The sequence below is a fragment of the Lathamus discolor genome, chromosome 8 (genome assembly GCF_037157495.1).
Source record: "Lathamus discolor isolate bLatDis1 chromosome 8, bLatDis1.hap1, whole genome shotgun sequence".
Lineage (NCBI taxonomy): Eukaryota > Metazoa > Chordata > Aves > Psittaciformes > Psittacidae > Lathamus > Lathamus discolor.
Window position 1 is genome coordinate 22351724 of NC_088891.1, and position 68754 is coordinate 22420477.

A 68754-nucleotide genomic window follows, 5' to 3' on the forward strand; every position below is an offset into this window, starting at 1 on the left:
TGTTCAGATTTTTAAGATGGTCTCAGACCAGATCCTCTCCTACAGTGGGCCTAAGGTCTTCATTCTCACAGTCCCTGCGTCTGCCTTCTGAGACTTGGGTGGTTCAGTCAGAACCTTTGCCAGTGAAGACCAAGGCAAAGAAGTCATTCAGAACCTCAGCCTTCTCCAAATCATGTGTAGCCAGTTCTCCCGAGAGCTTTCTCAGGGGGCCTATGTTGTCCCTAGTCTGTTTTTTGTTTGCTACGTACCTGTAGAATACCTTCCTGTTATCCTTAACATCGCTGGCCAAGTTTAATTCTAACTGGGCCTTAGCCTTCCTAACCTGGTCCCTAGCTTCCCGGACAACATCCCTGTACTCTACCCAGGCCGCCTGTCCTTGCTTCCATTTTTTATAAGCCTCTTTTTTCCTTTGAATATTCCTCAGCAGCTCCTTATCCATCCAAGGAGGTCTCGTGGCCCTCCTGCCGCACTTCCTTCTAGTCGGGATGCAGCAGTCCTGAGCCTGTAGCAGGTGATCCTTGAATATCAACCAACAGTCTTGGGCCCCCCTGCCCTCCAGGGCTATATCCCATGGAACCTTACTAAGCAGGTTCCTGAAGAGGCCAGTCTGCTCTTTTGAAGTCCAGGGCAGTGAGCTTGCTGCACGCTCTTCTCACTGTCCTGGGGATCTCAAATTCGACCATCTCGTGATCGCTGCATCCAAGGCTGCCCTGGAGTACCACATTCTCAACAAGACCTTCCCTGTTGGTGAGCACAGGGTCAAGCATGGCACCTCTCCTTGTTGGCTCCTCTATTACTTGCAGAAGGAAGTTGTCTTCCACACAATCGAGGAACCTCCTGGATTACTTGTGCCGTGCAGTGCCATTGTTCCAACAGATGTCAGGGTGGTTGAAGTCCCCCACGAGAACAAGGGCCTGCAAGCGTGAGGCTTTTCCTATCTGTCTGTAGAGTGCTTCATCCACAGGTTCTCCTTGATCAGGCAGCCTGTATCAAATCCCCACAGTAATGTCTCCCACAGCTGTTTTCCCTTTAACCCTGACCCACAAACTCTCTGTAAACTGCTCACCTGTCCCCAGAATTCCATACTCTCCAGCCTATCCCTAACATAAAGGGCAACTCCCCCTCCCCGCCTGCCGGGCCTGTCTTTTCTAAAGAGCCTGTAACCTTCCATTCCAACACTCCAGTCATAGGAGCCATCCCACCATGTTTCTGTGATGCCTATTATATCATATCATATCCCCGTAGACATGCACACATCTCTAATTCCTCTTGTTTGTTCCCCATGCTACGGGTGTTTGTATAGAGGCATCTGAGCCGAGCTCCAAATGAAGCCGGCTCATTGGCTGGAGCAGCTGGAATATATCTACATTGTTCCAAGCATTTATTATAGGTGTTGGCAACTGACTGGGTGTGTTGGGATGGAATGATGCCCCCCTCCCCCAACACATCTAGTTTAAAGCCTCCTTGACCAGTCTGGCAAGCCTCCTACCAAAACTGCTCTTCCCCTTCTTTCATCAGACCAGCTCCACCAGCCCCCAGTAGACCTGGCCTACAAACTTCAGTCCAGTGTTCAAGACACCCAAACCCCTGACTATGACACCACCCTTTTAACCATTTATTAACCTGGCCAATCCTCCTAGCTTTTTTTTGGTCCTCCCCTGTGTCCTGGAGAATTGACAAAAAGACCGACCTCCAGAGCCCCCAGAGCCCCTAACCACCTCTCCCAGGGCTCTGTAGTCCTTCTTTATGGTCCCTAGTCTACTACTACCTATATCCCTAGCACCCACATGGATCACCAGGAGTGGGTAATAGTCCATGGGACTTACTAGAGCAGGCAGCCTCTCTGTAACACCCCTGATCCGTGCTCTTGGTAGGCAGCACACCTCCCTCGAGACTGGGTCAGGCCGACAGACAAGTGCTTCTGTCCCTTTCAAAGTAGAGTCCCCTATTACTACGACCCACCGCTTTTTCTTGGTAGCGCCCCTAGAGATCTTTACCTGTGCATCATCCAGCTGTTTGTGGTGTAAGTGCGTTTCCTCGTTAGCCTCCTGCAGGACAGCAAAGCGGTTCTGCGCGGGGACAACAGATTTAGGAGGAAGCCCCTTGCCTTTAATTGTCCTTTTCCTCCTTCTTTTGTTATTTTTCTTTGTCACTAATTCCCAACTTCCCAGGTTGGTGGCCTCTTTCTTTCCTTCATGAGCTGGAGGGAAACTTGAGGCCCCTGCACAGTTTGGGGCTGGAGCAAGCAGCCCTGCTTCCTCTCAGCTACCCTGACATCCCGCAGCTCAGCCACCTGCTGCAGGAGGACCTCCACTAAGGAACACCGAGTGCAGCCCTGCCCACCGTGCACCTTTTCCTCACAAGACCAGTGCAGGCACCCTCTACACCCCGAGCTCTGCACTGCAGCCTCCCCTCTCATCGGCTCTCTCTGGGTGCCTACACTGGCCACCGCCGGGGCAGCCAGAACAGAGCTCCCAGAGTGGGCCCTGGCCATACGACGGGTGCTCACCATCCCGCAAAAACTGCCTCGCCGCACTCCTGGTCGCTCACGCTCCCTGTGGCAGGTTTTTACCCAGTCAGGGCTGGTGCTGCTGCTCTTGCCTCCGCCCTTTGTGAGTCCCTGCTCGCGTCAGCGGAGCTGCCGGCTCCTGGGCAAGTCCTGTCGAGGACTTGAAGCTCCCTCGGTAGCTCTGGCCGCTCTGAGTTGAGGCTCCTGGACGCTGATCTCTCCCCAGCTCCCGTGTTGAAGGCGTCCTCTCTCAAGCTACTCACCTCTCTCTTCTGAGACCTGAGCTGAGAAAAGCATTTCACTGGGGCTTGAATGGAAAAACTATGAGTCTGACCAGGCCTCTGTCAACCAACTGGAGAAATCCAGATTTGGTGTGCTTAGGATGACATCATAACTACTGCAAATACAAACCCCAAATTGTTGGCCCAATATACACTGACTGTGACAGGTCTAACAGGATCCAAGAAAATTTATATGAAAATAAAATCCAGTTGGGGATCCTGGCTTTGGATTCAGTGGTGTCTGCAAGCACTGCTCTACTAAATTGCATGGCTGCACACTTCTCAATTGCAGTGTGAGCAGACAGATGATCTGCAGCTGATCTGAACCATCCGTCAATCCTACGCTGTAGAGATGCTGTGCCACCAGCGATGTGCCCATGGCACACAATGCAACAGCCTGACAGGCAAGACAAAGGTGGCACAAGAAAAAACTCCCACTTTATTACGCATTATGTTTTCACTTGGTGTTGAATCGCTGCTGGTAACAGGTTGTGACATGCACCCACCTTTTATAGCCATCTTTTGTGCTGTCCTTTTCATGGAGACTGAAAAAATGACATCACAGTCCTTCTCCCAAGCAGCACGGGATAAAACCCCAGCCACCAAGGCGTGAGATGCTCCAGAGGCCAATGCAAGATGTGACTGCTGTGATTGCACGGAGTGGTGCCGCTGCCAAGGGTGGGAGCCTGCTGCTTCAAGAAATTGGGCATTTTTTAGCTGGTCCAGAGATGTCTTCGAGATGCAAGAAATCCCCAAGCTGCGGGGGGTGGGGTGGGTGTATAAATAAAATAATAATACCATTTCTCCTGAAGAGACAAGCTCGAGCTGGCAGCGATGGATGGAGGAGGAAGAGAAGGCGGTTGGCCAGCCAGGCCGCAGCAGGGCCGGGCAGGCGGCCCCCATCCCCTGGAGGAGGCCGGGCTGCATGGGCTGCGTCAGCCGCCGCCGCCCCCGAGTGACAGCGGCATGTGCGGTGAGGCTATAAATGCCGGCGGGGACGGGGGGGGCAGCCGCGGGGTTGGGGCAGCAGCGGTTCGGCCGCTGCCATGGGCTCTGCCCGGCGCGCCCTCGGCGGCCTCCACGGCCGGGGAACGGACACCATCGAGGGGGCGGAGGAGGCCGAGAGCGCGGCCTGGGCCTCCCGCCCCGACCGGCGCAGCTACCTGCTGGGCATCCGGCCCCAGAACAGGTGAGGGGGCCTTGCCGGGGGGAAGAGGCTGGGGCGCGGCGGGTTTCCCCTGGCCCGGCCGCCGCAGTGGGGGCCTGCTGCCGCCAGGCCCGGGTACGGGGCCTGCGGGAGATACGTCAAAGGCAGGTGGAAGACCAGGGAGCGGTGTGCGGGGCCGAGTTGGCAGGAGCAAAGCGGCAGGAGAGCAGGCTGGCAGTGGCCCAGCATGTAAGGCAATACCCGGCCGCAAGCAGACCGAGACGCCGGCTGAGCTGGAGGCGGAACTGCTGTCACAGCCTTTCCCGGCCCGGAGATCTCCTCCAGGGTGGAAAAAACAAGTGAGGGCTCGAGCTGTCCGAAGGAGCTTGTTTGCTGTGGCCACCCCCTCGCTTCCCAGGAGAGGCCGCGTTTCTGCGAGGGTGCAGCCGGGGCAGGTGCGCTGAGGCCATCGCCTTGCTGTGAAATCACGATGGCCACGAGCTTGCACTTCCCGAGTTAAACTTGGGTACAGGGTTCTGCTCTGACCTTCCTGCCTCTACTGTACTGAAACTGTGTGTGTTATCGACACCAGACGCCAAGCAGGGGGCCCACAGAGTGTGTGACTTATCTTATTGTCAAAAAGGTATTTCTACAATGTAGATACAGGCCAAGCAGTGATGAGAACAGCATTCCTAGGTCAGAAATGGCCTTAGGCACAGGGTCTGTGGTGGGAATAAGGCTTTGTTTGCACAGGAGAAGGTATGATAAACATGTTGTCAACTGAGACTGAGGTTAGCAAATACAAAAATGCAAGGCAATGAGCCAGCAAAGGCAAAGGTGTCAGTGATTGTGCTAGTCATTCAAAATAAATTACTTTGAATTCACTAGGAATGCTCTTCAGTCTGTAAGCTCTTGAAACAAGTGTGCCTCTTTCCTTTCAACAATTTATGAATAAACCATTTCCAGTGTGTCAAGCATTGATGCCTCAAAGAATCAGAGATTCATAAAAATAAATACAGGACCAAAAGAGATTAAAAAGTGCTATCTGGAAGTCAGATGTTAAAACTGGGGTAATGCCAAAGTTAAATTGCTTTAATTCAGTTCCCTCATGATTGTATCATAGCATGTGATCTGATTGCAGTCTATCTGCATACTATGGCATCTTCAGTACCAACAAATGCCTGTACAGCATCCACAACCAGGCTGTGACCTTGGACCATACCAAAAGAAATCTGTAATCAAGTTTGATGGCTTCATTTTGCAGTTTACAAGTAGAGAGAGTCTTTAGTAAATAAGATGTTGAGATGTTTTGGTTGCCTGTAGCTTGAACTTCCGCACCACTCCCTCTCCCCCCTCCCCCCAAGTATGTTCTAATTGCAGCTTTAATCAGTTTAATCAGGGAGATTCATCAGTCCTTCAAGCAATACTTCTGGTGTTCCCCACTGACTTACCACGGAATGGTTTGGGTTGGAAGGGACCTTAAAGCTCATCCAGTTCCAACCCCCTGCCGCAGGCAGGGACACCTTCCACTAGAGCAGCTTTCTCCAAGCCCCTGTGTCCAACACTGCCAGGGATGGGGCAGCCACAGCTTCTCTGGGCACCCTGTGCCAGCGCTTCAGCACCCTCACAGGGAAGAGCTTGCCTAAGAGCTCATCTCAGTCTCCCCCGTGGCAGGTTCAAGCCATTCCTGTTTGTCTTGTCCCTGCAGGCCCTTGTCAAAAGTCCCTCTCCAGATTTCTTGTAGGCCAGCTAATACCTAACTATTGGAAGACTATTACAAGGTCTTCCCTGAGCTTTCTTTTCCCTAAATCCCCAAAGGGGATTTCATTAAGGCCACTGAGAAAGGCACAGAGGGATGTAGCACTTCTGTCTGGGTTGATACTGTGGTTTAGGTGCAGTAAATCCAGCCTGTATCTGCAAAGCTCTGGGTCCTGAACACCTTGAACTTGTCAGGTTAGTGCTGTGGGTGGGTGCTTCGTGCGACCCTGATGATTTGCAGGTAAAGGGACACTGTGCTACCACACTGAGATCAACAGTGCATTCCATTTCCAAACATTGTCCAGTCCTTTTTTCAACCCATTTCTCTACTTCTTCAAAGCCCGTAGCAAGTTAATTTCATTTTGCCTGTTAACTCAAGTGGCTGCCACTTCTGTTGTAAGAAGCACAGAGTAAATATTCACTAAATAGCAAACCTGACCTGTCCATGTGGTCACAACACCTTCCAGTTTCTCTAATGAATTAGGGAGGAGGAATTTAGAAGTCTTGTTACCTCCACAGCCCTGAGAGCACCTAAAAGTCTTGAGCCGGAATACATGGAAACTATGTTGTGTATAATGCAGGGCAATGGCTTGAATGAAGTGAGGCTTTTTGTCCTGTAATGAAATAATGTATCATAACAATTCTGGAAAGCAAGCAAGTGGAATGATGAAGCAAGAAGATTTTCAGAAAGCAATTATGAGTTTAAGTAAATCCAGGAGCTTCTGGAGAACTTGCCTCAGAGAACTTGAAAAGCAAGATGAGAGACGTGTAGAGCAGATAACATTCAGCAGTTCTCTAACACAGAACAGTATTTGAATTTGGTGGGTTTGGAGCTAACAAAAATATGGGACAAGTGATGCAGACACAGAATTGTGGTGGGAGGCTGCTATGGATAGCAGAAATGGATATTCTGATCCAAACCCAGTGTGGGGTTGTTTTTCAGTCTTCTCTGTTGCTGTCTTTATATGTATTTGTAGAGTGTGCTTAAACAAAATATTTGCCTGCTTTCTTCACTGATTCTTAAAGCAGTGGCAAGTACAGTGTCATGATGGGGGTCCTTACAGGCATGGAAATATCTTTATGAGAAGAAACTAAGTTTAGCAATTGCTGCTTCTGATGTGGCTCATGAATGTGTTTCATCTATGTGCTTGCATTCATGAACCACATAGAGAGTAGACTGGATTATTTTACTTGGTCTCCCTAATCCTATAGGAGGAAAGGGATGTTGTGAAAATTAAAGGGTACTAATTTGGAAACCAGAACATGGTCTTTCTGTTTTTTAACTTGTAGAATTTGTCAGAGGTGGTGTTCCAGGGGCCAAAAGAATAGAGGTGTTAAGAATGGCTATAGAAAGATAATCTGTTTATTATATGGAATATTCAGTATATTTACTTTTTATACTCTTGGGAACTGGTCTTTAGGAAGAATCCTTTCTGTGAGCAGATAGTTTAGTGTCAAGAGATCACTGCCTTTCCTTCGCTGGTCTTTTAACATACCAGATAACAGACAATGTGAGGAGCAGCTTACGGTCATGGTGACGCGTCTTGTGTTTTGGCAGTTGACGGGGCTTTTTTATTTTGGGGTAGGTTTCTTTTTTTTAAACTCGTATGTCTCAAAGCATTTGACTATAATTACTTCACAAAGTGAAAGGAGAAGCTGTCAGTCCTCTCCAGGATCTGCCTTGACTGTATTCATGGGCCACAACTTCAAGCGCTGTCTTCAGGTGTCCTTAATGTACGAACTAGCTGAGTCTGAAATATGACTTGTACAGAGAGATGTGATTTTATGTAAAAACTTCATCTGAGTCCTGGGCAAACTCCTCTGTTGGAAACAATCTGCCCCTCTTTTCTAATGCTGATGTCTGCTCCTTGGTCTCGTTACAACATTGCCTCCTTGCTTAAATATCTTCCTACTGTCATAGCTTCATCGTATGCAGATATTTATAGAGTGTAGTGGCATTGCCTCTGATCTTTTCTTGGATGCTGTCTCTGGTTGTGGAAGCAGTTGAGCTCAGGAGAGTTCTGTGCCACCTGGCTTTTCTGGCTAGAAAACATCCTCAATCTTGTACCTCTTGCTTTGCACACAATATCAAATGAAGGTGAAAGATATGTTACTATAATGAAGTGAGCTGAAAACGCAAGAGTGCTCATTTCCTGAAGAGCATGGAAGGAACATAGCTTTCTTAGCTCAGAGGAGTTCCCTCTTCAGCAGTTGGGCATCTGTAACTTACTATGGCACCTTGCTATTCGTGGTATCATAGAATGATTTGGGTTGGAAAGGACCTTAAGGTCATCCAGTTCCAATCTCCTGCTGTTGCAGATTATCTTAAGTTTTACTGAATCTTTCTATATTTTGTGTTTGTTTGTGAAACAGTTATCTGTAGGAACATCTTGGTTTAAGAAGCTGGCTTTTATGTTAGAATGGGTTGCTGTGTTACTTGAAATCTGATGCTGTGTTGAAGTCCTTGTTCTCTGTAACATGTTAGCCTTAGTCCTTACTCGCTAGACCATAACCAGAGCACCCAGGTCTATTGTATATAGGATGAGTTATTTGACAACCTGGCAAGGTAGAAATCTAGCTAGCCAACTTGGCAACAAAACTTACTTTTAAGATGTCCTGAAGTAAACTGCCTTCATTATAATAATATGAAGCACACCCACAGATTGGGAAGACCCTTGCCCAAGTGAAGACCCTTCCCCCGTGCAAGTGTTGTAGTAGAAGAGAATATTATAAGTGTATGCAAATCACTGTAACTGGGAGTGTTCTACCTTATCATTTTTGTGTATAAATGTAACTATGAAATCGGCATGGGGTGTGCTTGATTTGTGGAAATTCCACCCAGCACCAGCACTGCAATAAAGAAGTGCCTGCTTCTTAATGCTACATTAGGATTAAGGAATTTTATTCTCCTGACTTTCAGTGACACTGCCATGGGCAGGGATGCCTCACACTAGACCATATCACCCAAGACTCCGTCCAACCTGGCCTTTAGCACTGCGAGGGATGGAGTATTTATCACTTCTTTGGGCAGCCTGTGCCAGTTCCTCACCACCCTCACAGTAAAGAACCTCAGGACCCACGGATGGATTTCCATGACTTGTGAACATTCAGGTGCCTAAGATGATCTTGAACCTGATCCGCTCCTGCAGAGGGCCTAAGGTCTTAATTCTCCCAGTCCCTGCATTTGGATTCCAAGACTTGGGTGGTGTGGTCAGGATACTTACCAGGGAAGAATGAGGCAAAGAAGTCATTAAGAACCTCAGCCTTCTCCAAATCCAGGGTAGCCAGTTCTCCCATTTCCTTCTGGAGAGGGCCCACATTATCCCTAGTCTGTCTTTTTTTGGCGACATACCTATAGAAGCCTTTCCTGTTGTCTCTGACATCCCTGGGCAGACTCAGTTCTAACTGGGCCTTAGCTTTCTTGACCTGATCCCTAGCTTCCTGGACAATGTCCCTGTATTTTTCCCAAGCCTCCTGTCCCCGCTTCCGCCTGAGCACGAGGTGAAGCATGGCACCTCTCATTATCGACTCCTCTGTTACTTACAAGAGGAAGTTGTCTTCCACAGAATCAAAGAACCTCCTGGATTGCTTGTGCCGGGCCATACCGTCCCTCCAGCAAATACTGGGGTGGGTGAAGTCCCCCATGAGGACAAGGGCCTGCAAGCTTGAGGCTGTTCCTATTTGTCTATAGAGAGCTTCACCCACAGAGTCCTGATCAGGTGGCCTGTAGCAGATTCCCTCAGTAATGTTCCCTTTGACCCTAACTCCTGGACTTTCGGTTGGCTATTTTGACAAGTGTTCTAAATCCCTAATAAGAAACCTTTCGATGCTGTTGCATCTGGGGAAATTCAGTCCATTTATCGTGTCCCAAACTCTGAAAGGAGGGAACAGCCAGTACCCACTGCAAATGCAAAAGTAAAGGCATCAGTAAATTCATGTGCTGTCTGTAGGATCTCTGGGATGGAGGCATCACTTTCCTCTCAGTGCAATTATCTGCACAGTAATGCTTGGTTTGAGTGGGGCTCCTTGGCAGTTGTGCACATTGAATAATAATCCCAAACTTCACATTTTGGCCCCCATTAAAAAGCCTCCTGTCCTTGTCTTCAAGGTGGTCAAGCAGAACTGACTGTAGGCTGATGAGCTGATAACCTAGGCTGGAAGATGAAGATGTGGAGCTGGACAAACAATGGCCTTCAGGGCCAGTGTTAAAATACAGAATATATCACACGTGTAAACTTTGTTCTTCTCTGGAAACTTTGTAAACGGAGACATTTCCCAGGCCTGGAATCCCATCTGATTGCATGGATGGGAGAGCATGATTTCCTCTGAGCTGGGCACCTCTTGTTCCACAGCAGAGGCCATTTCCAGGAGACGGAATGAAGACCTGCTCTATCTTCACTCTGTTTCAGCAAGAGGAGAAAGATCTTGGGTGAATGAGGCTGTTGTCTGATACCAGCTCAGTCTCACACTTTACAGCATCACCTGGTACAAGAAGAGGAAGGCAGAACTGTTCTGAACAACTGTATTTTTACCTTGCTGCTTTTCTAGCCCACAACTACAAAAATCTACGCACAATGAGTTACCAGGAAGATGTCTGCTTTCCTGGGCATCTCATTGCCTACTATTTGCTTTGCTTTCTTTTATCCTTTCTCATTCCTTGATGTCTTTCAACTAGTTACCGGTTTAATTTGGACCATAAAGGCAGCAATAATTCAGAATTAAAATACACAGATCTGGGCCATCTTCAGAGTGTTACAGAGGCTGATACAGAAACATATAACTTAATTTATTGTTTTCCACCTTCTCTATTAATGCCATCTAGCTCTAAATTCTTACATGCAAGTCTGTGTTTATCTCTGCTCAAAGTAAATAACCTGCAGAAAAACTGCCATTTTTCTCCAGCTCCGACATCAATTTGTTCCGTAACCTTGCCAAGCAAAGACTCGATACATCCGTTTTCCAGTCTGTAAAATAACAATGTGTCTTTTACAGCTCCATAGCACTCACAGCTGCTTTATCACAGGATTGCTGGTAATTGCTGTCATGGTATATGAAACACAAACACACTCGTTCTGTGTGTGCATGAAGCACTTGATAAGAAGTGGGACACATGGCAGGAGAGAAACATAACCGTATGTACATGAAAGCTTCGTTGTTGGCTTTTAAATGTTGAAAACGGTTTGCTGTTGACATTGGAGAAGACATTTGGAGTGCTTTGTATTTGTCTCAAGTAGTATCAACCTTGGAGGCAGAGAAGTTCATATGAAATCTTATACTTGGAAATCTGCATGTGTAAAACATGCCCAATAATGTCACTGGTGAGAATGTCAGCAAGAGGGAGAATCTGTAGGGGACTGCCAGGGCCATCCCTCTGTCCTGCTCCCAGGATGGAAGGGCTGCCAGTTCTCATTGGGATTTTCTGAGGAGCTTTTGTGCAATGCTGATTCCATCAAAACAGAACTCATACGTCTCAGCTTTGCTGTTGTGACGTGCTTTGCTGTTTCCTTACTGCACTGGACAACATGTGTGGCTCAGTTTTTGTGCTGTGGAAGAACACTGAAATATATTAATGACCGTTGCAGCTCAAGCCGCAAGTACAAGTCCCTTTACTTGTATGTGTGAGGGTGGAACCACTGTGAAGACTATTTCAGAGTCTCCTGAGCTCTTGTCAACTTCCATATGAGAACATGAGCTGGAAGAAGAAAAATTTCTATATCTCAGGGAGAAGAAATACAGAAAGAGGAGAATTTCAAGCAGTGATTGCATGAGAGGGTTAGAAAAGGTGCCAGACTTAAAATCTATGTTTTTCAAGTAGTTAACTTTTCAGTGCCAGTGGGGTGATGTACCAGCCTAGGCCATCAACCTGAGCAGTACTTTTAGTGATGAAAAAAAGTGGGTAGTGTCGATGGTTCGGCCTCCTGTCAGTGCAGCAAGACTGAAATTTGACATGTCCAACCCTAACTGTTCTATGATTCTGTGTGCATGAAAAACGAGGAAGACTGTCTTCACTTCTGAGCAAAATTATGAGTCATTGAAGAGTTAAAACCTTTAAGAGGATGATAAAATTCCAGAAGAGTTTGAAAGTATCTGATAAAATTTAAATAACTGAGGCTGGTAGAAGGTACATAGTAGAAGGGTGTAATTCTTCGGTACAGTACTACAGTGGTTAATAACTAAACCTGTACTTTCAGGGGTAGCTGTGCTTCAGTTCATAAATGCAAGGTGCTAGAAGAGGCTTTCCTCCTGCTGATGCTGGACATGCATATCTGTCTGAGCTCCAGTAGAGAGAAACCAGTGCCTTTAGACTTTGATTCACCCACTTTAGATGTGATCCTCAGGATAAGTGTTTGCTTTCATCCAGGAGCTAGAATGTCCCCAAGCTTGCTCAGGAGAGACACATCCACTGCTGATGCTGCATTTCATGTGCAGAGTCCTGTATTGTGTGCACTAACAAATCTCTGGGGAGCTGAGGACACTCACAGACCAATCCCAGAGTATCAGACTAGTCATGCTGGGATGTCTGTCATGCCTTGCATGGAAGCCCCGTGTTTCCAATCATGTGGGTTTGGTTTGGAGTCTGGTGTAGTTATGCTGCTGCAGCTCTGTACGGGTATGATGTGAATCATTAAAATGAAGGGAAACACCAGCTGCCTACAGACAGGGCTGTTCTGGCATTCAGAACTTGATCTTGCTCTCTCTGTGCTTAAATCTCTAGACTGGAAAGCAAATTTTACTTGGTTCCTTAGCATATTGAGGTTAAACTTTAGTTAATGCATGGATTTTACCTTTTTCTTTTGATAATATCAAGGATCCTCAGACCATGTTTCAGGGTGAATAAAGCCCAGGTTGTGTGCTCAACACTGAGGATTAAAAAGAAGTATTGATGGAGCTCCCTGTTTGAGTACATTTATGAGCACGAAGGGTTCATGGCACTGACACCCTTCATTTTGACTCTTGTTGTTTGAGTGATTTTCTTTATGTCCAAGCCAAAACATCTTCCAATTTGTCTTATGCAAGAAAGCAAGATTAAAACCACTTCTGCCTACACTAGCATTCTCCAGCAGCATTTTAGGATCTTCCCTGCTGGCTCCTCAGGCAATTCCCAAACCTTAGTTTTTCTGGAGGCTAGAAGGACATTTTTCTCTTGCACTGGTATGCAAAATGTTGATGGATTCATTTACTGTTGAAAAGTGGTGGTTCAGTTAATGAAAGCATGTGAGTTATCTTTCCAGCTAGACAGAGCTGCCTGGGGCAGCCCAGAGCACATGGACCCAGCACATGGGTGCTGCTGGCCCAGGATCAGCTCTGATGGCTCTGCCTGGAAGGATTGTGGGGATGACCCTAGGAGGTCAGGGCAGGCCAAGAACAGCTGAAGGTACAGTTTGAGCTCTCTAATCTGTTAACGTGTCTGGGGGTGATGAGGAAAAGGTGATGTGCTGTTCAGTAAGGTAATGCAAAGGCATGCCTTGCACTGCTGGAAATGACATGGGGCTCAAAAGGATGCCCCAGGTAGTGGAGTTCAGCTGGAAAGACAGAGGTCCTCTGATTTCTCCCATGGGCCAGCCCAGCTCATGCAAGATGGATCAGGTGGCTGATCCTCAGCCTGCTATAGTTAGTGTTTGATTTTTCTAGCTGGATAACACCTGATCTGTTCATCCTCTGACAGTGTGAACAGCATTTGGCAAGGGAGAAGGGATCAGGATCATGCAGTTGGGAGTGGAGAGGGTGAAGCCACTGCCAAAAGGGCAAGTGCCACCCATATTTCTTTGGTTAAAGCTACTCCTGAGCTCTGTCTAAAACTTCTTTGGTCTTTGCTCTCCTGATCTGAAGGAGAGGAGTCAGTGAGCTCTTCAGAATGCTGGGTTTTTTTTTTTCTCAATTATTTGTGTGAAGTGTCAGACCTTCAAGCTGAACTGCTTTTTTACTTACTAATCCCATTCAGGTTCTACCTCCACAGGTGGAAGTGCTGTATGGTTGGTAGGAGCACTTTTAAGAGACCATCTGTGGTAATTATTAGGGTAAGACTTGAAGTCCTGCTGGCTTCCATGCTATTGAGACAGGTATAGAACCCAGATGTGATCATTTGGGTAACAGACCAGAAGAGGTGCACCTTTGTTGGTTCTTCATGCTGTCTTCTATAACTTTATCATAAAGCGCTAAAGTCTGGTTGTTCACTGGTGGTCTTTAGCGCACAAGGCTGCAAGGCTCAGAAGGTCTGATCTGTCTGCATGTACCAATATAGGAGTCTGACTTCTTACATCCCAAAGGGGATGTCTATACTGCAGTCGCTTCTGAGGCTGTAACGGTGAGGTTGTTGTATAGACATAACTAAGATATATCTCAGTGTGATTAGATCACTGAGCTTGCATGCTGCTGACTGCCTAGTTAGTTTTAGGCTTTTGATTGTCGTGTGGATTACCTGAGGGTCTGAGGAGCTGCCTCTTGACTGCTGTGGGTCAATGCCAAGAGGTTATTTCCTACAGCCTGTAGAGGGCTGCTGCCACAAAATGGCAATGTAGCCTTTTGGCTAAGACATGAGTCCTTGAAGACACTTCTTTGGAAGAGCTGGTGGCCACTGGTAAGTAGTTCATCTGGGTGTCCCTTGTGTAGGGCTTGGGTGTTTGATTCCACTCCCCCCCTTCCATGAGTTGGTTAATGTTATAACATGTTAGTATGTTCCTGCAAAGAAAGCAAAACCTGTAGATTCTTGTGAAGTCTACTTCTTTTATTTTAATTTTTTGCCAGACCTTAGTGATTTGGGTGGCAAGCTGGGAAGCACTGTATAGTGACCAGAGAGTTTTCAGCTTCTCCAAAGAGCTGTCCTTGGAAGCGCAGAGGGTGACCAGCTCAGGCCACCTGCTTTGCCAGCAGAGAAGTGGGCTTGCAACGGTCTGTACTCCTGCCTTCCATTTAATCCAACATCTCCTGGGGTGGAGTTGCTGCTTTGAGCACAGCGCTGCGGATGGTGCATGGAAGGCTCAGGTGCTGCTTCTTGGAAACCTATTTGTATAAATGTCTTACACTTATTCTCTGCGGTTAACGACTATTTCATTTTTACAGCCTTTGATTTCAATTGATAATGTGGCTTGCTCGTCCTGGCAGTCAGCCTGAGTGAGGCAGTTGTGCCTTCTTTTAATAGGAACTCTGACCTGTGCAAAACAACTCATCATTAATCATCTCTGTAACGGTTTGTTTATTTCAGCTCTTTTCCGTGCTTCTCCTTCTAATGTTTTTTATGCTGTTTTTTGCTTAGCTTATCAAGCAGCAGATTCTCTCCCTCCAGTTTAGGAAGGTAAAACTATGTTGCATTAAACTGCTCTGACCAACACTGAATCTGGCAGCACGTGTTTAATCTGTAATGCTTTGGTACCAACTAATTAGAAGAGAGCCTTGAAGTGATCTAACAGCCTTATACTGCATGATTGGATCCCTAATACTTGCTTGAACTGCAGACAGCAAAGTGAATGTTCATTGTAATTCCTGTGTCAAGGTGCAAGAAATAGTTCTCTTTCTTAGCCAAAGGATGGATGCTCAGCTACTTCTTGATATTAAAGAGAGATTTCCATTCAGAGACATGAAAAATTAGGTGAGCCTGCCCTGATACTTTAAAAGAAGCATTTTTCTTCTCCCCCTGCCATCCTGTGCCTTGTTGTGAAGATCCTCATTCATTTGGACTCTGCCTGAAATGCACTTATACAGCTGTACTTTGCCTTTGGCAAAATAACACATTGGGAAATCAGTTGCTGTTACTGACTTGCTGCAGAAGCAGGTAGAGGAATGACTGTGGAGGGAAAGGCCTCTCCAAAACACCCCTGTAGCTGTTTGACTGCTAACTAAAGAGTAAGGAAAATAAAATAATGATGGAAAGGAATACACTTCTTAAATCTCCTTTTCCAGCAGACTGCTTTTGTATGGAAATCCCTCTTTAATGTGAAAAGGCTACTGAATTGCCAGTGTCCTCTGCTGAATTGCGGGTATCCTCTTCCACAGGACAAAAGCTCCAGGGCTTTTCTGCAACAAAGATGCAGCTTCAGGAAGGCCTGGAGGAATAGAGGCTGCTGCTTTGTATCAGATTTCTTGAATGCTCTGAATTACTGATTTAGAAAGCAATTTGAATTGGACAAGTCTCATTGAAGCTGGAGGGAGTCAGCTGAGAGCCCCACAGTGCTGCAGTTTCCAAACCCCCTCTACCCTCTACCCTCTCCCCACCTGCGACTGATATGAGGGTTTCTTTGAAAGATTAAATAGACCTTCCAGGGCTTCCTGCTGAGTGTACATTGGGCAAATCTCTTACTCATCTGCTCTGCCTGTGGAGCCCCCAGCTTCTTGCGATGCTGCTTTTCTAAAACATTCAGTAGCCTTTTCTGTTTTTCACCTGACTGTGGGATTTGCACTGAAGGGACCAGACTTATTCCTGGCACTGCCTGCTGATACCGATGGCATGGTACTGGGATTAAACTTGGTCACAAGTGACGCTATGTGTGTGTGCACATCACTTTTTTTGAGATGCTGATCCGGTTGCTCTCCTGCTGGTGTATGAAATGTTCATTGATGCTCAGAAAGTTCCTTTATGTGGATCTAAAAGGCATTTACTGGCCTAGAGCTGGGGATCTGTATTGAAGGGGCCAGACCAGTAAACCCCACCAGTAACTGCCTTGGTACTGGATTGTCTGCCTTGCTCTTTGGAAATGGGAGGTTTTTTTCTCCTGGGGTTGGAGCATGGAAAGGTTTCTTTGGTTTGAACAGCTGTTGGCTTAAACAGCCTTTCCTGCCCTTGAAGCTGTGTGAAGAAGAGTTGCTTGCTCCAGTCTCCTGGGGACCATTGATTTCCACAGAAGAGTCTGAGCTGTGGAATCTGTTTTTTACCCCATCCCACATGTGTTTGCATATAGCCAGTGCTTATAACCCTCGTTCAGTAGATGAGTCAAGTTTGCAACAACTCCAGCTGTCCCTGTCCTGCACCCTTGCCCAGCACAAAGTGCCTGGGAGTTTGGCAAGATTCCCGCTGCATCCCAGCTGTTTGTTACTGAGGGATTCATCTCCCTGTGTCTCTTACAAACCTATCAGGAAGCCAGAGTGAAAATGATAGGACTGCAGCCTCCAGGTAAGTTTCTGGATGGATGAAACAGGCAGTTGCTGTGGCACCTTCAGTCCCTGCTACAGAGCCTGTCAGTGCACCTGACCTTGCAGGGTTCATGCTAAATGTGGTGGGGTTTTTTTTCTTCCTGAACAAGTCTGCTTCCTCAGCAGGTAGAGCATGAGTAGCATCAGCAGCATCAGCACCAGCATTCTGCCTGCAAGCCGGGGGCTGCTTCTGAGGGTGGGGTCTTCCTTATGGACCTATCACAATGTGCTATGAGCACATGCTCATGGTGGAGCTGTGTCAGGAATGATTTGGGGGTTTGTTCTATCTCTTGCATGTCTCTAGAAGATGATCACTTGTTTTAAGGAATGTCTTTCAGTGCTGAAAATGCTATAATTAGAGCTGCCAGCTACCAGTTCTCTTGCAACATTTGTTGTTTCTCTTAAGATCCTTGCACTTGAGACCTTGGGGTCCTCTCTCATCGTGTAAACATGTAGTGTTTTAATTCCAGAGGGGAAAATGAAAGAAGATCTTCCCTTCCAAGAGTCCCAGAGCACTATCCAAATGAAGACTCCACTTGGAATTATCCCATTTTCCTTTAAGAAAGCCTAGATCTTTTGGGGCCTCTCTTGGTGATGCTCCAACGGGGTTGGCAGTGCTGTATGGTGATTTATTGCAAAAATTGAATAGTGCTTAAACGACTGGGGAATATAAGTTCCTTTTCTGAGCTTCATAGATTGCACTGTTTGGATAGTTATGGCTATTTGGGTGACCCAGCCTGAACTTCAAGGTCAGTGCCTGAGCTCATGGAGTAAGTAGTGTGAGTGCCTACCTGCAGCCGAGTGAGGTTAAAGAGGGAATGGATGTCAGCTTCACGTACAGTTCTTGGGCTCAGAAAACTGCAAGCCACGATCAAGGTCTCCTTCAGTGAGCTGTCCCTGAAGCAGGCAGCTTTTCTTAGTTCAAAATTTTCAAAGAGGGCTGCTGTGTTTGGGAGACATGTTCAGTTGACACTTGGCCTGAAATTACATAGAAAGTCTTCACATATAAAGTCAAGTCCCAGTGAACAGAGTAACACTTGAAACACTGATAGCGTAGTACTTGGAATGTGAAGCTGACTTTGTTAGGGTCCTGCTTTGGGCCTGCTGCCTGATTCAGGAAATGTTCAGATGCAATAGAGACATATGGTTCTTGACATTCATTACCCTGATAGCCATAAGAGTGAAGACAAAGAGACACTTTAAATTAACAGTCGTCTTAGGGGAGAAATAAAGGTCAATTACCCTGACACTGGACTGGACTTGTGAACAACCTGCTGTAGCTATGATGGGAGGGAAGGAAGGCATTCATAACAAGAACGTAGGCTTCTAAGATGAGTTAGAAACTAGACCCTGTGATTTTTCTAGTACTTTGATGTCTAAGAAATGCTTCTTGAATCTTCCAGGAGCACCTTCTGCGCAATCATTTCTCAGCTGACGGAGGAAACCCAGCCACTATTTGAAACCACTATCAAATCCCGTTCTGTGTCCGAGGACTCTGATGCTAAATTCACATGCATAGTGACAGGTAACAGTGTCTCCTGTGAATAACCTTGTCCTGCCTCATTTGCTGGACTTGCACTAGTTAAACTCTAAAGCAAGCGATAACAAGGCAACACATTAAAAAGTTCACTGTTGCCAGAATGCAAGTAAAGATTCTGCAATTGCATGATGATTTCAGCTTTCATTTAAGGGGGAGAGGGAAAACCATCTGAGATTATAAAGAGGCAAAGGCATGTCCTAACATCTCAAACAAAGCAAATTACAGACCAGAAAATGGAATATGCTGGTTACTGCTTGGGCCAGCTACATTTTATTGTCCTAATCTCTGCTGCTTCTCTAATCCTGGACTCCATAACTCAGGAATATGAAATTTTGAAGACTAAGGCTGTCATACTGGAGCCAACTCTGTCTCTCTTTGCTGGCTGTAAGTGGTTAGAGTGCATTTGCATCAGCGGTAAACTTGTGCATCTGTCAATAACTGAAATAAAAGCTGGTTTCTGCCCAATAAGCTAACATCTCACCTTGGGCAAGAAGGGGTTAGGCCAGTAACAGGAGGAGGGGGAGACTGAAAAAGAGTGCTGGTACTAAGGCATTATGGTGATGTGACATGGCAGGCATTGGTGTAAAGGCAAGCAGCTCCTTTGCAGATGAGCTTTTGTCTTTTAAATATAGAGACTCCAAACTCTTTTTTTTTGGAATCTGTACAAATTGTGTAGGATTATGACTCTGTGATCCTTCCTGATGTTGCTCATGTCAATTTTTTCAATGGGTTACTCGGTGAGAGACATTAAACAAGTCTGCAAGTTTTAGGAGGAGGAGGATGTCTCCAGTTAGCCTGTTAGCCACAAGGACCAAGACTTTCCCAAGATTTAGGAAATCTAGTTTGCCATTAAAAACATACTGTAAATAAGCTGTGCACCCGGAAGAGCAGACTGAGCCCCTCTGAGAGCTGCTGTCTTTGAATTCTTGTCTCTTCTGTTACAGATTCACTTGTTTTGCAGGTCTGACTTTCTGTGCTTGCAGGGGTACAACTGTTACATTGTTAACCTCAGCAGACCACTTCCTGCTTCTAGAGCAAAAGTGGGCTGCAAGGGCTGCAAGGGCTGCAAGCGCTGCAAGCGAGATGCCTCCAAACCATGCCCTTTGGTGGTGCATTAGAAGGGCTTTCCCAATTCAAGTTTTCTAAAAGCAAAAGCTTAACATACTGTGCTGTAACATGGAACTCACCATTCTGTAAGCCATGAGTGTCAGAGGTCAAAAAATGAGTGATGTTTAAATATATTAGGAAATCCTGAGTACTAGCAGATAAAATTCTTCCATCTCCCCTTCCCTGAAAGTGTAGAAGTGCTGCAGACCCAGACCATGACTGCTTACTGCAAGGACATGCAGTGGTATTGCTCTCCCTTTTAGGATTTCTTGCCTGTTTTAAAGTGTCTACTCTTGACTTCTCTCACTGGCTTAAGCCTTCAACATCTGCACCTTGAGGTTGACAGTTCCTTTTAAGAAACTTCATCTCTTCCAAAGTCCAGATGACACCATCAGTTCCATGTAGACTCTGTCAAGGTGAAGTGCATTTGTGCATCTGAGCATTAGTTCACCATGAGACTAGCTGGATGGAAATGTCCTGTGTGTGTGATGCCCAGCATGTACAGATTCCTGGGGAAGAGATATTACAGTCAGCCCTATGAAGGAGGCCTTGTAGGTGCATTATCCATGTTTTTTCCAGCATCTTACCTGGAAAAGCTAGAGAAATTTCACTGTATATTGTGCAGGAGGCATGCTGCCAAAGAATAACCTCCTGTGCTTGTACCAAAATCAAAGTATCGATGTCTAGAGACTGATCTGGTCCCTGTCCAGTCTGTAGTGCTTCCTGCAGTGCATCATTGCTCTTGGTAGACAGGATGCTGTCTGCCAATTTTGGATGACCTGCTGGTGCTGTGTAGCACAACCTGGTGTATTATATGAAGTTGAAAACTTAACCTGATACTAGTGTCATTTTCTACTCAAGTGAAGAAAGGTATCAGATAAGCCTCTTCAGCATATAGCCTATTGCAGTATTTTGTAACCTGGTAAACTAGATTGGGGGATGTCTTTATGTACTTCAATTAATAAACCTATAGACTTAGGAATCTTCATGGAAATGTCTTTAAAAGCAGCCTGAATCACCTGTGCCACATGGTCATCTCTTGCATGTGGCCCTGTGAACTATTTTAGGAGCTCAAGATCTCTTTGGGAGTGAGAGGCAGGAGGTGCAAAGCGAACTCTGACTTCGAAGTCTGATCAGTAGTTCAGCTGTCTCCCTCTGCCATGATGTTTACATTCAACTGGGAGACATTATTGGGAAAAAAGAAGTGGTGGTTGCTTCCCTGGCCAGTGACCAGAGTGGAACCAGCTCAGTTCCACTGCTGTGGCTAGAGTCCAGGGACAGTTTGGTTCATAGATGAGCAGGAGGCAAAGGGCAGACTGTCAGCTGCTCCTGTTTTGACTCTCAAGCCACAAATATGGATACCTGACCTACAATAACTTTATTTTTTGTTTTTCCTGCTTCTTGATCAATAATAAGAGTTACAGGGTGGTCCCACATCTGTCAATACCAGGGACTGTCCTGGGAAGGCAGCAAGGTGCAAGTGTTTGAAGATCCAGCCTCCAAAATGTACTGGGTGGTGCAGGCAAGGAAAAGAACAAGTCAGGAGAGGCAGACCTGATGCTCCTGGGTGGTTGCACAAACCCTCCTTTCCTCCACTTGTCTACTTCTGCCTGCTACTGCTGTCCCTATGTCTGATTTGATTGTTTTGGGTCAAATCTGGCATCAGTTATGACATGTTTTCTTTTTTTAGACAAAATTAGTTCATCCTTTGTTCTCTGAGAGATGTGAAAAGGAGAATGAGAACATTTCCCTTTACTGTGCAGGTTCTTATAGAGCAGAGTGTACCGTGCTTCTCTGCACCAAATATTTTACTTGATGGGTCTGTCTGGACTTCTGGATCTCAAGGGTCATCACATATCCTTCCCACTAAGTGGATATTAGGCTCTTCTCTTCATAGAATGGTTCTTATTGGAGATGCTACTACAGGGGGTTTACAACTTTTCAGTCATTTCTGTATCATGTTGGCCAGGAAAAAGGGATATTGGCTGATGAAATCTGCGGGCTTGGGTGAAGAGGCCTGGGCCTATGACTGCTTGTTAGGGAATGAGGCAGGTTGAGAGTGGTGATGACTGGATCTAGCCAAGAACATCATATATCAGAACCAGTATTGCCCGCTGTTGTACAGCTGTCTCTCCGGCACCATTTCATAGAATCATAGAATGGTTTGGGTTGGAAGGGACCTTAAAGATCATCTAGTTCCAGTCCCCTTCCTTAGGCAAGTTCAACCCCTCTGACCTGGCTACTTAAATCATCAGCTCAGGAGCCTGGTCCCATTGCTGCCTTCATGGGTCACTGCTGTGCTGAAGAAGTGTCCAGCCTGGTACCTTTACAATGTTATGCAGGTGCTCGGTCAGTGTGAGCGTCTGTACTGGGATGAGTAGCACATCCCTGAGGGGATGCTAAGAAAGCAACTTGACCAGAAGCAGTCTGGTTTTATTGTAGGGCTGCGGAGGGGAAAGGGCTCTGCCCATGGATTGGGGAGAGAGTTGAGGTAACATGAGTAGAAAGCTATGGCTTAGTGAATGAGGATTTTAATAAGCATAAAGGTTCTCAATTTGTTGCATCTATGGTGGCCCTTATAGTGAACTATCTGAGGGATGAGAGTGAAGAGAAATGCAGGAGCTGCAAAAGAGGTGGATGGGTGGGTTTGGGGATGGGGTAGTGAGTACAAGAGCAGAGAGCAGCCTGGTGGAAGTTGAGGATGTCTGAGTTTGGGACAGCAGGGCAAGAGGGGGTGGAGAATGAGCACCGTTTGCAGGCTGGTGGCATGGGGAACTACGACTCCTAGCACATATCTGTCCCTCCTGTTAGCATTACTGGAAACCTTATCTTCAGGTGATGGGGAGGTTCAAATCCATAAAACCAGAAAGGATGACATCTTACCATGACTTTTCCTCCCAAAATTGCCTGAAGCACCTCCCCCCCTCCCCATAAGCTTGTGTAGAGCAGAAACAAAAACCCATGGAGATTACGTGTAAGTGTTCTAAACTCTTTCCACCTTCTCAAGTTTCAGAAAACTAACTCCTCCCCACCCCTGTCCCCCAAAACTAAAACAAAATAAACCCCAAAGTTGCTTTAAACAGAGTTTTTGTGGGAGATTTTGGATAGCTATTGCAAGAGCTGTTTTGGATAAGGTCACCAAGGCTTTGAAGACTTCTCAGACTTCAACAGCTTTGGGAGAAAGAATGCTTGATCTAAATCTGGAAGTCTTGGTGGGGGGAAAAAAATCTCCCTGGGTCCTGCAGCAGCTGGAAGATACACTTCTGACAGACACTTCTGCTGGGTTCAATGATGCGCAGTGGACACCAGCCCTGTTTACAGGTACCACTCTGTCTGCAGCTGCAGGGCACCCACTGGTGGACACAGGGACCAGCTGCTCTCAAATCCTCCTCAGCACCAGTTGCAGAGGGTTTGTAGCAGGGACAGATTCAGGAGGGGCGAATGTTTGATTTATGAATGGATACTCTGTTTTGCAGAGTGCTTATGCTAAGGGTGGGCATCCAGCACCCTGCAGCGTGGCACTGCGCACCAATGGAGCCCTCAGTTCGGCCACCCTGTCCTACTTGTGCCATCCCTGTTGTGGCAGTTGGATGTGGATGTTGTGGTTGCAGGGGATGTGCTGGGAGTAATGCCTGTCCACCCTTAACCCCCAGACCAGGGGAATTTATTTGCTCAGCAGCCTGAAGATGGATGCCTGAAGTGTCAGCAGCAGCTCTCTTGTCAGTGGAGTGCAGGGCATGCAGGGGGACCTTGTCCTTGCGCAGACATCTCTCCATTCCCTGCTTGGTTCCAGCTGCAGCCCCTGGGGAGGGATGGCTGGTGTTTGAACAGGCAGCTGTAGCCACTGTTTACGTGTGGGAGGTGGAAGTCTTTCAGCATCCCTCTTCCTGCAGGTTTCCAGCCAGCACTTGCCTGTAGCTCTGTTTCACCACAGACTGGGGCATGCAGCAGGAGCTAGTCCCTCCTTGCCTACACAGGCTGGTACGGTGGTAGCCCATGGTAGGGAGCAGGTAGCCTCAAGGACACAAGTGCTGCGGGTCAAATGGAGTTTAGGCTTAACAGGAGGAAAAGCCTTTCATCGAGGCACTGTGCAGCTATAGAAACTGCAGCTCTTTCCAGCTGATGTCAGCTGGGAATGGGAATCAGCTGCAGAGGCCATGGGGGGACATCACAGAGCTTCTTGGAAATGATACGTTTCAGTTCCCAGAATGAAGTGCTGTGATTGCTCTTTACAGGGTATTAGGAAAATCTACCTGCCAGCTGCCTGCATTACAAACCAGGGGCCTCCTGCAGGTTTTGCCTGCAGAACAGCCATTGGAAAGGGTAGAATTGCTCTGGGCAGAGTATGAGCTGTGTATGAAAATTGTTTTGTCCCTTATCCTTGAAGCAGACAGAAACTGCCACAGGCTCATTCAGCCCCAGGTCCTGCCACCAAGTACAGTCAGTAGCCAATACTTACGGAAAATATAAGCAGCAGCGCCAGTCCCTGGTGATGCCATCACTGGGATACTCTCATGGCCTCCACCAGTTAGCAGTTTCAGCCACAAGTACCATGTGGGTCTGCAGACCATGGTGAGACACGGACTGAAGGGGAGGATGGAGAGCCTTGCAGGAAGGGCTTCAGGAGAAAGTTATGACTTGACTTCCTGCAGAAGAGGGGGAATAAGGGGCTAATCAACAGAAAGCCAAAGCTGCTGATGGCAGCAGTGGAAAGGGAATGAGGCAGCAAAGGATGTGAGAGATGTATGAACAGTGAGGATGGAGAGGGTGGATGCCAGAAGCAGTGCAGAGTAAGGGACCTCACTGAGGACAGGAAGATAATAGAGTAAAACCTAGTACGGGGGTTGTCTGGGCTGTGGGGATGGCTGCTGTTCATGGAGGAAAGCAGGAAAGACTGGTCTCTAAGACTGCTTTCTCAACCCTCTTTAGTCCCAGTGGGCTAAGTCCCTCAAAGGGCCAGAGGATACGGGAGAGCCCCAGCAAGTAAGGGATGGGTACAGGGAATGTATCAGAAGAGGAGATTGGGGCATGGGGAGCTAAGCAATACATGAGGAGGAGAATCTGAATCTGACAAAACCAGGGTGGGTTCCTGCTCATGAGTCCTTGCTCCTGGTCTCTTGCTTCTGCTATGGGACCTTTATGAGAGCAGGTGTAAGCTGGGCTCAGGCATTGCTACAGGCTGACATCATCTCTGGCTGGTGCAGGTTCCTCACCCTGGAGATGAAAAGGATCCTCATCAGCCCTGAAACCTGTGGGTTTTCAGCTGGGAAGTATCCAGGATAGGTAGGTATTGCCCTCTCCCTGCCTTCTCTCTCATCAAGTCATCAAGTCTAGATGCATTGCATATTCCCAGAGAGCCCTTGCTGGCTCCATGCTGGGGCTATGAGAGCTGACCCCTGCTGCCTTTTGGGGGTATCAGGGGCTGGTGGGGGCACCCTAGTGGAGGTGAGCAGCATGCTGGACTCCTCTTTGGCAGCACGGAAAGCCAGCAGAGGCGTTTTCAGAAGATAAGTTTCAGATATCTATCTACCTTGGGGCTTTGAACAACTGTTGAGTGCATCAACTTAAGTGGAGGCATGATGTGATCATTGAAACTTTTATTCCATGCCCTTAAGGCCAGCTTGGCTGGGCTGGGAACCCCATGTAAAGTATTGGAACCAGTGCTGGCCACTGGTTCAAGAGTTCCCTTGAAAACTTTCACTCTGAGCTAGAGCTGCTGCCAGTGGGAAGTAGGAGCTGTGGCTAGCACTGGTCCATGTGGGGGACTCATGCTGATCCACCACTGCTATTGATGGCAGGGACCATGGCTGCATGCCCAGTCTGCTAGCCAGCCAGTCACACACTGCATGATGTCATTCTCCTCAAAAGGCAGGTGACATCTTGCTGTCAAGTGACATTTGTAGGACACCAGGCTGGCTGTGATGCAATCAAGGTTGTTTCTGTTCAATGGAAACTTTTGGATCAGCTTACAGGCTGTGACACTTAGCAAAATCCTGTGAACTCCATGGAGAGATGAATGCCTGTTTTCTGACCTTAGCCTTAGTCTCATCAAAACAGGCCTCTTCAAACAAGAGTGACAGTGTGCTCGCCTTTTCCTCCCAGCCAGGGTTACAAGAGACGATCGTGTGATCTGCTCCCCTCTGTTCAGGAATGAAGTGCTGGGATTTTTTTCTCAAAAATAGACCTATTCCTAGGAGTGATAAAAGACTTGGATAAGCCCATCAGGTTTCCACTCACAATGCTTTTTCTGCTTTGTGATTTAAAGTATGCACTGAGCCTAGAATAACACGTATTCTATTCCGATGGAGCGTTTAGTGTTGCTGTTGATACCTTGTCCCCACGGAAGCAGGCTTGCTGGGCTACTGGGTGCAATGTTTCACACTGACTGGTGTTCCATCCATCTCCTCCCCAGGGTACCCGCAGCCAGAGGTGACGTGGTATAAGGATGATGAAGAGATGGACCGCTATTGTGGCTTACCCAAGTATCAGATATTCCGTCACGGAAATCGCCACACCCTGCAGCTGTACAAGTGAGTAAGGAAGCTGGAGAGCAGTTGGATTTGGTGATGAGAGCTCTGAGTGTGTTTCCAGTATTTGGAGGAGCAGGCTGTCAGCAGTGATCTCCCATCAGCACCCATGCTGGCCTCTCCTGCTCCCCATTGCGATGTTCCTGGCTGTCCCTTCCCCTTCAGCTCTTCACTCTGATGACTCTCCAATCATATCAGTATGAGATCCATTACTGCATTCAGGGATAGCTGCCATAAGAAATTCCTCTCTGTAGAGCCTTCCAGTGCTGGTAGCAGCATGCAGTATGGTTGTTCCAGACAAGAGCTGAACATTAGGGCTGGTTGAAGGTGAGTGAAGGGAATGCACTGTCTACCTCCAGAATGATGGTCCAGGGGATCAGCTGGGACAAGGACAGAAACAGTTCACAGGAGTGTCCTAAGCAATGGCAAAGAGGGGAAAGGGCTGCAGCCCTGTCCCAGGAGGGCCTTTCTTAGCTCTCATGATGAAGTCAGGGAAGGAAAGGGCTACTTTGGCACTGGACTGATGGAGCCAAGGGCCTCTTTAACTTAGCCCTGACTGCCAGCTTCTTTTAACTTTAAAAGAGGACTGTGTATCTGGAGAGCCAGGCACACTGTGTCCCCAGCAAGCAGAGACCAGTCGCACCGCAACCTGGTTTTTGGATGTCAGAAGTATTTTGCACTTTCAGTGTCCGAAAGTGCAGAATATCGGTACTGATAGTTCTGTCATCCTCGTGCTTCTAGCCTGGGCTTTTCTGCTGCCCCAGGTGTGTTCCAGGTTTCTGTCAAAGGCTGGATCACCTCTCATAGGATCAGGGATCTCCATGGGCCAGGCATCCCCAAGGGGTGACAGCAGGGATGGCATGCATGCGCTTGTGCTGGTGCCTGTGAAGTGGGATGGGAAGGATTTGGTAAGGCAATAGGGTGGAGGAAGAACAGAAATGTCATGTAGGCTGTAAATTGCTGAGAGGAGACCATCTTAAAGAAGAACGTGGGCAAGAACAGTTGGGAAGCCTGATGCTAGCTGTTCCTCCTCCATCACAGCCCTGTCTTATCAGAGTTACAGCCCAGGGGGGAACTGGACACTGATTTAACATCCAACTTGCTTATCTGCCAGTGCTGAGAACAGGCAGAGCCCCAGGAGGGAGGACAGCCCCAGGCCTCCAGACCTACTGTAGGCACCTCAAGGGCCACATCTTCATTTTCTCACCCTTCTGGAGCAAGAAGTGGGAGAACGTGCATGCCTGTGTGTCCAGCTGTAGTGCCTGGGGAGGGTGGGCAGGTCTCACACAGAGCTTTTGGTTTCCAGGTGCCAAGAAGAAGATGCAGGTATTTACCAGGCCTCAGCTAGAAATAACAAAGGCATTGTGTCCTGCTCTGGTGTGCTGGAAGTGGGAACCATGACGGAGTTCAAAATTCATCAGAAGTGGTTTGCCAAAATTAAGAGAAAAGCTGAAGAAAAGCTGCGAGAGATAGAACAGGGCAAGAAGCGAGGGAAAGAAAATGTGGAGGTGGAGAGGCTGCAGGGAATGAGCCCCGATCGGCTCCAGAGAAAGCGGAGGCTGGTCAGGGATATGAACCACCAGTCAGGAGCCTCTCTGTGGGAGAAGGAGGATGCAGCAAAAGTTCATGTTGCCGATTCTCAGTCCAGATTACACAAGGATATTGCTGAACCAAAGGAGCAGCCATCGAACACGATGACGGGCTTTCCAAACAAACTGAGCTCACCATTGAAAGCAGAGGTGACCGCCAATGGAGATGCCTCTTTTGAAAGTGTGGAGGAGAATGGGAACAGCTTTCTTACATACATCTATGAGACAGTGGAGGACCTCACGACTAAGCCAGTGGTGAAAGACTCCACAGCTAAAAAGAAAAAGAAAGTGGAGGCTCCTCCAGCAGCAAAGCAGGAAGTTTCCAAGCGAGAAGAAAGTGGGCGAGACAGGGCCAACCCCTCTCTAAATCCAAGGTTTGCCCCTCCTGTCCCCTTACGCAAGAACACACATTTGAGGGGAGCAAATGATCAAGAAGTGGAAAGCAATCTAAAAATCAAAGAGCCTGGGAAAGCTGTGAGTCAGGATGCTAAAATCAATGGTGACGTGCACTTCTCTTTGAAAGAGATGTATTTTGACAAGCAAGTGGAGCCGGCAGCAGGGAAGGAGGAGGCGGGAGCCAAGGAAGAGGCTGTGAGCAAGGTTGCCCTGCAGCCTGTGGCAATCATCAGACAGCCAGAGGATGCTCCATCGTCCTCACAGGTGGCAGAGGCAGGACCTGTGCTGTCCGACAGACAGAGAGGCTGCCACCAAGCACAGATGGCGGAGGGAAACAAAGCTATCAGTCCAGAGGTAACTAGGGCAGAAAGCAGCCAACACAGAGGTTGCAACAAGACAATATTCATGCTGCGTTTTTGTATTGTGGGAGGCTGTGTGTACCTCAAGGTCTCCATTGGCAAAAGTACCCAGGAAAAAGGGCCTGGACTTCGTGTGCCCAAACAGCAGGGCTTCCATCCCATCTCTGAGTAAATGTCAGATGAGGTGGTGAGGTGTACGTCAGGGGGCCCTGGTCTCCAGGTGGCCCGGGGCATGCTGTGAGCTCTCCTGTTTAATCGGCAGGCTGACCTCACACAAAATGTTTCCAAATCAGTTAAGCAGAGAGCACTAAATGGCTATTTATAGCTGGGGGTGGATGCCTTGTGCATATGACAAGCAGCGAGACTGATGACATCTGTTCAGTTTAGCAATTGAGTCTGAGCTTCGGCCGGTGTTTAATGAGCCCCATGCAGACGAACGTGATGTGCCAGGCCCGCCATGTGAGCCGTGCTGGGCAGGGCACTGGGTTCTGTTTATGCTGCAACACATATACAGTAGATCTGGGCTATTTTTTGGCTCTTCCCTGGTGGAAAAACTCTGTTGCAAGACTTACTGTGGTGTTGATGCAGTTGCAAGGCACAGCACCTGCTCCTGACCCTCACTGCATCTTTTAGTCAACTTCTATTTTAATCATTTAACCTGAAGCATTTTCCATGAAAATACTAGATTGGAAACTACCAGTCCTTTATATATATATAGATATATATATCTATATATATCTATATATATATATCTCCTTTTTCTATAATGACCCTTTTTGTGGTAAAAGGTTCTCCAAGTCCAATTTGCAGGTGCCATTATGGCTCAGCATTTGAGCTATGGTAGGTGTAGGCTTTCAGTACTGAACAAGGCTACCAGAGGAGGCACTCCGGGTGCAGCACATCTCCCTCTGTAGGTAATGCAAATAATACGGGATGTGGAAATATCCACAATACAGAAAGTGGGATTGCTGGGTGCTCTGCTAAAATAAAACCCCTTTCTTCCTCTTCTAATTTTCTTTAGCCATAGGTAGGAGCACTGCTTACTGGTAAGAAAACTACTATGTTATACAGTGAACATCTGTGTCCCTTGCTACAAGGCAGCACCCTGAGCCCGTCTTTAACCTGACCCATCAGCATCATATAATGCTGAGAAATTATTGCTGTGCATGTGAACCCATGGCAAAACTATTTGTTTTCTCCCTCTGCTCATTTTTACACCCTTTGCTCTTAAGGAGGGACGAAAGTGTAGGTGTGTAGCAGCCAGACTTGGACTATCATCCCTGAGCATTTGACACATATCAAGGTATTTTCCTCTTCAAAAACCCACTTGCAGAGGGAAACTTATAACTTGTCAGCTGGTGTGCTTTTGAGTAGACAAAAGGGAATGCTTTTGATTTGAATTTGAATGCTTCAGCTTGTTGGTGATGCTGGGGAAAGTGTTCAAGCTTTTGTGTGACCGAATAAGCTATTTTAAAGCCCTTTAAAGCTGATTCCAGACATGTTTGAGGATATTTTCACTCACCAGAACACCTTGCTTGTCTCTTTCTTTTTAATCTTTCCCTTAAAAAAGACAGGGTCCTAACATGATTTTTTTCCTGGCCTTGTGACCTAGCTGGGCCTCATGCTCAGGACTTCTATTTTGAGCTGCAATTGTCCATAGCAGAAGGGCTTTGCAAAATGCCAGACTGTAGCCAGGCTCTGAACAGCCTCACACACAAGAGCAGAGAAGCTGGATTTGCACGATGATCACTCTTGCCTAACTTTTAAACTGATGATTTTATTATATTTCTTTTATATGCCCCTGGTTTGAGTGTTTTCCGATCACTTAAGGACAGATGCTTTTCTAAATAAGCTTTAGTTCATGATAAGCAAATGTCCCCAAGTCCTCTTCAGCCAAAGAGATGTCCCCATTGACCATCACCATTGAGCAGAGCCACCTCTATGCATTCCATCTGTAAACCTGGTCCACCTCCCCCTGCAGGGCACTGTGCTGTTCAGCGCCTTGAGCAGAGGGAACATTACTGGCCCTGCAGTTAGATGGGCTGTGTCAGTTTCCTTCCCTTTCTGCACCCCAGAGGACCATATGCTGTGGTAAAATCCAGCAAGGTTTCACTGCATGAACCCCGTCTGTCTCTTTAAATAAAACCTTTTAAGCCTGAGCACTGGGATGCTCTGTTTTGTGAGGCTCAGCCAGATGAAGGAGGCAAGGGACATGCCTCTAGGGGGACAGCAGGCGGGGCATGTGGCATTTGTGAGTGCTGTGCAACCCTGTGAGCTGGAACCCTGGTTCTGCACTCCTTGTGTGTGGAGACAGAAACTACCTGGCCTTTGGCATTCTTTGGAGACTACTAAGGAACAGACTTGAATAATGAGTGCAGGAATGGTCTCCCTAAAGCTGCTCCTCCCACCCCAGATGATATTCACATTGCCCTAACAGTTGCTTGGGGAAGGGTTTGCTGAGACACCAGCATTAGCTTTCCTGTTTTTACCAAGCTTTCAAACGAAGCCAAAAGAGCATTAAATAGAAGGGCAAGAGCTCCACAGCCCTCCTTTCCCATGGATCTGATCTTGGAGCCTTAAGCCTCCAGTCAGAGACCTCAGTGAGAAAATCCTTAGCAGCAGATTATCTAGAATGGATGAGGAACCTGTCATGTGCATGTCATGATCCCATGCAATTGTCCTGATGTTGTTAGCTGATCATCAGCTGGACACAGCATTTATCAGTGGTATCACTGCCTCCCTGATCCTTATCCTACAAGAACAGATAGTGCCCCTTGGCTGGAGGATTTTGTCACATTTCCTTGGGATAAAGCTCAGCTGTCACAGCTTGCTGAAACGTCTGCTGGTGTGAACTGCAGTTGGAAACATTTGAGCTTCCCGAATGTCAAAGAAACAGGATGGTTGAATAGTGCAGATAATGTCATGGTGTACAGTTTCGCTGTAAATCATTTGGGCAGCCTCATCTGGATAGTGTGTGATCTGCTGATCGGCCTGTCTCAGCGTGGAGATTGCAGATACAGTATAGGGGGAACTCTGAATCTGAAAAAAAGAGCAAGGAAATTATAAAAGGTCTCTGCAATGACTGGCGGAAACATGACAGTTTTGCTCCTTGGGTAGGTGCTGTGTCAGAGGAGAGGTAATGGTTCTCATCTGGAGAACTGTTCTATGATTCTATGACTTAAAACCCACTGAATGTTTTAGAGCAGCCAATTTCCTGCCTGTGTGTGCAAAACCAAGGCACTGAAAGGCAGAAGAGTTGTAACTGATTAAAAGACGTTTTGTGCAGCATGACAGGGGACTGTGTGACCCACTACCACGGGATGATGGTAAAACCAAGAGACCCTGGATGAGTGAGTATCAGTGGTTCCAGGTTAATACTTGTAATTCAAGCAGCTGGACCACAAGCACCCCTGAGCAGACCCAGGCAGTAAAATAGTGCTAATTTTCTATTTTCTTTTTTTTTTTTTTTAATTAGGTTGCAGCAGCCGTGGGGCAGTCTGCTTGTGATCTGAACCCACCAGTGTCTGCTCCAACCCTAGAGGCTGATCAGAAAGCCAATAAGTTAGAGGAGCTCAGGAAAGAGATACCTTTCTGCCAGGATACCAGGGTATCGGGGAAAAGGACAAATCCTCGGCTGAGGCCACAGGAACCACCAAAGCCACCAGCACCTTCCCCAGACCACGTGCAGCCCAGAAAGGAGCAACCTGCTTCTAGGAAACAGACAGAAGAACATTCTCATGCTCTTGAAGGCAGAGAGATCCCACCAGCACTGTTAAATCAAGAGGACAAAAGCCAAGGTGAGGAAAAGCCATTACTAAAGAAGCTGAGTCCTCCTGAACGCAAAAAAGACACTCCTCTTGAGCAAATCACATGTCAGACAGCAGTCAAGGATGGGAAGAGTAAAGAGGCAGGAGTGGAGCTATCTGGGAGCCATCGCAGTGCAAAGGCAGAAGGGAGAGGTGCAGCAGAGCCATCTCCTGGGGCTGTGTACCCAGAGGCAGAAGGGGCACCTTTAGGACATCGAGAGACTGAATGTCCAGCTCCTGATTCAGTTCAACTTGCCACAGAAGAGCCACTCCCCGCTCCTGCAGCTGGAACATCGGTGGCTCAGGGGGCACTGCTTGCAGTTCACAGTGCCCCAGGGATGAAGGCCACAGCAGGAGAGGTTCAATCTGGAGCAGAGCTGCTGCCTCCTGTGAGCAGAGAAACAGAAATCAGAAAGGCAGATGGATCTGCCCCACAAGAGAAGTTTTCAGCCAGCATGTTAGGGGAGGATAGTGCCAAATCAGTGCCTGTGAGACCTCAGGGGAAGGAAAGAGGAGAGCTAACAGCAACAGGTCCACACCAGGAGCTGGCAGCACCTTCAGGCACTTTTGACGGAGGAGCTGAGGTTCAGCCACAAGTACCGCTGGTCCTGCCTCGCCCTGAGACACAGCAGGAGACGTCTTTGGAGGAAAAGATGCAGCACAAAAACCTTGTTTCCTCCTTGAAGAACTATCTGCTGCTGCTTTTAAAAATGTCAGATAGCAATGCCACGAAAGAAGACACTGACCGCACTGACAAGGAGCAGCCTGATGCAGAGGAGCTCATGCTCCCAGAAATAGGCATTGCAGGCCTGAGCCCTCGCACCTCAAGGAGAGTTTTGGAAAAGGTACAGAACAATCAGCTCTTCCAAACAGCAGAGAACTTGCCTCTGACTCCCAGGACATCCAGGCGGATCACGAGCATGATTAACGAGGAATTCATTACCAGCAAGGAGATGCTGGCTTGCAGGCCTGTGCCACCAAAGAGACGTACCCGGGTCTCTGCTGAGGGAGAGGGGCTGCCCCAGCTCTCTGTGCCCTCCATCGTGGTGGGCAGCATCCCAGCCCCAGGAGTGGGGCAGCCTCCTAGTGAGATTTCAAATTTGTCTGCCACAAGCCCAGAAAAAGAGAGCGCTGGTGGCCCTCTGGCAGTTCTACCTTGTGCCACGCCAGAGGAGCTGGCTTCTGGAGCGCGGCGCAAAATATACCTGCCAAAAACCAAGCAGGTTGGGGAGGAAGAGGAGGCAACCCCAGAGAGCCCAGGCCACATGAGAAGTCCAAACGTTTCACCACGGCAATCCAGGAAGAATGCGGCCCTTTTGCCATCGCCTGCCCTGCCTCTGTGCCCTCCTGCAGAGCAGTGCTTGCCAACGCTCACAAGAAAGATGGCCACATTGGAGGTTCCTAAGCTGTATAAGGAGCCTACAGGTGACAGCAGTAGTGACCATGAGGTCCCTGAAGATGCTAAGCCAGAAGCACAGCCAGCAGAGTGCAAGAAAGCAAACAACCCCTTTAAAGGTAAGGGAAGAGGTAATCCCCATGGAGCATGTTTTCTTGTTCCCTGCAAAGGGAGGCTGGCCAGCTGAGCCAGTGATAGTCAGCTGGGGCCACAAGAGGTTTGTGCATTTGCAGGGTTTTCAGCATCACCCTTTGGCAATGTGAAAGCCAAATTCTGCCACAAGACTTCTTCCCTAGTGCAGGGAGGGCAGAGAAATGCAAGAGGCCATAGCACTGAGACTGGCTATCTCCACAGCCTGAACTTCCCTGGCCAAGGGAATCATATAATCTTCTTGTTCTTGGTCTCTGTGTTCTGGTCCTCACTATGTCTCATGCTGGTTAGGGGTCCAGTGGGCATTAGCGGGTGTGCACTCTTTTCCACCTCCATTGTGAATGCTAATTTGATTCCTTATGGCATTGAATTAGAAAAGTCATGATCCTGATCTTGAAGTTCTTGCAAGAGCCAGTTGATACCCTCACAGGAATTGGCACTCTTGCAAAAGTAAGGGTAACCTTGATAAATCCCTACTTCAGTAGACAAATGTTTCCTCCAACATTGCAATGTTTTTCTGCTTTGCCTCCAGCCATGAGACCTTCCCTGAGAAGGCGATGTTATACTAGGCTGTGCTGACATATGCGTAATATCCAACACCAAAGTCCTAGGCAGCAGCACTGGGGTAGGCTGCCCTGCCCCTGGAGCTGCAGCCAGCAGTGTGTGTCTCACCATCAATCTCTTTGCACCCTGTCCTTAGCTCCGCAGGTGATTCGTAAGATCAGGGCAGAACAATTTTCCGATGCATCAGGAAACCTGAAACTTTGGTGCCAGTTCTTCAATATTTTGAGTGATTCTAAGCTGATGTGGTACAAGGATGAGATCCCTGTAGCAGAAGCACAAAGGAGGTAATCTACCAGCTCTGCTTCATTGTAGTCCTTGTGCGTAGCCCTGGGTTTGTATGTTAAATCCAGCTCCTTGCATTTACTGGGGTTAAGGTGCCCCTTCTGTTGAGGCTGCATGGGAAGCTCATTGCATGGCGTGGTATATTGCAAACCTTATTCTCAGTTCCCAGGGAGGGAGGGATTGCCCAGATGGGAAATTGTTGCCAAATTTGTCCTATTGATGCTCCATCTGGAGCCTGGTTTAAGGGCTGATGCTTTGAGTAGCAGAGCCCTGGGGAGGGCAGGGGCTGAACCTGAACCTTGGGGAGGGCAGGGAAAGGGCTGTGCCCATCTCAGAATTTGAGAGCTGAGTGTGAGCTGCAAAACTGGAACTACATGTGAGAGTGGCAGCTGTGCTGGAGGGTCTCCACACTGCATCCGAGGCACAGGGGCTTCCATGCAACCGCCACTGACAAGCACCAACAGGGAAAAAGCAGCTCTGGCTGCGCCCCCTCTATCCCGGGGCACTGTCCTTGCACAGGGAGAGCATGTTTGGCCAACTGGGTGGCTTGGTGTATCCTTGATGCTCCTTAGGGTGCATTATGGAGAAGCAACTTGTTCTCAAGGCCAAGGGAACTTGGTGGAGTAGGATCAGATTTACCTGATGCCTTTAAGCATCCCTTGAGCTCCCTTTATAATAAGCAGGCAGGAAGAGGTGCTTCTGAGGCATAAATAGTCTCCTACAGCAGATATCTGAGCTGGGGCAGATGAACCTGGAGTAGCCGTTGCCTTTTAGCTGACCAGAGCAGAGCCTGCTCAGCCGGCAGGTCTCAGGTCCTACCTCTTCCCTCTGCAGCCTGTCATCCCTTTGCTGGTTCATGCTGGCCATGTGGGGCAGAAACAGACCTTTGGTTCTTTTGGAGACTCATCTGTGTAGTGGCTTGGCTAGATGAGTTGCCAGCCCAAAGCCTGGTGCTGCAGGCTGGAGAAGAACACAGAGCTCATGCTTTGCCAGTCCCTTGGAGAGGGGCAGACTTCAGGATGGGGAGTGGTGTCTGCCTCCACTTATGAACAGGTGAAAATGAAGCTGAACACCTCTGTAGCTGTTTGACTTCCAACCATCCATCCAGATGTGAGTCACTTAGCATAATGACAGTCCTGAGCCACTCTTAGGGGAAAGTACCTTTATCTGTCTGTAGCCCAATCCTGACCAGATTTTGCAAGGCTTGCCTGGAAGATGATTATCTCTGCAAGTATAAACTGCAGAGCAGGACTCTTGGTACCATAAGGTGCCAGGAGAGGAGCTGGGATGCCCTTGGGCTGGCTTCCTTTCTAGCCCTCTTCCAGCCCTCTAAGGGCAGCATAGTGCCCGTCCTCAGTGCCTGTCACATGGCTCCCATGTGCCCACATGTGTCACACATGGCTGAGGCCATGCTCTGGTTTCTTCTAGCGCTGGTGATGAGAGCCAGGCAGCCTTGGCTGTTGTGCAGGCATCCCAGAAGGACTGCGGGGTCTACCGGTGTGTGATCAGCAATGAGTATGGCACTGAGTCCACTGATTTCCTGCTCAGCGGAGAAGGTGAGGAGCCCCTAGCAGCCTGGCAGCTCTCCCAGCTTCCCCAGTTGTGCCATGGGGCAGCGTGGTGAACCATGCAGAGCTTGGTGCCAGGGTTGCAGAGTGGGGGAACCTTGCACACCCTGTAACACCACCTCTGTGAGGTGCCTCTGCCTTCATGTGCTAATACCTGAGCAATTCATACCATCTTCCTTGCTGTCCCTTGGTGCGGAAGCACATGGGGCAGGGTGGGATCCTGGTAGGACCTTGACACCTCTCTGCTTTCGTCCCATATAGTGCTGTCAGGATTTATCTTGCGGGAAGAGATCGAAGGTAAGAGCTGTGTGCTGACAAGCTGCAACTGCTGCCCCTCGCTGTGCAAGGGGCAGCAGCTCTGTGATGGGGGCAGGTTGTGTCCACGTTGTCCTCCTTCACCAGCATTTCCCTCCGCCAGTTGGTGAGGAGATTGAGATGACGCCCATGGTGTTCGCGAAGGGTCTGGCTGACGCAGGCTACTGGGGAGATAAGCTCTTTGGGCGCGTGGTAAGCGAAGACGTGGAAGTGGGTGCCGGTTTCCTGCACAAAGCCTGCCGGGCAAGAGCTATCTACGGCCTGGAGCCTGTCTTTGAGTCTGGCTGCACCTGTGTAATCAAAGTGCACAATTTCATTGTCTTTGGGACCAAGAATGAGAACAGTCTGATAGAGAAGAACTACGATATCACCATCCAGGTGGGCATCCTTGTGGGCCAGCCTCCACCTGTCTCCTGCACACCTTCCCTGTCTGTGCCACAGTCCCCAGCTCTGTGCCCACTTTCTTTATTGCCATCCCCATTTTGAGTGCTCTGGAGGGGTTGAGCTGCATTCTAGCAGGCTGGCAATGTCCTTGTTATTCTTGGCTTCAGCTCTTCTCTCTGAACAACACAGAACTGCTCAGAGCTTTCCCTGTCACTTGTCCTTTGACCACGAGGGCAGAGAAACAGCTGGCAGTGCTTCCAGGGGATGCCTGGCCAGGCAGGGTGTCCTGGGATTCGTTGGGGCAAGACAGGACAGGTCCCTGACTCTTCTGTTTGCATCTCCAGGAATGTAAAATCCAGAACTCCAGCCGCGAGTACTGCAAGATCTTTGCCGCTGAGGCACGAGCTGTCCCTGATTTTGGAGCAGTGCCTGAGTAAGTCCTGCAGCTTCATTGGCTTCACATCCTGGCAGAGCACCCTGGGGGATGGTGAGAGGGTTACCTGTGGGTGCTGGGGACATCCCAAAGAGCAGTGTGCTCTTCTCCCACCCTCAGACAGAAGGGGTGGGGTGTTAGGGAGAGGCAAAAGCCAAGGGTTGTAGACCACAGTGCGAATCTCCACTTGCTGCAGTGAGAGTGTGTCTGATGCTGAACCTGCCTCTGTGCTCCCATGCAGGATAATTCCTCTGTACCTGATATACCGACCGGCCAACAACATCCCTTATGCCACAATGGAGGAGGACCTGGGTGCGCCTTGCGAGCAGTACTGTGTCACTGAGAGAGATGGCAGCTTGGTGGCACGAGGCACTTCAGAGATTGTGCTCAAATGCTGCACCTTCCAGCACTGGGTCTATCAGTGGACAAATGGAAACATCCTTGTGACTGACATGGAAGGTAAAGGCATCTGCCATCTGATTTCTGTGACCCCTCACTACCTTCTGTGTAAGGAGGGGGAAAAGCCCTAGGCTTGCCCTTCTGCCTTTTTCCCCATGTGCCATGGAGCCCAGCTCCCAGGACAGTGACCTGTTCTTGCTGCCAGTGCCTATTCTTCTCAGGGAGACACTGGTTCTCCTCCCTTTCATTGCAGGAGTGGGCTGGAAGATGACCAATGTGCGGATTGCTACCAACCTGAAAGGGTGAGTGTCCCCCCCAAGCTGTCCCCAGCTGTCACTGCTCATGTGTCAAAGGGCCACGGTGGTGAGTGCAGCCAGGCTCTGTCCTTGGCTCCCTGCTCCAGTGGGATGTCTCCTGATACGAAGCAGGGGCTGAGGACTGCTGTATTGGCAGGTACCAGGGGCTGAAGGAAAGTTGCTTCCCCTCTCTGCTGGAGCAATTCACGACCGCTCACCAGTGTAACCATTACTGCAGCATCCTCGGCCTGAAGACATTGGAGCCAGCCAAGCCCAAAGGCTCCAAGAGCCCCTCCATGGGTAGGAAATCCGCGCAGTCCAGTCCCCAGCTCCAGAAGAAGGGGCTGGCAAGTCCCCAGGGTATACGCAAAGCCTCTGTGAGCCCCAAGAGTTCTCGGAGAGCAGCAGAAACAGGGGAGACCCCAGCAGCCTCCAAACTCGGGTCAGGAGAGAGCAGCAGGTCTGGCCACCCACAGTAGCCAGCACCACTGTAGCTGGGACCTCCTGCTCTGGACCCCCATCCAAACAGCCTGGAGGCAGCATGCAGCCAGCTTGGGAAGGGGAGACCCTGGCAGTGGCCACTGCCACCACTCTTCTCCATTTGGCTCTCGCCCTGGCCCGCAGCACTTGCATTGTGTGGTGTGTGGTAGTGGGAGTCATGGGGAGAATGTGAGCCTTGGGCAGCATGGACCCCTTGCCAATACCTCTTTACAAGAGCTGCTGCTGGTGGTGGAGCTCCTCCATGCTCAGGCTCACATTCCTCTCCCTACTCTCTCTGTTTCCCTGCCTTAAGGCAGGGGCTGTCACACCTGCTCTCTTGGGCTTTGCAAGCACTATGCCCCCTGCCTGGCTCCCCTGAGCAAACTGGGAGTCTGGGCTGCTCTCCTGCACCTCATGTCGCTGTTTTGTCCTCCATAAAGCGACTGGGCCAAGCCCTGCCAGCGCTCTATGTGAAGGATGTGAAGCCCAGCAGCACACTGTGATTTCAAGGTTTTGCTGTGGAGGGATTTAGTATGGCCTGTAGGGCTCCTGATAGCGTGTGGGGCTCTGGGGTCCAGGCCTGTGGCAGGGCACTGGCATCAGTACTGGCAGCTCACGGGGATGGGATTTTGAACCCCTGCACCCTGGGGTCAGCCTTCCACTCCCTTGCTGGGCGGATGCTAGGGGCAGCAGTGCTGCTACAGGTGCTGTCCAGCACCACAGTAATGTTGCTCTACCTCACATTGGGCACCCAGGAGAGGGGCGAAGGGGCGCTTCCCATCCATGCCAGGTATATGTGGGTATCCAGCCTATAGGACTCACCCCTCCTTGCCCACCTGCCATATGCAGACCCTGTACACCCTGCTCAGCTCCATTGCACTACCTGGTCATGCTCACTTGGCATCACCCCTGCTTGGCACATGCCTTATTCCAGTGGCAGCTAGCAGCACTCGTTCCAGGTCCCACTGCCCTGCCTCACGAGGTGATGGACAGGCAGTGGTGCTCATGCTGGAAAGTAAAGCACCCTGCATCACATCAAGCCTCCCTTGTGCCCATCAGCTCGCTCAGGTGTGCAGCAGCCACCAGAGCGTGGCAGTGGGCAGCAAGGCTTGCAAAGAGCCCCAGAGCTGTGTGCTTCATCATGCTTAAGAGCATCACCTTCCCTGAAGCTTTAGAGGAGGGTGCTGGGTGCCAGCAGTGCCATGCTGCAGTGATGCCCAGAAGGGTGGCTCTGTGCAGCTTGGTGAAGAAGCTTGTCCAGAAGGGACGGGGCTGGGAGTGTGGCGTGCTCTGGGGTCCTGGTGCTTTGCTGCGGGGTCATTGTAAAATAATGATGTACATAGCAAGGCTGCATTGGCGAATGGGTGCTCTTGAGTGCAATAAAGTGAGGACTGGCCTGTTCCCTGCTGCTGTGGTCCCTGTGGAAAAGATTCACCCAAACACAGCAGGATGGGGTAGCTTTGTGCTTGAGGAAGGAAAATGTCTTCAAGTAATGGTTTTTACTTTCATCCACATCCTACAGGAGAGAAGAGGGTGGCTGGGCCAGACCTGAAAGCTGAGGTGGAACATGGCAGAGGCTCAGCTTCTGCTAGCTGCAGCAAAAGCTGGCTGTGGCAGTTGCAGCGTGCAGCCTGAGCAAAGCACCTCATGCTGTGTGGGACAGCCACGGTCAGGGACCAGAGTGGGGTTGAGGGCAAGTACATGGGGATTTCCATGATTTATTTGGGAGCAGTTCCCTTGTGTCTGCGGGCTAGCACCTAAGGGTGCTGGTTGCAGGGTGCACACAGCTGTCAATCATCACTGGAGCAGAGGAGACCAAACTAGCAGGTTTCTGATGGGGCACTTCTTAGGCTTGGGGCCAGACTTTGCAGATGCTGGTGTTTCCAGGCCATGTTTGCATATTTCTAGGTTGTCCCCTTGCACATAGTGTGGTTGTAGTGCCCACAGCACTGTGTCAGGCACTGCATGCCCTCTGCCTGGCCGGCCCAGGCTCCCGTTAAGGAGAGTGTCCCATTGTCTAGCACCGAGCTGGAAAGAGAGAAGCATGGTCAGGATGAGGTGCTGGCCACTGCCTGGGTCTCTGGGCAGGACCGTATGGCTCTGGGGCCCTTCACACCGACCTGGCAAAGAGCTGCTTGCAGCAGGTATACATGGCGTAGCTGGTAGAGCTGAAGTTGGCAGTGCTGAGGAAGGTCACGCAGTCACCCACCTCTGTTGGCACATGAAGGAGGCCTGGGGGACAAAGTCTCCTGGTTGGGGCTCTTGAGGGACCATGCATGCACATCCCATACCCTGACCCTGCTCCCCAGTCCCATACCCTCACCCTGCGCTTGCTTGCAGATCCTGTACTTGGGACCGTGCATGCACTCTCACACCTCACCCCCAAGACTGTTGCAGCAGTGATCCCAGGGAACTTGCAGTGCCCCAGAAGCTGTCCTTGAAATATCCCCAGCCCAAATGAGGCTGAAGGGCCCCAGCACAGCTGCTGTGCAGCCCCTGCAAAGGGTTTGGAGGCCCTGGCAGAGCCATCAGGAGGACATGCATACCTGCACCTGCATTTGTAGGTCTTTGCCTGTCCCCAGTTCATTCTGGCCCACTGGCAATAGGCAGGGACTTACCTGCCAGGCAGGCATTGAGCATGGAGACACATGTGCCAGTGAGTAGGGCTCGCAGCACAATGGATGCCAAGTCACCCTTGCGCTGGGGAACCATGGAGGCTGCAGGGACAAAGCAGAGACTGGAGTGAGTTAAGTCCTTGCTCTGGCTCCACCGCAGGCTGGGGAAAGAAAGGGGTGTGTCCTAGGTCCCTAGCTGGCTCTGTCACATACTGGCCTGCTCACCTCAGCCACTGGTGTCTGGGTGACACGGCAGGCACAGCCAGCACCCAGCACACTGTCTGCACTGTGCCCACTCTGCACCCATGGGTGATCAACCAGAGCACTTGGTGCTCTCAACACTGGAGTCTGCTCTTTGACGCATGGATGGGTGGCACCTGGGCTTGTGGGACATGCACATGCTTTGCCCATGCGTGCAGTGCAAAATCATCCCTAATCACCTCATGCAAATCCTGTTTCTTATCGCTGTGCTGGCAGAGACTGAACATGGAGGGTTGAGGGCAGCAAATTCTTTCTGCCCCAGTTGAGTCCTTGGTCCCGGGATTGCCCTGCATCATTGCTAGGCACCCAGGATGTGGGTCACACTCACCCAGACCTCCCAGCATGATCCCAATGGAGCTGAGGTTGGCAAATCCACAGAGTGCAAAGGTGGTGATGCTCTCGGCTCGCTCCTGGAGGGCACAGCAGAAGGGAACAGTCATCTCTGCCCAGAAGCAGCCCTAGAGCTGTCATAGTTCCCAACCCAGATAGACATGATGGAGATAAGCCCCCCCATCCCAGTCCTTTCTCCTTCAGCTAATTTTGGGAGCAAGAATGCAGATGTTGGGCAGCCTGCCCCTGGGAGAGGCTGGGCTGGGGGAAGAGGAGGCCCTCTGGAACCATGATCTGCCCCACCAAGGAGCAGGATGAATAGGAAAGAGTTTCACTGACTCCTTAGGATGACCCCATACCCAGCAGTTAGTGAACATCCACATCTAGTTGGCCATAAGTGCCCTCCCACCCCAACAGACATCCTGCCTGACCAGCCATGTCCCACGCCCCATTTCATTTGGATCCATTCTGCCCTGTGCCTGGCAGGGCGGGAGGTGCCCCTCACAGATATCCATTGCTTCCGGCTCCCATCCCACTCCTCCAGACCCGACAGACGTTTTTTCTTGTATGTAGCCAGCTGCTGGTATGCCACAAACTCATTCAGGAAGATCTTCATCCCCAAGAGTTCAGCCACCAGTGGAGAGTCTGCCCAGTCTGCCCCCATAAGAAAGGCCACAGGCATGAGGACGTAGGAGCAGATAACCTGGGAAAAGGATCCCAGAAGGGAACAACTCAGAGCTGACCACCTGCACATCCCCAGGCATGGGGCAGACACCCGCTGTCAGCCTTTGCAAAACGCCCAACAACGGTCTCAGCAGCCTACTGAGGCAAAGGTAGGGATGGGTGGGGGATGTAGGATCTGGTAGCCCAGATGATGGGGCTGCATCTTGGGGATACCTGGAAGGAGAGCCCTTCGATGTCTACCATCTCCCCAAACCAGCGCAGAGCAGCATTGATGAACTCCAGCACCGCCAAGAAAGCAATGAGGTTGGCTGCAATGTTGGCTACGAGCCCTACGGAGGCTGCAGCCCCATTGCTTGCAGCTTCCAGGATGTTCTGCTCTTCTCTGTATGGAAAAAAACCCACAACCAATTGGCTCTTGTGGCCAAGCATTCTCCATGCAAAGTCAGCTCCCAGTTTGTGGATGTCAGCACACCACAGGCTCTCCCAACCTCAGGCCACCTGGAATGTCTACTTGTGCCCCCCCATGTGCCCCCCATTTGCCCCCATGGCTTCCCCACACTGGCAGGATGCATGCAGCCCCACTTCACCATCCTCACACTCACCCCTTGGCGAGGCGGATGCTTGCTTTGCCCTTGAACTTGGACTCTTCCACTTCAGGGTAGACGAGTTTGGACATGGCAAGGGCGCAGGGCGCAGCCATCACGGAAGCTGCTATCAGTGATGCCGCATCTATCTACAATGTGCAGACTGTGGGCTTAGGCAACTCCATGCGAGGCTGTGCCCCAAGACATGCCACCCTAGGGAACCCTAGCACATTGCTGGCATCAGCAGTCTGGGCTTCTCAGGATGGGAAAATTGTCTGTTTCCTGTGTAAGCTGGCCATGGCATGTAGGGCAGCTCGCCTGGATGGAGGCATTGGTGGAACTGAAGTGATCTTCGTCTTGAAGGTGTAAATTCTCCTGGTGTTTGACCTAACCGTAATCATCCTTGCCCCTTCCTCATCCCTTTCTATCATTATGTGCAACATTGAGAACTTCTCCCTCCTGACAAAGGGCCACATTCACAGTTTCACACCTCCCCTGCCTGCCAAATGGCAATGTCTTATTTCTCTGACTTTTTATCCTTGAATACCCATTTAAGTAGACTAATGTTTAAATAGCAGGATCTCAGCCAGCAGATCAAGGGCAAGGTTTATTCCTCACTATAGAGCACTGATGACCAAAAGAAGTGTGACCAGCAGGTCAAAGGAGGTGATCCTGCCCCTCTGCTCTCGTGAGACCCACTTGGAACACTGTGTGCAGTTCTAGTGTCCTCAACATAAGAAGGACATGGAGCTGCTTGCTGTGCAGCAAGTCCAGAGGAGGACACAAGGATGACCAGGGGCTGGAGCACCTCCTGTATGAAGACAGGGTGAGAATCACAGAATCACAGAATCATTAGTGTTGGAAGGGCCCCCTGGAGATCATCCAGTCCAACCCCCTGCCAAGGCAGGGCCACACAGACCAGGTCACACAGGAACATGTCCAGGTGGGTTTGGAGTATCTCCAGAGACTGCACAACCCCCCTGGGCAGCCTCTGCCAGGGCTCTGCCACCTGCAATGGAAAGAAGTTCTTCCTTGTGTCGAGGTGAAACTTGTGTTTTAGTTCATGGCCATTGCTCCTCATCCTGTCACTGGGCACCCCTGGAAAGAGTCTGGCACCATCCTCCTGGCACCTGCGTTTGAATTGTTGATCTGCATTGATGAGTTCCCCTCTCAGCCTGCTCTTCTCTAGACTAACGAGGCCCAGCTCCTGCAGTATCTCCTCATAAGGGAGATGCTGCAGTCCCCTGATCATCCTTATGGCCTCCACTCGACCCTCTCCAGTAGCTCCTTGTTTTTCTTGTGCTGAGGAGCCCACCACTGGACACAGTGCTCCAGATGTGGCTTCACCAAGGTTGAGCAGAATCACCTCCCTCGACTGCTCCCACACTTCTGATGCACCCCAGGATACTCCTGTCCCTCCTGGCTCAAGGGCACACTGCTGCTCATGGTCAACTTATCATCTACCAACACTCCCAGGTCCTTCTCAGCTGAACTGCTCTAGTAGGTCAGCCCCAGCATGTGCTGGTACTTGGGGTTCTTCCTCCTCAGGTACAGGACCCTGCACTTGCCCTTGCTGAACCTCAACAGGTTTCTCTCCACCCAATTCTCCAGCCTATGGAGGTCCTGCTGAATGGCAGCACGGCTTCAGGTGTATCAGCCACTCCCCTAGCTTTGTATCATCAGCAAACTTGCTGAGGGTGCACTCCAGCCCTTCATCCAGGACACTGATAAACAAGTTGAGTAAGACCAGACCCAGTATTGCTCCCTGGGGAACACCACTGACTACAAGCCTCCAACTGGATTCTACTCCACTGATCATGCTGATCACAACCCTTTGTACTCTGCCATTCAGCCAGTTCTCAATCAACCTCACTGTCCATTCATCTAACCCACATTTCCTAAGCTTACCTACGAGAATATTATGGGATACAGTGTCAAAAGCCTTGCTGAAGTCAAGGCAGATGACATACACTGCTCTCCCCTCATCGACCCATCTTGTTATGTCATCACAGAAGGTTATTAGATTGGTTAGGCAAGATTTACCCTTGGTGAATCCATGCTGACTACTCCTGGTGACCTTCTGTTCTACATGCTTGGTGATGACTCCAGACTGACCTGTTCCATCACATTTGCAGGGATGGAGGTAAGGCTGACTGGCTGGTAGTTTCCTGGCTCCTCCCTCTTGCCCTTTTTGTAGATGGGAGTGACATTGGCCTTGCTCCAATCATTGGGCACCTCTCCCATTCTCCATGATTTTTCAAAGATGATGGGTGCAGCTCCCTCAGCACCCACAGGTGCATCGCATCAGGGCCCATGGATTTATAGATGTTCAGTCTGTCTAACCTATCCCTAACCCAACTCTCTACAATCAGGGGAAGTCTTCCTTTCTCTGGCCTTCTTCTGAAAGTTGGGGCTGTTCAGCCTGGAGATGAGCAGCTGTGTGGAGACCTCAGAGCAGCATTTCAGTATCTGAAGGAGGCTTACAAGAATGCTGGAGAGGGACTCTTCATTAAGGGCTGTAGCAATAGGACAAGGGGTGATGGGTTTAAGCTGAAACAGGGAAAGTTCAGATTAGATATAAGGAAGAAGTTCTTTACTGTGAGGATGGTAAGGCCCTGGCACAGGTTGCCCAAAGAAGTGGTAAATACCCCATCCCTGGCAGTATTCAAGGCCAGGTTGGACAGAGCCTTGGGCAACATGGTCTAGTGTGAGGTGTCCCTGCCCATGGCAGGGAGCTTGGAACTAGGTGATCTTAAGGTCCTTTCCAACCCAAACCATTCTATGATTCTATGAGGCCACATCTGGACATCGTTTCCATGGCTGAGACGCTGATGAACTGGAGAGGGCATCCCTGGGTGCGTCAGGGCACAGGACCACCAAGGTCATGCTGGGGGAGTGAGGCTTGTTCACCTGGGAGAAAAGAGTGCTGGGGGGGATGTAGTAGCTGTTCCCAAGTACTTAAAAGGGGTGGGGTGGGGTGGGAAGATACTGCTCAGAGGCGCCCTGCTCAGAGATGCCCAGAGAAAGAGTGAGAATCAGTGTCACAGTTTCAGTGGGAAATTCCAGTTGCATATATAGAAAAAGTAATCTCCACAAGTGAGGCTCCTGTGAGTCCTCACTTCAGGGAGGTGAGGGGAGACCTCCTTCCATGGGATGTTCACCACCAACCTGGACAAGGTTCTGGGCAACCCCGTGGGCTTTGCCATCACATCATTTGGATACAAGGGTGGATCAGAGATCACAGAATCACAGAATCCCAAGGGTTGGAAGGGACCTAAAAAGATCATCTAGTCCAACCCCCCTGCAAGAGCAGGGTAACCTACAGTACATCACACAGGAACTTGTCCAGGCGGGCCTTGAATATCTCCAGTGTAGGAGACTCCACAACCCCCCTGGGCAGCCTGTATCCCCATAGGGTACTTCCAAGCTAAATTATCCTATGATTGAGTAAGATCTTCCCTGCTCACTGTGCAAGGACACACAATGAGGGTCCCACAGCAGTGCCTCCTACCTGGCAGGGCTCAGGGTTCTGGCCAGACCAGCAGAGGTGAGGCTGGACATGGAGGCACCCTGCCTCCATCCTGCTTATGGAAGGGAACCATGGGGCACCTTCTGGGGGTCTTCTCTCACCCACAAGTCCAGGGCAGTTCTTGTGTGTCAGGACCCCATGGCAGGGAGCATGGGGCACGCATCTGCTTATGCACTCACCCCAAAGGATATGTAGGCACCCATCACACTGCCTGCAATTGTAGAAAAGCCACCAGTCATCACAGCGTGGATTTCTGAATGGGTCATGTCTGCAAGGTATGGGCGGATGAGCAGCGGGGCTTCGGTCTGCAAGAGAGAAAGCCCTGTTGTCCTTGAGACAGGGACATGCAGGGTTATAGGTCTCCTGGAAAGGGAGAAGACCCTTCCTCCAGGGCAGGCTGAACTGCAAGGTCTGAGGAGCTGGACCTCCTGCCCAGGACCTTACCTGTCCCACAAAAATGTTCCCTGCCACACTCAGGGTCTCAGTGGAAGTGGTGCCCATGGAGACCTGAAGGATCCAGGAGATCTGGGGAAAGACAAAGCCACCATGTTTCCAAAGACTCCTGGCACCCTGCCACCCACCCCATGAAGCAGGGCCCCTCAGGCTGCACACAGGTGGTCTTGGGAAGTGTCCACAGACCAGGTAGCAACATCAACTCCAAGGATGGACTTCCTCAGGAGAACATGCAAGAAAGACAGGGGTTGTGTCTATTCTTCTAGGCAGAACAAATCACCCCAGAGTAGTACTATACCAATTTTCCTGGAACATCCCTCAAGCTGGTCACAGTAGTCAGAGAATCCACCAGGTTCTTCTTTCCACTACCACCCCAGAGCCAGGTGAGAGGCCCTACCTTGACAATGAGCCACTGCATGATGCCAAGGTAGTAGAGGATGGACATCACACAACTGAAGAAAACAACGATGGGCAGACTCTGTAGGCAAGACACCAGGGGTGTAGGGTTAAAGGAGAGCTGAGCAACACATCTAAGTACACTTGGGGACCAAGCCCTTTCGACCCATGAAATGGGCATGGCAAAGTACCGCATAGCCAGCCCTCACAATTGGAACGCCACAACTTTGGGCTGGCAGCTGGGACAGGGGACCAGTGCTGGGACAGGGGACCCCTTATGGCACTGAGGAGGTCCATGAATGTTTACAAAGCTAGGGGAGACCCATGCTTGAGCTGGTTGAGTTCTGCAGTAAATATGGCTGCGTTCAGCTCTATGCTCTTCAGGATCCAGCAAGGCAGCCAGACCAGAAGAGAAACAGGTTTGGCCTCTCTCTCCCTATAGCCCATACCCCAAGCTGACCTGAAAGGCGAAGACTTCTTCAATAAGCATGTTCCCGAAGACAAAGCTGGAGCCAGCTGTGGTGTACCCCAGGAAGAACTGCAGGAGAGAAGTTACATGGGAGGAGGGAGATCTCCATTAGCTCTCTCCCTGACATCTCACATCTACCTAGCAGGAGTCTGTCCCCCCAGTCCCATAGCTCAATTCACCACACCAGATAATGACTTGCTGAAACCTAAGCTGTGGACACTGGTGGGCTGTCTCCAAGTGCTGAGGCACAGCAGCAGCCTGCATAGGAGACTGCACCAGAGGATCCTGGCTGCTGCAGAGAAGCAGGAAATAGCTGGCTTTTCTCCAGTCCCAAACAAAAATGCTTCTAAGTGTGCAGTCCCTGCAGCTTCCCCACCCCATGCCACCCTCTACTCTTCTTACAGGTCCTTGCATCCCAAGGTGGGGCTACATGGAGGGCACAAGCATGGGGTGGTGTGAGCACATGCAGTACCTGGATCTGGTCACCCAGCCACTGGAAAGCTTGGATGCCAGGGGTTGTTCGGAGGATGAAAAGTCCAAATACGAACTCCAAGCCAAGACCCCAAGAAACAGCTCTCCAGGACACCTGGGGACCAAGACCAGAACAGGAACTGAGATGCTAGTCAAGCCTACAGACTTCCCTTTCTTAGCTTCCTGCCCCTTTGACAGCTGCATATGGCAAACACCTGCATGAACACCGTGGGGATACTAATAAAGAAATTGGAACAGTAATCCACAAACATAGTTTGGGTTTAGAGAAAGATGAGTTGGTGAGACTCAGAAACTGGCTGGTGGAACATAATCTGCCAGTCTTACCCAGGAGGAGAAGGGCACAGAGACCTTCTGATGGTTTGACAGCTAGTACAGACCTGCCGGCTCAAAACTTTCTGTTCATTAATCGTTTGGAGGCAGCAGATTGCCCAAAACATTGAAGCAGGTTGGTTTGGAAGCCACTGGGACTTCAATCACTTCTGCCCAAGTCACCTGAAGCTCTGGCCCACCTTCCACGCACAGGCATCTGAAATTCAGGCATGAGTCTAGTGCTGGGTCTCTGTGTCTGACCCAGCTATGAGAAACACGATGGAAAATGTAATAGAGGCACCATGAGGGAGTATGGTGATGAGCAGTGGGAAAAGAGCAGTGGGTGGCTTTGGGGCTGGTTCCATCCACCCAGCTTAGTTTCCCATGCTGATCCAGCTCTGCCCAGGAGCCCTGCTGGGTTCTGCTTCCTCCAGGGAGCTCCAGCAATGGGCCATAAGGGGATGCCAGTGGGCGGGAAGCACATTTTTCCCAGTACTGGGAGGCACATGCTGTGAGAGCATCAATGGGCAAGAAACATCTGAAGCACATACTGCGCTGTGGTGCTTGGAGCAGGCAAACAGGAACAGCACCAGGAAGCAGAAGCCAGCCAGTGAGATGAGTTGTTCTGGATTTCTGGCAGTGTCCAAAGCCAGCCATATGATCAGGCCTCCCAGGAGGGCCACCCACAGCAGCCTGCAAAGGAAATTGCCAGACCATCACAGAGAGGATGTCCCCATGGGGAGAGAAGCTCATGAAGGGCAGAAGCTAATTGTGTGGGAGATGCCACTGTGAGGTCCATGCATCTGAAGAAACCTGGGGCTTGGACACAAACAGGAGCTATGAACAGCCATCATGCTGCTGAAGTAGAGTAGCAGGATGTTTCTGCCATGGCTTTTAAGTGGTTCCCAAGCTGGGCCATTCCTCATCATTCATGAGGTGCTTGCACAGGACTAGGGCATCTGTCCAGAGCCACCAGCTGCTGGTTGTGCTGGCAGGGCAGCCATGGGAGAGGGGACCTGGTACTGGGAGGGATCTTACCCTGCCTTTTCCTGACTCACCATTTCAGCCATAGCCAGGACCTTTTGAAGCACTTCCGAATGGGGCTGAGGAGCAGCAGCACCTTTGCCCCACAGTTCTTCTTGAAGAGGCTCCAGCAGATGAAGAAGACAACCACAGCAGTCATCACAACCAACGGAAGGGCTCGCTGGAAGTTGAGCCAGCAGGCCACAATAAAGTAGCACAGGTAGGCTGGAGAAGGCACGTTGGAGGTCAGAAATATCAAGCCCATAAGATCATGGATTCATAACACTAACCAGGGCCAACAAAGGGGTTAGTTTCCTTGAGGCTCCCATCTGTGCACAAGGAGGACTTAGGGAGCACCAGCCCAGAGATGGGCTCACTGGTGACAACACCTCAGCTGTCTAGGGGCACATGGAGCATCCAGAACAGGTGCAGCAAACCGTTTGGGTAGGTGGGTAAAGGGAAAGCAAATAGTGAGGAGCAGGTAGCCCTCATGGACGGGTGAGGACTGAGGAGGGGACAGGCCATGGGGTGAGAGCAGATACAACCTCCACATGGGTGGCCATGCCCAGTTCTTGGAGGCTGGGGACATGGGCAGCCAAAGGGATGTGGCGATGGGGTCTCAGCACTGGGAAGTCCTCACCTACTCCAAGGAGCGCCAGGATGACCCTTCTCAACACCTTGGCATAAGCCTTGCAGAAGCGCTTTGCCTTGGAAGCCGGCTGCACAACCTTCCTGGGGAGAGTCACATGCCAGAGACTTGAGAGGCACAGAAGATGGATCCTGAAGGTGAACCCAGCCCAACTCAACAGAGCCAGGTCATAACTAGACGGTGCTTGTGGCAGCAGCATGGTTGATAGGTGTGCCATGGCCTCCAGCAGCCCTACTGCCTGCTCCCAGGAGGAGTGGGCTGGCCGGTTGTGGCAAGGGAGACCCCACCACACACACAGCATCCTGGGCACAATGAGTGGAGGTTTCTGCTGAATGCACCCTACAAAGCCATATGGAGTCGTCAGGCACTATCCCTGCTATGTGGTCAATACCACCCTGCTCTGCTCTGTGATCAGGGGAATCACTGGCCCAAGGACTGCAGACTTGCTATGACCACTGGAAACACCCTACACAGATGCATCTCCAGGGGTTATCCTACCTGCAGTAGGAGGAGAATCTCCCTTTCCCTTCACCTCTCCTCTCCTCTTTGGTTTCACCACATGGACCATCACATCCCTCACAGAGTCTGTCCTCCCCCTGGAAAACATCATTAGCTGGAGCACCCTGAGCAGCTCCTGTACCACACGTAGGGGAAAGGACGACTTACCACGGAGCTGAAAGCTGGGTTATCCGAGCCCTTCGCAAGGTTGTCCAGGGTTATCTGTTTGTCTTCCATTGCCAGAAGTGCAGCAGCTTCAACGCATTAGAGAAACAGCACTGCAGGGGAACAATGCTGGCTGGGAAGAGAAAGACAGGATCACCTCTGGAAGCATGCATGTCCAGCCCTGATTTTGAGTTCCAGGTCCCCAGGAGGAAAACACCCTTTGCAGTAGGGATTCAGAGTAGTTTCTGCACCAGCACATCAAGGGACCATCCCATAGGATCCTCAAGCTGACTCCCTTGTTCTCTCTTGGAAGGTTTCCTCTTCCATGTCTCCGAGGAATTACAGGAGAGGACTAGGTGCAGGAGGAAGAGCTGGTACTGCTCCTCCAAGATGGTGCTAGTGACCACCATCCTTTGTGAGCAACCCTTCCAGTGAGATTCTGAAAAAAAATAAATCTGGCTGCATCCCTCATCGGGTGCAACTGAATAAAATCATAGAACCCTGGACTGGTCTGGGTTGGAAGGGACCTTAAAGCTCATCCAGCTCCAACCCCTGACACGGGCAGGGACACCTTCCACTGGAGCAGCTTGCTCCAAGCCCCTGTGTCCAACCTGGCCTTGAACATTGCCAGGGATGGGGCAGCCACAGCTTCTCTGGGCACCCTGTGCCAGCGCCTCAGCACCCTCACAGGGAAGGGTGCTTCTTTATATCTAACCTGCACTTGCCCTGTCTCAGTTTGAACCCATCACCCCTTGTCCTGTTGCTACAGTCCCTGATGAAGAGTCCCTCTCCAGCATTCCTGTAGCTGCCTTCAGGCACTGGAAGCTGCTCTTCAGACATTGGAGCTTCTCTTCTCCAGCCTGAACAGCCCTAACTTTCTCAGCCTGTCTTCACAGAGGAGGTGCTCCAGCCCCTGATCATCCTCATGGCCTCCTCTGGACTTGCTGCAACAGCTTCATGTCCTTCTTATGGTGAGGACACCAGAATTCCACCACGGCACATGTCCTCACTTCCACCTTCTATAAGCTTCTTTCTTCCTTCTGAGTTTGACCCCCTGCCCTCTAGGGCTTTATCCCATGGAACCTTACTGAGCAGGTTCCTGATGAGGCCAAAGTCTGTTCTCTTAAAGTTCAGGGCAGTGAGCTTGCTGCGTGCCCTTCTCACTGCCCTGAGGATCTCAAATGGAATAAGGAAGAAGAAGGATAAGGAAGGCTAGGACAAGGGTAAGGAAGGATAAGGATAAGGATGAAGATAAGGAATGATAAGGATAAGGAAGATGGTCTTTTCATGTTCGTAACTAATACAGTGCAGCAGGAATGGGGAGGAGTAAGTGGCAGTTTGCATGGAGACTGGTCCTTGAGGAGAATCATGCAGTGAGAACTAGTCCAGCACAGGCAGAAGAACCAGCGTCATGCCAGGGCAGGAACTCTTGGAGCATGCCACCTGGGCTCCCTCCAGGTTCCTCTACCTGAAGAGAGATGAGGGAAGAGCAAACAAATTGCAGAGAAGGTAGCGATTGACTGCAGAATCATTTGTGTGTGAGGACAGAGGGAGTAAGGAGTTGTCCTTGCTTTGGAGGAGAGCCATAGAGGTCTGCATAGAGAAGGTGGAGAAGGCAGCGTCATCACCTGCTTCCTCCAGTGTGAAAATTGGGGTTCACTGAAGGGACTGTCCCAGCCCTGAATGCAACGAATGGAGGTGAGTTTTGGAGAACATCCCCCTCAGCTTGGGACCTCACAACAGCTCAAGGTAGTGGTTAGTTCCATGGGGACCACTGAGGCATGCTGGCCCCCAGCGTGTCCCCCAGCTGCTAATGAGTCTGATGGCTCCTCAGCAGCAGGGCAGGACCCAAGGCCATGGTAGGAACCCAGGACCCCAGACCAGGGCCTCCAGCACCCCCAGTGTCCCCCAGGGCTCAGGGACCCCTCGCCAGGACCCTAGCAGGGAACAAGAGGACCCCTCTTCCCAGGCCCACCATTTCAGGAACACCCAGAGATCCCTCTGGGCTTAGTGACCCTGCCGGCACCTCCAGGGCTCAGTGACTCCCCCAAGAACCCCAAGGCTCCTGGCTCTCTCCATCCCTCCCAAGCTCAGTGTCTTCCACACTGGTGCCACCATTGTGACCCCCCAGTGCCACTTCCTCCCCCCTCCCAGTGGCTCAGCTGGCTTCTTTTCTGGTGAAGTCCCTTACGCTGCCATCCACTTAAGGAGTGGGGCCACATGAACAGGCAGGCAATCAGTGGGACAGCAGGTGGGTGCCCCCCATGCCCTCATGCCTCGCATCCTTACCCCCACCGCCTTGTCATGCCATGTGGTCACATGCCCTTCTGCCCTCCCCGCTGCCTCCGCGCACCCCATGCCCTCACACCTCCTGTGTCCTGCTGCCCCCATGCCCTCATGTACCCCATGGCCTAACGCCTGCCCCAAGCCCCATGGCTACTGCCACCCCGGCACCCGCTGTGCTCCCGTGCTCACCTGCCAGCCACAATGGCCACACAGCGCCTGTCCCCACACCCGGTTACCGATTAACAGCTCGGTCCAAAGAGCTGGGCTGGGCACACTGGGGCTGGGGCTGCCCCAGCTCCTCCCAGGTCCTACACCCCGGTGCCCACAAGGGCCTGGGCGGGACGCCAGCGCGGTGGCCTCGCCGCCCAGAAGAGGCTGCGCTGGGTACTTTCACCCCCAGGTATCCAGCCTTTACTCCACTCTGAGAAATGCTTCCCAGGAAAAGAGGCAGGCACAGGCAGACTCCAAAGCTGCGGTGGTGCAAAGTGGTCCCCCAGTCCTGCACAGCAGGGGATGGAGAAAGCTGCAGCAGGTGGAATCGTTGCCGGCAGCGTGCGCTGGGAACAGTTTTTCCAAGCGGGATGGGGTGAGCGGAATCCCCACGTGCGGGCACCCGGGGTTTCCCTGCCCGGGGAGCAGTGAAGTGATACGCGGCCAGCAGGGCTCGGTTCGGAGGACGCTGGTCCGGCTTCGGTGTATAGCGAGGGCGCTCAGCCTTGCGCGCGCCCGTCACCGCACTGGTGACACGGAACAGATCCCGAACCGCAGCTGGTGTACACGGGCCACGTGCTCCGCGTCATCAGCACTAAGAGTCGCCTCGGCAAACCCTTAACAGCAGCCCCAGTAGCGCGCCGTGATCGTATAGTGGTTAGTACTCTGCGTTGTGGCCGCAGCAACCTCGGTTCGAATCCGAGTCACGGCATCGCTTCGGCGGTAGCACGGCAGAGGGGCTTGCGCTTACTTCCTTTTGCGCCCCGACGACCTGATTCATCACTTTGTTTTTCCACGTCGTGCCAATATTTCACTGTTCAGTTCTTTTTTGGGCTCCTGGCGGGGCGCTGTGCTGTGCTGCCCAGCCCGCCCTGCCCGGGGCTTTGTAAGGCGGCGGGGGGAAGAGGTAACGGCGCACGCGGAGCTAAAAGAATATATAAAACTAATACAGATGAGGCCATGGGGCAAAACGGCAAAATACGAGCTCTCCTGCCGTGGTACCGCCGAGGCGATGCCGTGACTCGGATTCGAACCGAGGTTGCTGCGGCCACAACGCAGAGTACTAACCACTATACGATCACGGCGCGCTACCGGAGCTCTGCCACCCAGCCTGCTGAAATAGCCTTTCGGGCTGACAGAGTGGAGCACGTGACCGGAGGTGGGCAGGGTTGACGGGCCCCGACCCTGTCACGTGGTGTTTCCATAGCGACGGGCGGTGACTGACGGGTGCCTCTACAGCTCTCGGCGCGGGCAGGACCGCGCGGGGTTCTTCCTGGCGCGTTCAGCCCTTTCCGAGCGCGGCCTTGCTCCCCACCTGCACCCTAGCCCGGCCTGTGACCCTGGCCCTCCCCATGCCCCTCACCCTGGCCTCACCCCACCTCTAAGCCCATCTCAGCTCCTTCCCTGGTCCTAGCCCCACACCCAACCCTGTGTCTCATCCTGACCCCCACCTTACGGTGGTTTTAACCCTCTCTGACCGTACTCCTAACCCTGACTACCCTTCTCTGGCCTTGCAGATTGTGATTCTGACCATGTCCCTGCTTCCAGCCATATCCTTCAGCTCTTGCCCCAACCCTTCCCTCAACCTGTTAATGCCAGCTCTCACCATGTCCCAACCCCAGGTGTATTCCTACCTCTCACCACTGCATGTTTCTCAGGGAATAAAGTTTCTCTTTGCTGCAGCATTTACTTGTGAGGGTGCTGAGGCGGTGGCACAGGGTGCCCAGAGAAGCTGTGGCTGCCCCATCCCTGGCAGTGCTCAAGGCCAGGTTGGACACAGGGGCTTGGAGCAAGCTGCTCCAGTGGAAGGGGTCCCTGCCCGTGGCAGGGGTTGGAGCTGGAGGAGCTTTAAGGTGCCTTCCAACCCAAACCAGTCTGGGATTCTATGATTAACAACTGGGCACACCAGGGCAGTGTCTACAGATGAAGTGGAAAATGAGGGGCTAATGATGAAGTTGACTTTGTGACCCGAAACAGTGGCAGGTATCAGTCTATGCAGTGGTTCCTGTTTCTTCCTGGTGAAACACACATTAATAGTAAATGACTGTGCTTGTCACTTCTGTTGCTGATTTTTACAGTGCTCCAGGTATTGAAGGGGCTGTTATTTTTCACAGCTATGCAAAGAATTCACAACACCTGGGATCAAAAGCAGTTATTTGTTTCAAGTATTTTTAGAGCAATCAGGGCACTTCAAGGCACTGGTATGGCCCAGGTGACTCACACACCTCTGTGGTGCTGCACAGGAAAAGGTAGTCACAGAACCCTCTGCTCCTGCTGCACAGAGAGCTCTTCACTTGGCATCATCTACAGGCACCTCTGGAGTTTTGTTTGCATGTGAGAGTGTGCTGGAAGAGGTGGAAGTCTGCAACCATGCTGCCCATGCTGGGCAGGGCTATGTCCCTGCACCATATCTGACCCTTTTTATCTGCTGCAGCTGGTGAATCCTAAATCTTACGAGTCTTCCTGAGACTCGGGACAAGCCAGTGGAGGTCCCTGTACACTTTGATTACTCCATGAAGTAATTACCCCTGCCATCTTGATCATTTCCTCTTGCTTGTATCCAACCCAGAAGAGTTCAGAGTGGTGGAGGAAGACAGAACAGCCTTTTGTGTTCCCCTTTCTCTATGCCCACCTTGTTCTTCCCTCAGCCTCTTTACTTGCCCTCGTCACTGATGTGCAGGCTGGTCCCTCAGCAATGGTGGAAACCGGTGTAAGGATGAGCCCAGCTCCATGCTGGTCTGCTCTCACACATAGTCTTGGACAACTGCTGCAGATGTGGGTCAGCACAGCTGTGGTGGAGTAGAAGCACCCAAGGGAGAAGGTGGGATGGTTTGGAGATGTGGACCACCACTGGCAGGACGTGCTGCCCATGGCTGGTGGGGTTGGAGAACCTACAGCAACACATGCAGTGACCAGGGCACCAGTGCCCCCTTGGGCACTTGCATGGACAGGCAGAGTGGAACCCCTAAGGTTGGTGTCCACAATGGTCTTGATCCCGGTTCCTGACCTGGCCCGGTGCAGAGCTCACATTGTGTGTTGGGTACTGCTCGCATGGTGTGCATGGTGCAGGGAGAAGGCAGTGGGGCTCGTGCTTGGGATGCTCAGCAGACTTTTCTGGAAGGGGGAAGCTGGCCAAATAACAATGATCTCAACTGCTGAACAGGCATGACCGAGATAAATGCTGCAGTGATAAAGAGGAGTTGGCCAAACATGGAAGTGAGCTGGGAGGTGGTGAGTGGACATGGAGACAAGCGGCAGGGGCCTGGCTGGTGCAGAAGAGGAGGAGTGAAGCTGATGCCTCCCATCACTTGTGGTGGTGGCCCTGTCCCAGCACAGCTTCTTACCTAAGGGCTGTCTTCCCCAGGAGGACTCGGATATGACCACTCCTTATGAAATCATGCCTGGTTGTCAGGGCCCCAGCAGTCCACTGCAGTGTGATTTTGTTCACAGCTGCTGCCAGTCTGACCTACAGGGTCAGGACCTGCCAAGACATGTTCACTCAAGTGTGGAGGAAAAGTGGAGCTTGTGGGGGCTTTGCGGTATCCTCTGCCTGCTAGCTGACCTGATGTCCTAAGGCTCTGCTCAGCATCTGGGTGGGATGGCTGCTCCAGGCAGGTGCCTCAGCTTTTCCCACCCTCCTCTGTTCCTCAGGGGAGGCTTTTCTTCAAGCCCTCTGATGCCTGTGAGTTGCACTCAGTGGGATTTTAAAGATGCCTGCAATGTCAAAATGCCTGTGCAGCCAGAGAGAGAGTGCTGCTGGGCCCAGATGTTGTCACTCTGTGGCACAAACATAAATCTTCCGGCTGGCACAGGAACAAGAGTAATTCATCACTGCATGGCTGTCTCAGGTGCTGTGCCCCTTGAGTGGCCTCTCCAGCTGTTCCCTCACTGGGGCAGTCCCTGGCCACCTATCCTGGTCTCAGTGAGGTAAATGCAAAGCAGAACGATCCCCATGGCCTCCTCTTTTGGTCTCACATCCCGAAAACAGCTTCAGGAGTGGCACTGATGCACAGAAAGGCAGGATAGATGCCCGTCTTTCAAGGTGCACAAGGTGCTCTGTGTTTTACTGGTGATAGGAAACAGTGCACTGACTCAGGCCAGCACTGTCATCTTTGGATATTCTGAGGCCATAAATTTGCTCTGCTACTGAAAGCCTACCTTACTTCCTAAGCAAATCAGTGTGACTTCATTCCATCTAGCACAGTATCCCATGTTCGCATACCCACAGGCACTGACAGGCCAGTGCAGAATGCTGGAGCAAGATGAGGCCAGGGAAGTGTCCCGGGGCTAGGATAATTCTGGAGGTGAAAGTTTAAGTGCGATTTGGGAGTGAAGGGTAGCACATCTGAGCTGGAAGACAGTTGAAAGCAATCTGGCACGGCTCTCTCCCCACCATTCACTTCCCCATCCTCTTCTAGCTCATGAGACATGCACCAAGGCCTGAAGAAGAAGGACTGAAGTATTTCTTGACATGAATGTTCATATGTAATGCTGTTGAAAGACTTTATGAACCCATAACAGTGCATGAGATGGTTGTGGTTCTTCTAAAGCCTAAGCTTCAAAGGACATTTTCCTGTCTGCCAGTGCTATGTGGGGCAGGCAAAAAGGCTACAACAGACTGATTTTCTGCTTTGTTATGTTTTGGGATCCCCTTGCCCACCTCCAATGTTTAGAGATCATGGAAAATGGCCCCCAAAATGTATGGAGAGGGGTTCACCAAAGCTGTCCTGTCTGACCTCCAAGGAGCACATAGCCTGGAGCAGCCTCTTGAGCCCTTTCCTTTCTGGTCCAGCACCCAGCTGAAGATGGGATGTGATAAAAGTGTCCCAGGAGAGAGTCAGCCACCCTGCAGCCCCACATAAATGCTGCCACATGTTTGTGTGAGTCCTTCATTCCAGCTGCCAGCACAAGCTCTCCCTCTGCCTTTGCGCCATGACTAGGAGTCTCCTCCCGCAGCAGGGATTTATAGCCTGCACACAGCCACCTCTTAACCCAGCTTTGTGATGCTGAGCAGGCAGAAAACAAGCAGCCTGCCTGGCCCTCACCTTTCCATGTCTTGAACTCCCGCCTGAATTCACCTTAATTTTCAGCCTTCCAGCCCTTTCAGAGACATGGGGCTGGGTTGGTGGCAAAACCAGCCAATTGTTTCCATCTGCATGGGGGGAATGGCTCCTGTTTTGCTCTTGTCCCATACCCATCTTCCTGATGTTTGATGACAGGCCTATTAAGAGATATAAAGGGGATGCCAGGGGCAGTTCACACTCCCTAGCCAATGTAAAGCTACTGAGTGTCTGGACAAGGACTCAGCTGTGTGAGCATGGCCATTGCAGCTGGATTAATCAAACCCACCATTAATACTCTCCTCGGGTGCACAGGTCCCCTGCCAGCCCCAGAGCACAGGCCTTCAACTGTCATGTTGCTCTGATTGAGCTGCAAATGTTCCAGCTCCTTAGTTTGCTCTGCCTCAGATCGATGAATGCAGGCAGCTCCAATCAATTTCACTTTACTACTTGCTATAGAGTTCAGATCCATGCTCTCCCAGCTGGTCCTGCTTTCTTTGTTCGTTCAAAGGAGAAATTCAGGCATCTTATCCCACTTGGACACTGCTGTGCCCTTGCAGGGTCAAGCTCCCTGGTAGGGGCAAATAATACCCCCATGGATAGAGATGTTTCTCCATGCCCTCCCCATTGGAGGGACAGCATTGAAGGGGCGGAAGCTGTGCTATGGCTGGAGCCCTGAAAGCATCAACCTGGCTGGGCAGAGTGTGGAAGCAGGTGGCCATGAGGTTTGCATGGTATAATACATCTGTTGCCACCAAACCAGCATCTGTCATGAGGTTTCCCTGCCACAAGCCTGATTTTGCTGGAGCAATACTGAGGGCAAATGTAAAGAGTCCTCCTTCAGCTTGGCTGCCCTGTCCCCACAGGCACTGAGTATGGCTCCAGGTCTCCAGGGCTTGAGCCCACACAAAACATTTTTATGGAAAAATACCAAAACAAAAAAACCAAACAAAACCCCAACCAAACAAAAAAACCTCAAAAGCAATCAAACAAACAAACAAACAAATGAAAATCAACACAAAACCCAAACCAAACAAAAAAACTCAACACACCAGCAAAGATTTTACATAGCGGCTGTTTGGAAATTTTCCTCAAACTCATACTTGCATTTGTCAGTGAAAGATGTGTTTCTCACCCTGTGGTGTCAGTCCTGACTTAATTTTTTTCTCTTGTCACCCAGCTCTCTTGCTGGCTTGTTTCCTGGGTTTGTGGAAATTAAGCTCCCTATGGCTTTCCACACCTCATTATGTGTTAATGAAATAACGGATCACACCAGAGAGCACTTATGACGCTCAGGGTCATGGATGTGCAGAGAGGGCTGTCAGCGCTGAGAGCAGAAGAAGAAAAGGTGCTCAGCAAGGGTGAGGCAATGACCAGCGTATCTGGCTTCAAGCTGGCAGATGTCTGTCAGCAAGTTGTCCTTTCTTCTTTTGGTCAATTAGCGTAGTTTTAGTTATATTACCAACCGCATCATGATTTCTTTTGACAGAAAAGTTGGGGAACTGCAGAAAGTGTCTTCAAGAATTTGCTCCATGTGGTAAATATACATGCTTCAGGCATATCCCTCATGTCTGGACAGACAGGGTCCAAATGGCCTGAACACACCTACAAACCCTGTGTCTGCATCGTGTGTGTGAATGTTGATGCAGAAATGTCCTAGTTTGTGATGCCTGGGAGGAGTGACATGTCACATCATATATGGGACCTGGTGTGGGCCATATTCTTCCAGGTTCCTCCTCACTCTTCCCCAACTTACCACCTGTCTTTGGCCCTTGCTACCTCTGTGCAACATATTGCAGCAGGCTGGGGTGAGAGGAGAGGCAGAGCATCTTGTTCAGAGCATCTCTTCAATGCTAGCCCTCTCCATAGCACCTGGCAGCAAGCTGGGATGGGTGGGCATGCCATTTCCTTCCAGCCTAATGGGAGCTGGGATATCCGGAAGGGATGACTGAAGCTTGTAGGGTCCTAAGTATTATGGAGCAACCAGTATGGAATGTACTTGGTGTGCAGATGAGGGGCTGCTGGAAGAACAATGATTCCAGCCTGGGAATGTCTTGCTGAACAAAAGCATGCTGGCTGCATGATATATCTGGGAGCAGTATCCCCTTCCACATGGACAGCTGCTGTGGTGACAATGGTTCATCTCACCCACTGCCCAGTCTTTGGTGGTCTCCTGGTGCCTATCTGTAGCAACATTTCCCCTCGACACAATTCCTGCCTCTAAATATTTGCAAGGCTCTTCCTGCCTATCTGTATTTAGCGGTGCATGATGGATTCCTTTCTGTGGATTTGTTCAGTCTTGTTCCTAAACCACACAGCATCTGCAGCGGCCCATGGCAGGAGGGCTGCTCTGCACTGAGTCACCTCCTCCTGTTTACCCCAAATCTACCAGTCTCTCTTTAACCTCCCCCTGCTGCTCAGATCTCTGTCCTGTGACCCCAGTTGTTTCTTTTCCCTGCCAAAGAGCTCTGGTCCATCATGCACACCATGTGCAGAAGCTGTTGACCATCCTGTCATCCTTCTCTGCTCATTTTCTGGATCTGCTGTATTCTTGGGTTACGGGGCTCAGGACCACACACAGGCCGGGACGGACCTGGGAACAGTGGCACCCCTGCTGTTGCCTCTACCTTTTCCTACCCCCTTCTATCAGTTTTTAGAGAGAACTTTTGCAGGTTTGACCTTTGCTGAGTGCCAAGGAGACGTTTTCATGGACTGTCAGAGCTCCCAGTCTCAGAGCCCATCACTTTAGACATGAGGCAGGGTTTGGCTTCCGCATATGTGTCACTTCCCTGACACTGGCTGTTGTTTCAGATCCTGAAAGTCCTGAAACGTATAGCTTTCATCCAAAGAATCCAGAATAATTCAGTATTATTAGCAGATTTTGTCACTTCTCTACTGACCTCGTTCATCAAAGGATCTGCTTGGGGTAATGCAGGTGACCTCTCTCAGCTGGAATTCACTTTAAGAGAACTGTGTCACCTCTTCTCCAGTATGTCATATTTATCCATCTGTCCTCTAACAATGCCAGTTTCCTACTCCTTATGCCACTTTTTGTTCATTTGCAGAGAACAGATATGTCATTTATCAGTCTGGGACTCCCTGGCTGCCTCCGGGGAAGCAGTTTTGGTGCCACAGTTGCCACTTTCCAGTCCTCACATCCCCTGGTGTAGCCAGACCTCAGGGGAGGTTGGGGTGTCACCCAGCAGTTGTGACAGCCTCCCAGTCCCTGCTGTGCTGCATAACAGGACTTAAGCAGGGTGCTCACAAGGAGGGAAGGGGCTGGAGTCACCACAGACATTTCTAAGCTCCCCGAAATGGCTTTTATTTGGAGTTGTGGAAGAAGAACCTGGCGATCCATGGGGCTGCAGGTTTCCCTGAAAGCCATGGGAGATGCTGGTGTCACCATCTCCCATGCTTGCAGCCGACCCAGTGCCTGACTCAAGTGACACATTGGCAAGTGTCAAATGCTAAATTCAGCCCCAACATCACTTGCGGGTGAATCATCTTTCAGCGCCTCCTCAAGAGCATGTAGGAGCAGAGACCTTCTCCTCTGAGTCACCAAAACCTGCTGCCTGGGGGATGCTAGGCTGTGTCCATGCCACCCAGGGTTAAACTGGAGAGGAAGGTTTACCAAGACAACATAGCCTGAGCCCTCCTGGGCCCAGCAAAGGACCTGTGTCCTGTTCTTGGCATGGCTGCCAAACAGGTCTCCTGTCCCCAGCTTTGGGTGAGCACAAGCACTTGGGGTAGCTGAAGCAGCTCCTCACACCCAGAAGGATGGTGAGGTCTAAGGATGCACACAGCTCTCCACAGGACTGGCAGGAGCCCGGAAGACATTGCTTTGCTTTTTCTTCCTGGTGCGTGCTCCAACCTGCCTGGGAAGTGTTTACCCAGGCGAGCTATTAGACAGCTATTGCTGTCTTTGCTAAGAGGAAGGGCTGTGCTGTGAGCTCCAGCCCAGAGACAATAGAGAAGAGCTCCTGGACCCTTTAGAGATGGAGAAGAGGGTGGAGGCAGAGCTCCTGGTGCACAGGTCCATCCCCTGGTCCATGCAGGTCACTGCAGAAGGCTTCCTGTCTCCCCTGTTCCTGCGGTCCCTAAGAGTGAGCCAAAAATCACTTCTGTGCAGCCACAGGTTGTTCTCCTGACTGAGGACTGGGTGCACAGGGGCTGCACCACCGTTGTTCTCCCCCAGCAGCTTGTGGGCCACGGGCAGTGTGAGCAGCAGGCAGCCCTCAGGGCTGAGCATTGGCTGTGTGAAAGAGCAGCCGGAATGTGGAGTCTGGCACACAAGAGGCGCAGTGTGTGCTCCCTGATCCTCTCCCATCTGCCAGTCCCGCCCCGTGTCCCCTGCCAGGCCCTACACGAGCGATGCTGTGTGACAGCCATCTGTCACAGTGATCCAGCAGGTCTGCAGGTGGGGTAGCATTGCAGCCACAGTTGCAGTAGCAGGGTCAATCTCTGCATTGCAGGTATCCCTAGGTCCCAACGTGCATCATATACAAGGGATGTAAGCAATTGGGGATTGGAGTGACACCAACTGCAGCATGAGACACAGATGGAGCTTGGTTTCAGTGGTGTGAATACAGAAATCTGTCGGTGCTTCTTCAAACCTGAAATGAGCTGCTGTGAATGGAGGGATGTCGCTAGTGTCTCATCATGACTGCAGACGAGCAGCACATGCCTGTGCTGAGCCACACGGGGTGTAAGAAGCTCATTTGGTTTCCTTCTGGACTTCCCTTTAAAGCTCCCAGAGCACAAAGAAATATCTACCCCAGCTGTGTTCTTTTCATCCTGCTGCTCCATGTTGCCTTGTGGGTGGTTCAGCCCAGGGGAAGCCCATATCCAGGGGAAGCTCAAACCTGAGGGCTCAGGTAGGTCCAAGGATCTTATTAATGCTCCTCCAGTCTCTGCTGGAGCCTCGGGTAAGAAGGGGATGTCCCATAGGGTACAGATCAGAGAACAGGGCTGTGTTAGGCCAGGTGCCCACCTGCCAAAAGGCCAAAAAGGAATTTAGAAGAGAAACAGGCCCAGCAAATGGTGAGGAGGTGCTGGGGTCTTAGGTGGGCTCAGACCACAAACCTCCCAGCATGGCACTGGTGCAGCTGCCTCTCCAAGGAGGCATCAGAGCAGTGGGAGGATGTGAGAGGATGGGGTGGGAAGGCAGCACCTCTGCAATTCCTCTTGCATGGTAGTATTCGTTTTTTAAAAACCACCACCATAGGCAGATCCCTCCTGGGTCAGCTCTCAGGAGACGCTGAATGTGTGTTTTCTAGGCCTGAGGATTTAACAAGAGCCATCGCCAACACATGTTGCTGAACATCCTCCTTGGTTACTGACAGAGGGTGGAAGTGCTCTCAATCTCATGTGCCATCAGCCTTGCATCCTGCTTCCTTCCAAATGCCACACAGATTTATTGAGAAGCTCTGTCTTTTCTGCATTTTAATAACAATCTCATCATCCCCATCTGCTGGGATTGAGGTCTGCTTTTAGACCTCAAACACTGCCTTGTATTCACTCTGTTCCTAGCAGACACTTTTTCTCCTCCTCATGCATTTTGAGTCTTGGATTTCCTATGCTCTGAAATTTCCAGTTTTAGTTTCCTGGGGCCATGGCTGTCTTCTCCCTAGGAGGAAGCTCCCTTGACATTTGGTTGGACCCAGAAGATCTGGCTGGGTTTCTTGGGGAGGACCGTCCAGTGCGCACACAATGAATCCACACATCTGGGACTCAGTGAGCTCACTTGGCACGTGTTTGGCAGATGCCATGCCAGGCTGGCACAGGAGGCTCAGATCCTCAGCAGCCCCATCCCAGCTCTCCTCCTGCACAGGGGCTAGAAGGAAGGGTGGTCACTGTGGGAAGTTCTCTCTCCAGGCATCCCCTCCTCCCTGTGGCAGGCACCCCAACAGCCACACCCCAACATCTGTTCCCACAGTGGGGCAGGAGTCTGGCTCACGATGTGAAGACAGGCAGGACCACACTGTGACATCTCTCCCCCCCTTCCTGGATACCTCTGCATGGCTTCACCTCCGTGGTAGTCCTGCTTTCCGAGCATCCTGCCTCTGGCCCTGTCCCTTTCTGTACGGCTGACCATGACCTTTGGGGGATTTGGCCTGTGCACAGTGCTGGGATTAGGTCTGGGTGAATGCTGTGCGCTCAGGAAGCGGTGTGGAGGATTCAGGGGCATAGGTCTAGAGCCAGGGCAGTGCACAGTGGCTGCTGGGGGTTAGGAGGACACAGGGAAATAGCCGGTCCTGGGTGGTGGGCACTGGTGGTGGTGGCTAGAGATCGGGTAACAGTCAGAACATTTGTAAGCATGCTGTTTGCCCTACGATGGCCTTGGCCTCTGCTGCCATGCTCTGACCTACTGCTTCCAATGCTACTTTCCTGGTCTGCATGATTATCACCACTGTCCCCTTATCAGCAAACCCAGCCCTGTCTGGGCTGTACCCCAGGTAATGTCCTCTAGCTCCTGTCCTGGCCCTGTGTGTGCTGGGCCTCAGCCCTGCAACGCTTGCCCTGACGGCCCTGCATACCCAGCCGTGGCTCAGCCTTCTTCCCAAGCACCTTCCCCTGGCTTGTCCCTGCTCGATCCGGCCCCGCACTGTTTTCGCGGAGGTCTGTGGTGCCAGCCTGGTGTTTTGGTGACTCTATGCGGATCAATCTGCTCCGCGGGTCCCGCACTGGGCTGCTTTCATGCACGCCCCGTAGGCAGTGGGTTTGCCATCGAGGGACCCCGTACTGCTCCGGCTCGTTAGCAGCGTCCCCGGTGTCCCTCCTCCCGGTGCCACTGCAGGCACCTTTCCTGCGTTCCCAGCGCCGAGCCGTGCTCTGGAGGGGCTGGCGGCGGCGGCAGCACCCACGGCCGGGTCAGGCCTGTGGGCTCCGGTGTCCGCAAGAAAAGGCACTGGGCGGCCCGTGGGGATCCCTCTCTCCCTCGGAGCCGGGGCGGGACGCGGAACCCCTGGGACCAAGCCGAGCGCCAGCGGCCGCCTGGAGAGCGCGGGTGGTCGGCACAGAGCGCCAGGGGAGGCCGGGCCAGGCGCGGCGGTAGGCGGCCCGGGCGGCGGGGGTGCGGGGCGGGCCCCGGGGGAGGCGGGCCGCTCCGTTCCGGGGCAGCGGGGAGGCCGTGCCGGGCCGTGGGGAGCGGGTCCGGGGCAGCGGGGTGGACGCAGGGGGAGGGGGGAGCCCTGCTGGGAGCAGCCGGCGCGGCGGCTCCGGCAGGTGGCACTGGCAGCCTCCCCCAGCCGCCTCCCCCGCTCCCCCCGCGGTCAGGGCTCCGCCGCCGCCGCCTCGCTCAGTCCGGCAGCGCCGATGCTGCTGAGCGGAGCTGCGGCCGGCTCGGAGCGAGGCGGCGGCGCGGGGGCCGGGGCCGGAGGGTCCCCGCAGTGCGTGGGCACCATGGCCCGCTGGCTCCGCGAGCACCTGGGTTTCCGCAGCGCCAAGCCGGCGCCCCCCGCACCGCCCAAGCCCGACTACCGCGCCGGGCCGCCGCCGCAGCCGCCCCCGCCGCCCGGGGGCGACGCCGAGCCGTTGGCCGCCGCCCAGCCCGACATCGTGGCGGCCTATCGGCTGCAAAAGGAGCGCGACTTCGAGGACCCCTACAGCGGGCCGCCTCTGCCCGCCGCCCCCGACGGGCCCCGGTACGTTTCGCCCAAGCACCGGCTCATCAAGGTGGAGGCGGTGGAGAAGGTGCCCGCCAGCCCCCCGCCTCCGCCACTGACATCCGCCGCCCCCAGCTCGCCGCCAGCCGGCCCCGAGCTGCCCGACGAGCCACCGCAGGAGGTGAGTGTCCCGGCACGGGCACCCCGCCACGCTCCCTGGGGTGCCCCAGCCCTATGGCTGGGGGATGCTCTGGTTAACCCCGCCGGATCCTCAGCACCCGCTGCGAGGAGCAGGGCCAGGACCCCTGGGGCAGGTGGAGTCCAAGCGCTGGGAGCCTGCGGCGGAAGGAGCCACGGTCGAGCTCCGCGGGGGCTCCAGCTCCGTGTCCCCTTGGGTCCGGCACCACCGACATGCTGGTCACACGTCAGCGCCCGTGGCGTTGCTGGGCGATCCCGGCTTCTTCTCCGGCTCCCGCGGGAGGCAGATACGGTCCTCAGCAGGAAGTGTCGCTCACTGAGGAGCGGGAGCGCTGGGCCTGCCGGCCACCTTCCCCTTTCCCCTCTTGTTTCCTTGCAGCCGAGTGCTGGACACTCTGTAGAGGTGAAACCTCCAGCTGGGGAAGGCGCCCCTCATCACGGGACTGTCTCCAGCGGCCTCAGATGCTGGGGCCGGTGTCCCTGGGCCTCCTTCCACTCTGTGCCCAGCGGCGCGGGTCTCCCGCTGCCTGCTTACGAAGGCCTGCCCGTGCCCAAGGCCGGCTCCCCCGAGCTGCCGTGCTGCTTTGTCAGGGAGCCTCAGCGCCTCTTTGTCTGCTCCTTCCCAGCCGGCTTCTCGAGGGGAGAAAGCGGAGCCTGGCTCTGCCAGTGCTGAAAAAGACGAGAGAAACGTCCCCAGCGGGAGGCAGGAGCCGGGCAGAAGCTCCCTGTAGGGAGATAGGCTCTGAGCAGCACAAGGACCCAGCTGCGGCCGTCGATGTCGGGCCTCTTGGTGGAGAGGTTGGTGCGGGGACTGCACAGATAAAGGCAGGAGCCCGTTGGCGCTGCCTCCTGCAAGATGGAGCTTGTCGAGTGAACTCGACGGGATTGCAGATCTGGCTGGTGGAGGGAATGGTGGATACAATGATCCCCTCCGTGGTCCTGTATTGCCGGGTAGCGTGATGAAATGAGCTCTGGGCAAACTGCTCAGGAGTATTTTAAGCAGGTAGAAAAAGTTGTCGCTGGTGGATGTTGGAAAGTTGCTAATACTGACCAGTTGCTTTTAGGAGGTTTCTGGAGCGGGCTGGCAGAAACCCCCTTTTGAGCCAGGATCCTGTAAACTGGCCACTGCGGGCAGCAGAGGAGGAAAGCACTGGCAGCTGGGACCGGAGGTGCCATTGTGGTGATGCGTGGTTTGCTGCATGGTTTTTCCCCTGGAACACGTGGTGTGGGATCAGGGGGACCAGGACCAGGTGATGGTCATAGGAAGAATTCAGGCTGTGACAGGCAAAAGGGTGAGCAGGAGCTGCAGGGAGTGGGTACTGCAATGGTACGGCCAGGCTGTGCTGGTGTCTGGGGGCTGGAAAGAAGCTGGGAATTTTAGCGAAAAGCCAAAAGCTGGGATACTTTTGGGGAAATGACGCTAACAGCACTAGGCCAAAGAAGACCTCTTATGTTATCCAAGGTACATGGTGATTAATCTCCTGATCTGCATGTCTCTGTGGAGAGAAGGTTCTAATTCTTCAGGGCTTCAGTATGTGATGGGTACAGGCAGAGCTGTGGAGGCTGGGTGAAGCTGGATATAAGTTGGGAATATTTGATAATGCATGGAACTGTCCATTAGAACAGTTTTCCTGGAGGAGCTGTGTAGTTTCCACAATGAGGAGCATCTCTGATGGGCTTGAGCACCCTTTGCAGCTTCTGTCTGCTGGCCCTGACATTGGGCTCAGCAGTGGGAGGGTTCTCCAGTTGTTGCAGGGTCACGGTGATTATCTCTGGAGGTGGTCCAGGAGGATGGAAGTGCTTGCTGGGGGGTTTCTGATACTTGTGGCCCTTGCTTTTGGAGACAACATCAAGTTATCCTAGAGCAGGGAAGGCAGGATGGCCTGAAGCCTCTGCTGGGCTCTTCAGGCCAAGATGATGGTTGTGGCAGGGGGCTTGGTGCTCCCATTCTTAGGCAGAGGTGATGGGCACTGTTCCCTATGTGTTGTGGGGACTGGGACTCTGAAAAGCCCTCAGGTGTAGGCCTTGAGTTGTGGTGACACTGAAGGTGAAGGGAGAAGTACAATTTTAGGTAGAGGCAAGCCTGCTGGACCAGAGAGGTTTTTTGCTAAAGACTGTCAGTGAAAATCACCCTAATAAGTTGTGCAGCCCTTCCAGGCAGGGAGACTGAAGATGAGCAGAAGTGAAAGGAGCAGCTATCAGTTCCTGGTTGTGTGGTTTGGCCGAGGCTCTGTAGTTTGTGGTATGGGCTCTGCACTGAGTTTGGGGGACTGACCATGTTCCCTGCAAGTGTTCACTGTAGCTGTCCTGCCCTTTCTGGAGAATTGGGGACAGGGCAGGAACATCTTGGCAATGGCACCCTTCCTGCCTGGGCCATGCGATACTTTGCCATCATAGGATGAGTCACATCTTTCTGACTTGTGTGGAATCTGCAACATCTTGTGGGGATGCGTTTAGAATGAGCTCTGCAGTGGCTTCTGCTCCATTAGAAACGCTTGCTGGACATGCTGGGGACCAGCACAGGCCCTT

The 68754-nt window shown here is 51.3% G+C and overlaps 3 protein-coding genes and 2 non-coding genes across 27 annotated transcripts in view; 3 read left to right on the forward strand and 2 right to left on the reverse strand.

Moving 5' to 3' along the window:
• The first annotated feature begins 3750 nt into the window (after positions 1 to 3750).
• ALPK3 (alpha kinase 3) lies at positions 3751 to 39811 on the forward strand. Of its 6 annotated transcripts, none has more exons than XM_065688776.1 (14): positions 3791 to 3979; positions 14949 to 14987; positions 18223 to 18344; positions 25879 to 25996; positions 27300 to 28332; positions 31813 to 33658; positions 34390 to 34537; positions 35964 to 36091; positions 36365 to 36400; positions 36522 to 36796; positions 37147 to 37235; positions 37477 to 37694; positions 37888 to 37936; positions 38088 to 39811. In XM_065688776.1, exons 1-14 carry the CDS (start codon positions 3837 to 3839, stop codon positions 38407 to 38409), a joined length of 4566 nt encoding a protein of 1521 aa, XP_065544848.1. In that variant the 5' UTR covers positions 3791 to 3836; the 3' UTR covers positions 38410 to 39811. The 6 variants fall into 6 exon arrangements, with proteins under 6 accessions (XP_065544850.1, XP_065544848.1, XP_065544849.1 ...); XM_065688779.1 differs by lacking the exons at positions 3791 to 3979; positions 14949 to 14987 and adding exons at positions 13772 to 14273; positions 14441 to 14677; XM_065688777.1 differs by lacking the exon at positions 14949 to 14987.
• Positions 39812 to 40097: 286 nt separating this feature from the next.
• Positions 40098 to 53923, reverse strand: SLC28A1 (solute carrier family 28 member 1). Of its 9 annotated transcripts, none has more exons than XM_065688785.1 (18): positions 53343 to 53904; positions 50874 to 51000; positions 50703 to 50800; positions 50196 to 50311; positions 49591 to 49780; positions 49084 to 49225; positions 48204 to 48317; positions 47723 to 47800; positions 47165 to 47344; positions 46858 to 46938; positions 46593 to 46718; positions 42903 to 43033; positions 42514 to 42682; positions 42122 to 42319; positions 41615 to 41696; positions 41029 to 41127; positions 40531 to 40642; positions 40098 to 40438 (listed from the first exon to the last, which is right to left on the reverse strand). In XM_065688785.1, the coding sequence occupies exons 2-18, from the start codon at positions 50937 to 50939 to the stop codon at positions 40315 to 40317; spliced, it is 2106 nt and encodes a 701-aa protein (XP_065544857.1). In that variant the 5' UTR covers positions 50940 to 51000; positions 53343 to 53904; the 3' UTR covers positions 40098 to 40314. The 9 variants fall into 9 exon arrangements, with proteins under 9 accessions (XP_065544857.1, XP_065544854.1, XP_065544858.1 ...); XM_065688782.1 differs by having other exon boundaries at positions 50871 to 51000; positions 53343 to 53903; XM_065688786.1 differs by having other exon boundaries at positions 50196 to 50287; positions 50871 to 51000; positions 53343 to 53902.
• Positions 53924 to 54003: 80 nt separating this feature from the next.
• On the forward strand, positions 54004 to 54075 carry TRNAH-GUG (transfer RNA histidin (anticodon GUG)). The gene has a single exon. It is a non-coding gene; the product is annotated as a tRNA-His (tRNA).
• A 301-nt stretch (positions 54076 to 54376) lies between these two features.
• Positions 54377 to 54448, reverse strand: TRNAH-GUG (transfer RNA histidin (anticodon GUG)). The gene has a single exon. It is a non-coding gene; the product is annotated as a tRNA-His (tRNA).
• Positions 54449 to 65535: 11087 nt separating this feature from the next.
• The window catches only part of SHF (Src homology 2 domain containing F), a 21718-nt gene continuing 18499 nt past the window's right edge, over positions 65536 to 68754 (forward strand). The window contains exons 1-2 of one of the 10 annotated variants that reach the window (XM_065688034.1): positions 65672 to 66066; positions 66163 to 66208. In XM_065688034.1, coding sequence (XP_065544106.1) covers positions 65738 to 66066; positions 66163 to 66208 — 375 coding nt within the window. In that variant the 5' untranslated portion in view covers positions 65672 to 65737. Of the gene's footprint in view, positions 66209 to 66467; positions 67024 to 68754 lie in introns of those variants that run through there. The other 9 variants (XM_065688040.1, XM_065688032.1, XM_065688035.1 and 6 more) reach the window with 9 other exon arrangements.

Bases quoted from the DNA above. Each gene is read 5' to 3' on its own strand.
- ALPK3 (XM_065688776.1), top strand. From the start codon at position 3,837: ATGGGCTCTGCCCGGCGCGCCCTCGGCGGCCTCCACGGCCGGGGAACG. The intron at 14,988-18,222 runs GTAAAACTATGT...TGAATCTTCCAG, and splicing joins TCTCCCTCCAGTTTAGGAAG to GAGCACCTTCTGCGCAATCA. The intron at 18,345-25,878 runs GTAACAGTGTCT...TCTCCTCCCCAG, and splicing joins ATTCACATGCATAGTGACAG to GGTACCCGCAGCCAGAGGTG.
- SLC28A1 (XM_065688782.1), bottom strand. From the start codon at position 50,939: ATGGAAGACAAACAGATAACCCTGGACAACCTTGCGAAGGGCTCGGAT. The intron at 46,939-47,164 runs GTATAGTACTAC...GTCTTTCCCCAG, and splicing joins GGGATGTTCCAGGAAAATTG to ATCTCCTGGATCCTTCAGGT. The intron at 40,643-41,028 runs GTAAGTCCCTGC...TTTGTCCCCCAG, and splicing joins GCTCAATGCCTGCCTGGCAG to GCCTCCTTCATGTGCCAACA.